The sequence below is a fragment of the Phoenix dactylifera genome, chromosome 6 (genome assembly GCF_009389715.1).
Source record: "Phoenix dactylifera cultivar Barhee BC4 chromosome 6, palm_55x_up_171113_PBpolish2nd_filt_p, whole genome shotgun sequence".
NCBI lineage: Eukaryota > Viridiplantae > Streptophyta > Magnoliopsida > Arecales > Arecaceae > Phoenix > Phoenix dactylifera.
Genome location: NC_052397.1, coordinates 15,949,591 through 16,021,179, shown reverse-complemented (window position 1 = coordinate 16,021,179; position 71,589 = coordinate 15,949,591). Strand labels below are relative to the sequence as shown.

The 71,589-nt window shown below is 42.3% G+C and overlaps 4 protein-coding genes and 1 pseudogene across 6 annotated transcripts; 3 read left to right on the top strand and 2 right to left on the bottom strand.

Moving 5' to 3' along the window:
- Positions 1-20,269: 20,269 nt before the first annotated feature.
- LOC120111109 (protein PYRICULARIA ORYZAE RESISTANCE 21-like) lies at positions 20,270-22,250 on the top strand. The gene is made up of 3 exons (XM_039127587.1): positions 20,270-20,403; positions 21,279-21,360; positions 21,483-22,250. Exons 1-3 carry the CDS (start codon positions 20,392-20,394, stop codon positions 22,091-22,093), a joined length of 705 nt encoding a protein of 234 aa, XP_038983515.1. The 5' UTR covers positions 20,270-20,391; the 3' UTR covers positions 22,094-22,250.
- Positions 22,251-25,374: 3,124 nt separating this feature from the next.
- LOC120111107 (pentatricopeptide repeat-containing protein ATP4 homolog, chloroplastic-like) lies at positions 25,375-33,661 on the top strand. 3 transcript variants are annotated; one of them, XM_039127583.1, is made up of 3 exons: positions 25,375-25,841; positions 26,031-26,161; positions 26,750-29,511. In XM_039127583.1, exon 3 carries the CDS (start codon positions 27,229-27,231, stop codon positions 29,395-29,397), a length of 2,169 nt encoding a protein of 722 aa, XP_038983511.1. In that variant the 5' UTR covers positions 25,375-25,841; positions 26,031-26,161; positions 26,750-27,228; the 3' UTR covers positions 29,398-29,511. The 3 variants fall into 3 exon arrangements, with proteins under 3 accessions (XP_038983511.1, XP_038983513.1, XP_038983512.1); XM_039127585.1 differs by lacking the exons at positions 25,375-25,841; positions 26,031-26,161 and adding an exon at positions 33,135-33,661 and having other exon boundaries at positions 26,438-29,427; XM_039127584.1 differs by lacking the exons at positions 25,375-25,841; positions 26,031-26,161 and adding an exon at positions 33,151-33,661 and having other exon boundaries at positions 26,440-29,427.
- A 1,196-nt stretch (positions 33,662-34,857) lies between these two features.
- Positions 34,858-40,926, bottom strand: LOC120111108 (microtubule-associated protein 70-4-like). Its single transcript, XM_039127586.1, has 11 exons — positions 40,613-40,926; positions 38,269-38,354; positions 38,113-38,178; positions 37,850-38,020; positions 37,592-37,762; positions 37,347-37,502; positions 37,109-37,255; positions 36,736-36,807; positions 35,956-36,642; positions 35,721-35,860; positions 34,858-35,120 (listed from the first exon to the last, which is right to left on the bottom strand). The coding sequence occupies exons 1-11, from the start codon at positions 40,707-40,709 to the stop codon at positions 35,078-35,080; spliced, it is 1,836 nt and encodes a 611-aa protein (XP_038983514.1). The 5' UTR covers positions 40,710-40,926; the 3' UTR covers positions 34,858-35,077.
- A 3,139-nt stretch (positions 40,927-44,065) lies between these two features.
- On the bottom strand, positions 44,066-57,147 carry LOC103707569 (annotated as a pseudogene).
- Positions 57,148-59,284: 2,137 nt separating this feature from the next.
- LOC103707641 (acrosin-like) lies at positions 59,285-59,767 on the top strand. The gene has a single exon (XM_008792212.2). The coding sequence runs from the start codon at positions 59,285-59,287 to the stop codon at positions 59,765-59,767; it is 483 nt and encodes a 160-aa protein (XP_008790434.1).
- The last annotated feature ends 11,822 nt before the right edge of the window (positions 59,768-71,589 follow it).

Below are 71,589 nucleotides of genomic sequence, written 5' to 3'. Positions count from 1 at the left end.
CAGCCCGACCCCGAGTCGGCTGCCCCTTGATCCAGCAATCCGACCCCGAGTCGGACATCTCTCGATAACGACAGGCTATTCCCCAGAGGCACGCCGCAGCCTCCTGCTCCACTACTCCCTGCAGCGATTGTATCTGGCGTTGCTCCACGATCCCCTGTAACAGCCGTACAAGGTGGAGCTCCACTACGCCCTGTCATGGCCGTACCCAGCGCTGCCCCACGACGCCCTGTAACGGCCGTGTCAGTGGCAGCTCCATCGTGCCCCACGATGACGAACCCCCCTGAAAGACCCCCCAGCCTGGTATATATGCGGCTGGGGGAGGAGGGGGGGGTAAGCAAGAACTTCCAGTGCATTCTCTTACTTGCTACTATTATCTCTCCTTCTCCTCCAATCTCCTCTGACTTGATCGTCGGAGGGCCCCCACTACCCCAGTGGTGGTGCGAGGCTTGCTTGCAGGTTTTCCGGTGGAAGGTGGAGCGCAATCAACACCAACCAAGGCAACTCAAACGGAACCCCGTTCACACCGCTGTGCCAATCGTTCTCGGTTTGGACCACCAGCAACAGTTGGCGCTAGAGGAAGGGCCCGAATCTCAGAGCGATCGTAATGGCACGGCGAGGTGGTCGTGGAGCTTCCAATGCCTCCGGTCGCGGGGCCTCTCGCGCCTCCGGCCGGAAGGCCGCTGCGTCTCCAACACATTCTCAGCAATACTCCACCGTTCCACCCCCCATTCAGATGGTCGAGGTCGCTCAGTTCGACCAGTTAGCCCAGCAGGTTCGCACCCTCGCGGAGGCAGTGCAGAACCTGCAGGGTGTGATGTCTCGGGCGCCGCAGCGGGCCCAGGAGCCGCTGCTCCCTGAGCGCTCACCTGTCCTCCTCAACCCGCGCTCCTTCCTCTCCCATGGGGAGGAGCGCCGGCGCGAGGAAGATTCTCGAGCACGGTCCATTCTGCCGGGACCTTCCCATCGGAGCTGCGCGGGGTACGAGAGGCGGGCCCGGGCGCGTTCCCAGACCCCTCAGTCCTCAAGGAACCCGCGCTCCAGTCGGTCCCCCTCTCGGTGCTCCTTGTCTCCCACCCATCGGTCGCGCTCCCTGGACCGGCGGGTGGACGATCTCCACCGACAACTCCAGGTCCTGAAGGGCCACTCCAAAGATCCCTTCGCCGACTTGGAGATCTCCTCCCAGCCGGCACTTGCCTCGAGGATCCTGCGGACCCCGAATCCGCCGGGGTTTAAAATGCCGACGATCGAGCCCTATGACGGGGCGGCGGACCCGCGGGATCACGTCGAGAGTTTCAGGACCCTTATGCTCCTCCACGGAGCATCAGATCCTCTCCTCTGCAAGGCCTTCCCGGCCACCCTCCGTGGCCCGGCAAGGGCGTGGTTCGCCGGCTTGGAGGCTAACTCAATCCAGTCCTTCGACCAGTTTACTCGCCTCTTCATCACCCATTTCGCCGTCAGTAGCCGGCGGCGACTGGTCTCCGACTCCCTCTTTGATGTCCGGCAAAACGAGGGAGAAAGCTTGCGGGATTATCTTACCCGCTTCAACAAGGCTACGCTGGAAGTCCGGAACCTGAGCCAGGAGGTGGCTCTTTCAGCCCTGAAGCGTGGCTTCCGAAAGGGCAGACTCACCTTCTCCCTGGACAAACGCCTGCCGCGGAGCTTCCCGGAGCTGTTGTCCCGGGCGAACCAGTATGCGGACGCCGAGGAGGCGGCCGCCCACTGGAGCAAGGAGGCCGCCGAGATCCCTCCAAAGCTCGGAAAGAAAAGGCGAAAAGAGGCACGCCAGAGGAGGAGCCCGACGCCTCAACGTCGGCGCAGAAGCCTGTCGCCGGCGAGGAACCACGGCGCCCTACGCCCTCGTTCTCCGCCCCGACGCTTCAACCGGTACACTCCTCTTCTAACTCCCCGGGCCCAGATCCTCATGGAAATCAAGGGGCGGGAGGGCCTCCCGGTCCCGAGACAGATGAAGAAGATTCCTGGGAGGAGGCCCTCTCGGGCGTACTGTGAGTACCACCGGGACCACGGCCACGACACCGAAGACTGCTTCCAGCTTCGGGACGAGATCGAGGCTCTCATCCGCCGAGGGCGTCTCGGTCGATATGTGAACGACCGACGTCCCCCCGCAGACCCGCGTCCGGCCGACCCGGCCCCTCAGGAGCCTCGGGAGCAGAATCGACCCATCGCGGGCGTGATCCACACTATCACTGGGGGCTGCCCCCGGACCGAGAGGAACACAGGGGGCTCGACTGAAGCATCAGGGGCAGCCGTCGCAAAGAGGCAGAGGGTCGGTAATGTAATCACTTTTTGTGATGAAGATGTAAAGGGAGTTCAGACCCCCCACGATGACGCCATGGTGATCTCCCTCACTATGGCAAACTATGATGTAAGGCGTGTTCTTGTGGATAGTGGAAGCTCAGCTGATATTTTGTTTTACGAGGCCTTCCAAAAGATGAGCTTGTCCAGACAATTGTTGCACAAAACATCCACCCCCCTCATAGGATTCACTGGTGACGCTATCTCGGCCGAAGGTGTCATTGAGCTGCCTGTGACTGCGGGCGTTGCACCCGCAGAAGCCACGGTGCGGCTCGGGTTCTTGGTCGTCCGTGTTCCCTCGGCCTACAACGCTATCCTCGGACGACCCGGACTGAACGCCCTTCGCGCGGTGGTCTCTACGTACCACTTGCTCATGCAGTTCCCCACGGCGGCCGGGATTGGAGAGGTCCGAGGTGACCAACCGACCGCAAGGCAATGTTTCCTAGCAACTCTCAAAGGGAAGAAGCCCGTAGAAGCCTTAAGCGTCGAGTCCCTCGACGCCAGAGACGAGGTGGCCTTGCGGCACGGGAAGCCGGCCGAGGGTGTGATCGAAGTTCCCCTCGAGGAAGGTCGCCCGGACAGGACGATCCGGGTCGGCGCCAATCTCGACCTGGGAGCTCGGGCCCGGTTGGTGGAATTCCTCCGAGCCAATGTCGATGTGTTTGCCTGGTCGGCGGCCGATGTACCTGGGATCGACCCGGAGGTCATTTCTCACGCCCTCAACGTCGACCCGACCCACCGACCGGTAAAACAGAAGAAGAGACACTGTGCCCCGGATCGGATCCGAGTGGTCGACCAGGAGGTAGACAAGCTCTTGGAGGCAGGATTCATAAGGGAGGTCAGCTACCCCGAATGGCTGGCAAATGTCGTACTTGTCCGGAAGGCGAGCGGAAAGTGGAGGATGTGCGTCGACTACACCGACCTGAACAAGGCATGCCCCAAGGATAGCTTTCCGCTTCCGCGGATAGACCAACTGGTCGACGCGACTTCCGGATATCAGCTGCTGTCTTTTATGGACGCCTTCTCCGGCTACAACCAGATAATGATGGCTCCACAGGACGAGGAGAAAACTGCCTTTATAACAGACCGGGGGCTGTACTGTTACAAGGTAATGCCCTTCGGTCTGAAGAATGCTGGCGCCACTTACCAGCGCCTCGTCAACAAAATCTTCAAAGAGCAAATCGGCCGGAACATGGAGGTGTACGTGGACGATATGCTGGTGAACAGCCGCCATGCAGACCAGCACATCGCGGATCTGGAGGAGACTTTCGCCACCTTGCGGAAGTTTCACATGAAGCTGAACCCAGCGAAGTGCGCCTTTGGCGCTTCGGCCGGGAGGTTCCTCGGTTTCATTGTCAACCAGCGGGGGATCGAAGCCAATCCGGACAAAATCAAGGCCATCCAAGATATGTCCCCTCCGACCAAAGTGAAGGAGGTTCAGGAGCTCGCTGGGAGGGTCGCCGCGCTCGGACGATTTGTGGCAAAATCGGCCGAACGCTGCCAACCTTTCTTCAAGGTGTTGAAACGCCCGAAAGACTTCCTCTGGACGGCCGAATGTCAAGCAGCATTCGACCAGCTCAAGGAATACTTGGCGTCTCCTCCCCTGCTGTCCAAGCCGCAAGAAGGGGAGATGCTCTACCTCTATCTGGCGGTCTCCCCAACCGCAGTCAGTGCGGTACTGGTTCGGGAAGAGGCAAAGCTCCAGAAGCCTGTGTACTACATCAGCCGGGTCCTACGGGATGCCGAGACGCGGTATACGAAGGCTGAAAAGATCGCCTTCGCGCTGCTGACCGCGACCAGGAGGCTTCGCCCCTACTTCCAGGCCCATTCTGTCACCCTCTTGACCGATCAACCGCTACGGCAGATCCTCAGCAATCCTGAGAATGCGGGACGGCTGGTGAAGTGGGCAGTAGAACTTGGTGAGTTCGACATCCGCTACCAGCCCCGACCCACCATCAAGGCCCAAGCGCTCGCGGATTTCCTCGCTGAGTGCACGGTGCAGGAGGCGGAACCTAGGTCGCCGGAAACACCCAGCCTCGACCTCCCGATTTGGACGCTTCACATCGATGGGTCGTCGAACCCCGAAGGTGGAGGGGCCGGGCTGGTCCTCACCAGCCCTGATGGAGTGATAGCCGAGTATGCCTTGAGGTTCGGATTTCCAGCGACCAACAACGAGGCGTAGTATGAGGCCCTAGTCACGGGACTCAAACTCACCAAGGAGCTCGGCATCCGGCGCCTGAAGGTCATCACCGACTCCCAGCTGGTGGTCGGGCAGGTCCGTGGGGAGTTCGAAGCTCGGAACCCGACCATGCAGAATTACGTCCGGAAGGTGCAAGCACTCATTCCCGACCTCGGCAGTGTCGACATCCAGCAGGTCCCAAGAAGTAAAAATGCCAGGGCCGACAGGTTGTCCCGCTTAGTGAGCGCAGACGCGCACAACTTGTCGAGGGCGATCTACCTGGAGACCCTGGATGCCCCGAGCATCGGCGAGGCTGGAGCGGTGATGGCGATTGATCCGGAGCCGTCTTGGATGGACCCGCTTGTCGCCTACCTCGCCGAAGGGATCCTCCCTGAAGACGAAGATCAAGCTCGGCGACTTGTTATGAAGTCCGCCCACTACGTACTCTATGAAGGGAGGCTGTATCGGACCTCGTTCACCGCCCCCCTCTTAAAGTGCCTCCGCCCCTCGGAAGCGGCCTACGTCCTCGGCGAAGTCCACGAAGGCGTTTGCGGATCACACTTGGGGGCTAGGTCCTGGGCGCACAAGATCATGAGGCAAGGCTATTATTGGCCTACCTTGTTGGAGGACTCAAAGGATCATGTACGGAAATGCGACGCCTGCCAGCGCCACGCCAACGTCCAGAGAGTCCCTTCTGTCCCCTTGGCACCAATCACTGCACCCTGGCCCTTCGCCCAGTGGGGAATGGATATCCTCGGACCATTCCCCGTCGCTTCAGCTCAGCGGAAATTTTTGATTGTTGCAATCGACTACTTCACCAAGTGGGTGGAGGCAGAGCCGCTGGCCACTATCACGGAGGCGCAAGTCCGGAAGTTCGTGAAGAAGAACATCATTGTCCGATTTGGGGTACCTCGGGTCCTCATCTCGGATAATGGCCGACAGTTCGACAACAAGCATTTCCGTGACTTCTGCGAGGAGTTCGGGATCGAGCATCGGTTCACATCTGTGTCGCATCCCCAAACCAACGGCGAGGCCGAGGTCACAAATCGGACAATCCTCCAAGAAATCAAAGCGCGAATCGGTCGGACGGGGCAAGCTTGGGTCGAAGAACTCGAGAATGTCCTTTGGGCGTATCGGACCACGCGTCGGATCCCTACCGGGGAGACGCCTTTCAGCCTAACCTATGGCACGGAAGCCGTTGTCCCCGTGGAGCTCGGACTCCCCTCACCTCGGGTGGCCGCGCACCGACCCGAGGCCAATTCGGAGCAACTCCGAGGGAACCTGGATCTCTTGGAAGAAGCGAGGGAAATGGCGCAGGTTCGGATGGCGATGTATCAGCGGAGGGTGGCCCGATATTACAACTCCAAGGTCCGACCGAAGCTTTTCAGAATCGGAGATCTGGTGCTAAGGCGAGCTAAAGCATCTCAACCTGTGGAAGGTGGGAAGCTAGCGCCAAATTGGGAAGGCCCGTATAGGGTTCGCTGGGTAAACCGACCTGGCTCCTACCAGTTGGAGGCCCTAGATGGTCGAGAAATTCCAAGGAGCTGGAATTCCGCTAACCTGCGGATGTATTACCAGTAGAACGACAATGCCAGAAAGACAGTTCGAAAATGTATAACACTTTTCATTTCAATAATTTCTGGTTACAACGGCGTGCTCATGTGATTACAAGGAATTTCCAGAGGGGAATTAGGGTGTAAAGAAAGTAAAGAAGAGGTGGAGACTCCGAGGAGCTGGAGATCTGGGATCCCGAAACCTCCATCCGAAGCGGCTGCAATCCCACCGGAAGTGGGTGCTTCCAACCGGAGGCGCCATCGACGTCCCGCGAAAAAGACGAAGAGCCAGCGCGGATGAAGAAGAAGTGGACGAAGGAGAAGTCCACACTGCTCCTACCCAGAGGCGCCATCCACGCCTCACGAAAAAGACGAGGAGCCGCCGCAGACGAAGCTCCCGCTGCCTCCAGGGGAACACCACCTCCAAGGGATATTCCGGTCCTCCCCAGTGTTAGGGGAGAGAAGGAATACAAGGGAGAAGAGCATATGGAGGCGCGGTCCCGGATCAAGCGCCTGGTGCGGAGCTCAATCGGGAGGCCGAACTTTAAGGAGGGGAGACGTGATCCCGGATGAAACGCCTAGAGCGGAGTTCCGCCGGGGAGAACCTCCTTGTTGATCCCAGATGAAACGGCTAGTTGGCGGAAGTCGCGAAGGGCGCGCCTCCCGTTCCTTCGGTAGGGGTCTTTCAACCATGCGTCGGAGAGGAGGCCCACGATCCATGGCAACCTGAACAGCTCCGGCTTGGCAGGCTCCATCGCACCTGCACCTATATTTATAGCCAAACTGCGGCCCCCCGGTCGTTCCGATGCGGGTGGCTCCAATAAATGCGGGCGCATTGAATCCGGAGCCGATCCGGCTCTCGAGGCGTATCTTCCCGCGATTTCCTAAGCGTTATTCTCCTTAATCGCATTCTTTGTGCAGGACACTCCGGGTGGCCTGTACCCCTAGGTCCACATATCTCCGCTCGCACCCAGGTCGCATCCGCCTCGAAGAACGCGCGTATCGCGGCCGCTTAACTGACACTCCTCGCAAGCAGCAACTGGCGATCCGATTTCCCAGGTAACCCCTCAATTAGCATTTAATGCCCATCTGGTGTTCTCCAGGGGACGCTTGGAGAGGAGGAGAAACACGATCGCAGCTGGCCACGGAGAAATTCCGTCGGGCGGCAAGCGACAGGCGCACGACCAGCGAGCGGAATTTTTCGAGGCTCGGCCCTCGGATGCCAGGCTAACCCGATGATCATCCCGGGAGCAGACTAGCCTGAAGCCCCGACCGGTCGCCTCGGCTTGCGCCAGCCTTGGCCGACCAACGAGCGGAATTTTCCGAGGCTCGGCCCTCGGATGCCAGGCTAACCCGATGATCATCCCGAGAGCAGACTAGCCTGAAGCCCCGACCGGTCGCCTCGGCTTGCGCCAGCCTTGGCCGACCAACGAGCGGAATTTCTCGAGGCTCGGCCCTCGGATGCCAGGCTAACCCGATGATCATCCCGGGAGCAGACTAGCCTGAAGCCCCGACCGGTCGCCTCGGCTTGCGCCAGCCTTGGCCGACCAACGAGCGGAATTTTCCGAGGCTCGGCCCTCGGATGCCAGGCTAACCCGATGATCATCCTGGGAGCAGACTAGCCTGAAGCCCCGACCGGTCGCCTCGGCTTGCGCCAGCCTTGGCCGACCAACGAGCGGAATTTTCCGAGGCTCGGCCCTCGGATGCCAGGCTAACCCGATGATCATTCCGGGAGCAGACTAGCCTGAAGCCCCGACCGGTCGCCTCGGCTTGCGCCAGCCTTGGCCGACCAACGAGCGGAATTTCCTGAGGCCCAACCCTCGGATGCCTGGCTTAGCGCCGGAAGAAGTTCCTGAGGCCTAACCCTCGGATGCCTGGCTTAGCGCCGGAAGAAGTTCCTGAGGCCTAACCCTCGGATGCCTGGCTTAGCGCCGGAAGAAGTTCCTGAGGCCTAACCCTCGGATGCCTGGCCTAGCGCCGGAAGAATTTCCTGAGGCCTAACCCTCGGATGCCCGGCCTAGTGCCGGAAGAATTTCCTGAGGCCTAACCCTCGGATGCCTGGCCTAGTGCCGGAAGAATTTCCTGAGGCCTAACCCTCGGATGCCTGGCCTAGTGCCGGAAGAATTTCCTGAGGCCTAACCCTCGGATGCCCGGCTTAGCGCCGGAAGAAGTTCCTGAGGCCTAACCCTCGGATGCCTGGCCTAGCGCCAGAAAAATTTCCTGAGGCCTAACCCTCGGATGCCTGGCTTAGCGCCGGAAGAAGTTCCTGATGCCTAACCCTCGGATGCCTGGCTTAGCGCCGGAAGAATTCCCTGAGGCCTAACCCTCAGATACCTGGCCTAGCGCCAGAAGAACTTCAAGAGTCGGGAGTCAGCGAGACGCTACCAAGAGTTAAAAAGAAGAAGGACGAAAGTGAAATGAAGAAACTCTATTTGCATTAACTTTCATTGTTTCAGGGCCGAGACCCATACAACTTGGCAAAACGCCAACACACAAAGAAAAGAACAAAAATACAGAAGGTCAGCTTGGAGGAACCCCCGGGTCGGGAACGCCGGGCACGTCCGCAGGGGGTAGGAGACGGTTGGAGAATCAGCAGGCGATGGCGCCGGAGGGGAGTCGAGAAGGGAGATCCCACTCAGGTCAATTTCGGGGTACTTAGCCGACACCCTTGCCAGGCCTTCCTCGAAGCCTAAGACAAAGGAGTCGGACCCCGCGTCCGACATGTCACGGACGAACTCGTCAGACTGACGATAGGCCTGTACCGCCTCCGACATATCACGGGTGAACTCGGCGGACTGACGATAAGCCTGTACCGCCTGACGCCCGATCTCCGCACTCTTCTCGGCCAGCGCCGCCTCTGCCCGCTCCATAATCTGAGCCTTCGCCTCCAAGACCTTCGCCACAATCCGGTCGTCCGCCTCGGAGGAGACCCTCAGCAGATCAGCCTGAGCCTCCTTGTGCTTCGCCTCGGCAGCAATGCGAGCAGCCTCAGCCTCCTCCAGGCGCGAATGAAGCTCCTGGTCGCTCGCGCGGGACTTCTCCAAGGCTGACTCCAATTCGCCCAGCTTGGCTTCAAGAGACCGGGTTCGGTTGCGGGCGTTGTCGGCTGACCGCTGGGCCTTCTCCCACCTCTCCCGGTAGTCGGCAGCCTTCCGGGACTGCTTCTCGGCCCGCTCCTCCGCCTTCTTGATCTCGCCCTCGAGACCCGAGGCAACCTTGAGTTGCTCCTGAGCCTCCAACAGTTGCTTCTCGAGGGTGACGAAGCCGAGTGCCCGCTCTTCGGCCACCTGGAGCCTCGTCTCGAGGTCCCTGGTCGTCCTCCCCGCCGCAGCCTGACCTCCCTCCTCTACTGCCTTCAGTTGGCTCTCGGCCCTCGCCAGAAGCCTCGCCTGTTCCTCGTAGCACTCCTTCAGGCGGATCATGTACTGGGCGAGCTAAGAGATAAGAAAAACGAGGGCGTCAGGCGGGGATCAACAGAGCCTATAAATGATGAAAGCGACCAAAAGAACACTCACCGACATGAGACAGACGCAGCTGGCAGCCCCAACGTCAGGGACCCTCATCTCCCGGACCTGCCTGCGGTCCTTCTCCAGCAGTACCGTCTCGATGAGGTTTCGGGCGCCGGCGAAAGTGAAGGCCGACCACGACTTCTCCCCGGAGTCGGACGGTGGTTCTGCAGCCTTACCCTTATCCATCGCTTGGGGAAGAGTCATGCTGACCATGCTCGGGGCGGGGACCGCCCCTGGAATTGACAGGGTCCCGCTCGGCCGGGGCCTCGGCGCGTCCCTCCTCGTATCATCCGGAGCCGACCGAGTCGAAGGCTGGGCTGGGGACCGATCACGTCCGACTCGTCCATCTCGGGCGCGCCCGGGTGATGCCTCCGGAGAAACGGTAGTCTCGGCATCGGAGGGCTGATACAGCGTCAGCTCCCGGTCCGCGCCCGCGGCGTCCCCCTGATCGGTGGGTCCGGACCCGTCTGTCGGCGTCGGAGTCGCCTACCGGCGGGACTTCTTCGCCGGTGGGGCCCCGCTCGGAGGAGCTCGTTTCTTCCTCCGGACTGCTTCCAGTAGGGACGTCCTACCAACAGCCGTTGCCTTGTCCGACCGCATGACGTCGTCGATCTCTGCAAAAAGGACGAGGTGGTCGGAGGTTGAGAAACTGAAAGAAAGAACGAGACGAAAGAGGAGAAAAGAGCTAAAAAAGAAATGGTGGCGGGCTCACGGTCAGTGGGGACCGAGCTCAGACCAACGTTCACCAAGGTATCCTCGGAAATAAGGCAAGCCACCGGGGGGAGCCGGCCCTCGGCAACCAACCCCTTCAAGACGGCGACGCCATCGGATTCCTCCCTCGACAACCTCGATAGGCCAATCGGGGACTTCATCGGCGTCTCCCAGGTTGCCCTGATTCCCCAAGAGGGATCTACGTCAATGAAAAAGAAACGCTCCTTCCAGCCGTGAATGGAGGAAGGAGCCTCCTTGACGAGGCCGCACCCTCGCCGCGCCGCAAAGCACCACCACCCTTTGTCCTGGGGGTGGCCGCTCAGGCCGTAGCATTCCCAAAAGACATTCAGGGTGGCGGGAACCTCGTGCATGCGGCAGAGAACCTGGAAGGCCGTCAGGGCGCGCCATGAGTTCGGCACCAGTTGCGTCGGCGCCACTCTTAAACCCCGAAGCACCTGCACAACTAAGTCCGAGGGGGGAAAGCGAAACCCGGCCTGAAGAATGCCCTCATTGATGGCGACCTTCCCTGGAGGAGGATGGGACATCCTCTCCTCAGGCCCCGGGAGCGTAACATTGCAGGCCTCGGGAAGGTGGTATCGAGCCACGAACCTATCTAGGTCTTCAGCGACCAGCTCCGACTTAATGCGGTCTGCTCTCACTTCGCCCATTCCTAATGGCCAGTGAATCTACGGTCAGGACGGGGTCAAGAAGGGGGAAAGGACCGGAACGACTGGAGTACACTAATACAAAAGGAGAAAGTATGGAGAGCCTTAAATTGAAGAATGGGGCAACTCACCGGAAGAAAAGGAAGAACGGCTCCGAGAGCGTCAAAGGAGGAGCAAGCGAACAGTCCGACGGCAATGACGGCAGCGCAAAGGAGAAACTCGGAGATGTCTGTAAAGAGAGAGGCGGACGGAGGAGGGCCCCCGGTTAAATAGGCGGAAAGGTGGGTGACGCCACGGTGAGGACGCCTGGCTGCCGAAGGGTCGCTCGCGCCCCAAAGGCGAATCGACGCCATTAAGGAGGGATGTCCGCCGAAATCCTCAGACTGCCAGGTCAGCAACAACCGCCATACGCCATAAAGAAGGCGGGGAGCTCGAAGCGCGCGCGCCTCTCCGAGGGATGGCGGCAATCACGAAGCATCACTCCCTTCACCCGTTCCCCTTCTGGTTCCAGGCTCGGAAGTGGGGGGCTACTGTTACGGGGGAACTTAGCCACCATGCCCCACGTGACCGGCACGCGCGCCCAGGAAGACTACGGCAGCCCCTTGATCCAGCAATCCGACCCCGAGTCGGACATCTTCGTCTCCGCAGCCCGACCCCGAGTCGGCTGCCCCTTGATCCAGCAATTCGACCCCGAGTCGGACATCTTTGTCTCCGCAGCCCGACCCCGAGTCGGCTGCCCCTTGATCCAGCAATCCGACCCCGAGTCAGACATCTCTCGATAACGACAGGCTATTCCCCAGAGGCACGCCGCAGCCTCCTGCTCCACTACTCCCTGCAACGGTTGTATCTGGCGCTGCTCCACGATCCCCTGTAACAGCCGTACAAGGCGGAGCTCCACTACGCCCTGTCATGGCCGTACCCAGCGCTGCCCCACGACGCCCTGTAACGGCCGTGTCAGTGGCAGCTCCATCGTGCCCCACGATGACGAACCTCCCTGAAAGACCCCCCAGCCTGGTATATATGCGGCTGGGGGAGGAGGGGGGAGGGTAAGCAAGAACTTCCAGTGCATTCTCTTACTTGCTACTATTATCTCTCCTTCTCCTCCAATCTCCTCTGACTTGATCGTCGGAGGGCCCCCACTACCCCAGTGGTGGTGCGAGGCTTGCTTGCAGGTTTCCCGGTGGAAGGTGGAGCGCAATCAACACCAACCAAGGCAACTCAAATGGAACCCCGTTCACACCGCTGTGCCAATCGTTCTCGGTTTGGACCACCAGCAACACTATATATGATGAAAAAATTCGTGGATCTAGAACACAAATACAAACCTCTATTTCTCCTTCTAGTAGTTCTTGTTCGTCATCTATTTTTTCATTCATTGCACAGAGAAGACACACACATGCTTCAAGTTCCTCTTCATCTTCTTCATCTTTAAGTAGTGAACTAGAATTTTATTTACGAAATGATCTTCAGTCTGCATATGATGAAAATCAAATAGAGAATCTAGATGTATTATCTTGGTGGAAGAGTGTTAGAAATCAATATCCTGTTATGTCTGCAATTGCACGCGATATTTTAGCTGTGCCGATGTCCACGGTAGCATCGGAATCCGCTTTTAGTGCAGGTCGGCGTGTTCTTGACGAAAAGAGAAGTAGGATGACGGGCGAAACGGTGGAGATGCTTCTCTGCTTCAAGGATTGGCTGGATGCTGAGGCAAGACTTCAAGATAAAGGTGGACATAATACAACATCCTCTGATGATGATGATACAAACACTACTGAAGACTGAAGACTGAAGACTGAAGAGTGAAGACTGATTCACTGAATCACTGATGATTAGTAAGATTTCTTAATTTTTTATAATTGTACATTTTTATTGTATTCTGGAGGTCAGACCAAGGTCCAAACCTCGGCCCTTTCTTATTGTATTCTGGAGGTCAGACCAAGGTCCAAACCTCCCTTCATGTACCATTTTGATTTAAATTAATAAACTGGTAGGGGTCTATGCCAAACCCCCCACCATTAAGGTGGCTTTATATTCATAAATCCTTAGTGTTCAATATTTATTAATTTATTAAAAAAATTTATGAAGCATTAATTTTTATTGGGCCGAGCCGGGCCCAGGCCCAGACCGTGCCAGGCCCGCGTGCCAGCCCGGCCCAGGCCCTTATGGGCCGTGCCGTGCTGGCCCGCGGGCCGTGCCGTGCTTGGCCCGCGGGCCTAGACCGGGCCGTGCCGGCCCAGGCCCGAAGCGGGCCGTGCCAGGCACGGCCCACGGGCCAGTACCCTGTGACCCAGCACGGCCCTATCAAATGGGCCGTGCCAGGCACGGCCCGCTTCGTGCCGTGCCGTGCCGGGCCGTGGGCGGCCCGGCCCAGTGCCCATCTCTATTGTTAGACTTCTCATAGGCAGGGCTCTCTCAACCCCATGCTTAGAGAGAGAATCTCTTGGAAGCATTCTTCCCTTAGGCTCCTTGGTCCGTTGTGGCTAGGGAACCCCTATAGCACTTCCCCTTCTTGCTCTCCCCCCCAAGGTTTCTCTCCTCTATTCCTCCTCTGACCCGCCCCCAACCTTGTACCTTTCTCTTCCTCCTTCTCTTGCCCGTTTTCCCACTCCTCTCTCTCACACACAAACCAGCTAGGTGGTTTGAGTCTCCAATTCCTTCCCTGAGGGTTCCCCATATGGTTTGAGGCCTAATTAGCCTGTTCAAATCCCGGGTGGCTCGCCTGGCCCGCTTGTGGTTGGAGAATTGTAGACGGGCCGGGCTGGGCCTGAAGTTTGAGCTCCCCATTAAATGGGCCGGGCTCAGGTTCACATCAACCTGGCCCAAGCCCGACCCAAGCCCGAGCTGCTGTCTCCTTCTTTCCTCGGCTCCTTGGCTCCTCACCTCCCCAACAGTCCACCCTCGACGCCTAATCCATGAGTGATGGGCCGTGGCCACCATGGTCCTCCTCCTTTGGCTACCTCCTCGGCACCCAGCCCCTCATGGGCTAGGTCAGGTCCAAGCATTGGGTCAACTTCTTCAACCTCGAGTCCTGCATTGTTGAGAACTTTGCCATTGCCTCCAGCAACCAAGGCTACCCCGGCAGCATGTTCTTCGACTCCTTGTGCTTCGCAAGCACCATCAAGGCAAAGAACCGAATCTCTCATTCCCCAGCGTTGACGAATCCGAGCTGGGTTTTATGATTTTGAGGTAGAAATCCCCTCTGGTGCCGGCGATGGGGGAGAAGGGCTTCCTTGCAGCTTGCGGGATGGAGCTCAATCCTCCTTGGCGACGAGGTCACCGTGGTCTTCGGCTCCCCTCTTGTGAAACCGAATTGTAGCCTTGCCTCCCCTCTCTCTTTCCCCCCATATGTTGGTAGAGAACCTCAATATCCCATCTCGTCCTCCCCATGCCGAATTCGTTGTGAGATATTGATACGCTGCCTCAGTTGGGGCAATGGAGCTCATGATGAACGTGGTTTTAATCTTATCATAAGCAGTGTTGCAATATAAAGTCTCATAGTAGGTTTTAGATTCATTCGCTTTCACTCCCAAAATCTTATCATTTGTCATTTCCTTTACCTTCACTTGCTTTGCTTTCTTTCTTCCCCGCCATCGTTTGGCGGATATGGCTGCCTATAGATTTGGATTAGAGAGCACGTACCGTTTGCTTTATACCTTAGCCTCCCACTCTTTCAAAGGAAAAGAAAAAATATTATTCAAATTAGATTGTAACATCGAGTCTTTTTTTTTTTTTAAAGTGACTACAATAATTTGTGGTTCCTTTGATCATGGAACTCGGATTGCAACCGGGATTGCGATCCAGCTGGTGGGAGGGATCTGTTCGTGGTGATTTGAACGGTGGCAGATTTGGGCGGAGGATGGAGCACGGGAGGGGGAGAAATTAGGCGTGGAGTTTTAGTTTTTAATTAGGACTTTTTTAATTTTAATCCAGATTTTTAATTAGTTACTTTATTAAAGCTGGCAAAAATACATTATTAACCGGCATTTTTAACTCGTATGGGCTAATCATACAATAAGAATATATTTCTATAGCCAGCATTTCACCAAAAATTTTGGGTAAAATACAGTTCCGTGGCATTTTCCAAAAATACCAGAAAATAATATCGCTAATTCAATGGATTTCACAAAAGACCCAGTAATTTGATTTAAATGCGGGCTAAACAAGCATTTTCCAACATTTTTTGAAAAATATCACTAAAATAATGTTAGGGATTCCTAATTTTGTTGTAATGTGCTTAAAAGCAGACTCCTTGCTTACTCAACTTATTTGTGTTTAGTCTTTGCATGAGAATTGGCCTAGTAGGCCTATTCTGGACTGAAGTTGGCAGGCCCAACCGACTTCAGTTAAGAACTTCAAAAAAAAAAAGGGAGAAAAAGGATCGGAATAAAGGAACCGCATTCCTCTACCCGATCTCCTATTCATTGGAGATATGGCCGCAGAGAACGGTCGACGTGATCTCCGCGGGGCTGGTGCCAATGGCTGCCAACCGTTAGGGTCACTCCAACCGGCGAACGGCTGGCGTTATCACTGTTATATCGGACTTATCCTTTTCAAAAACCTTCTTTCAAATTCCCCTCATCCCCCACGACGGACCATCTCCGAGCCCCCTCCTCCCTTTCTTCCTTTTCTCCGGTGGCCGTCGTGCCACCACAGCCAAGTGTTGTCACCCAAAGTCTCGTCCTCACTCTATTTTTTCTGTTGCTCTGTTTTTTGTTTTGAGACCTATATCACCAAAATCTGCTAAAATCTACTACTACAATTGAGTGCTGCCACCACTACAGCTCGTCGAAGAGCTTCTTTCCACCTTCTTGCTTCTTCCTTGCCATCGAGGCAGCTTGGGGTGCTGCCACTCTTCGCTTCCCTTCTCTAGTTTTGGCCATGCGACCCATTTCCACCAGCCACCATCGCCTCCGGCTGGCCATTGACCCCCTACCACCACAACTTGGCTGCCACCACCGTTCCTTGGTCTCATCTCTCCTCTTCCCTCTATTTCGTCTCATTTTCTTCTTCTTCTTATTTCTTCTTTTCTCCCCATTTTGTCCTTATTTATTTATTAATTTAAAAAAAAAACTGATTTCTCTTGGGCTTGTGGATTAGATGCAAGGATGGCCCGTGCTATTAACAACCAAGACCAAATTCCTGATTGAACCCAGACTAAAATTCTCTCTCTTCAGTTTACAATGAAGGTTGGTATTTTGATTGGAAGTTAACTAGTAAATCTCGAAAATGTTGGTGGTTTGAATAATTTTTGGGCTGGTTAGAAATAGCATCGCTTTGCTTTGGAAAAGTTTGTGATGGTTTTTCTTATCAGGGAGAATTTCGTTGTCAAAGAAAAAGATGGTATTTTTGATTCTTGATTGATTAGGTTATCATTATATTATTTCATTATTAGGTTCTCCTATCTACCATGCAAAGAAAATTTCTAGCAACTGAAGTCTATGATTACTGGAATGTTGGTTCTAGCATTAATTGATCTCGAATTTGAATATTTTATTATGAACCTTTTTTTTTCTCTTAGATTTTTAGCTTATGCTTTTGAAAGAATTTGAGTATAATTATCAATCTTGAAGAATATTTTATGCTCAAATGCTCTACGATGGATAATGTGCTATAATTTATGATCTTGTGATAGATCAATTAAATTAACATTAGTTGATGTTTTGACAAAAAAAATCTTGTTGATTGTGGTAATTAGTTTATTATATTTGATTGTGGTATTTATTTTATACTTAATTACATGGGTCAGGCATGTTATTATTAGTATTTATTTTAAAAAATATGTATTATGTTATGAAATTTAGATAATATAATTAGATAAATTAGGAAATTTGTTTAATATTTATGTACTCTCAACACGGTTATGATCTAGCCCCTCCAATGCCCTATCAACTTATAATATGAGAAACTGATTTCGACACCAAACTACCGGTGATTAGAATAGTGACATCTGGTACTTTGTGCATCCTGTAAATGACCCATGCCACTAAGTTATGTAGCCATAGCTTGATGTTGGACTTTAGTATCAGTTTATAAAAATAATAATAAATTTTAAAAGATATATATGTATTATTTAAAATTTGATTTATTTTCAGTCATTATCATGCTATTTAATTATTTAATTTGTATGCGTAGACCCCATTTTGTGGTGTTATGTTACTTACTGAGTTAGTATAGCTCATTACTTTTTCTTTTTTTTCTTTTTCAGATCCTGAATCATAATTGATCGGAACTTGGGGAATTATGCTAGATTTTCTGAAGATATTCGCAATTACCGAAGTTCTAGTTTAGACTAGTTAGACTACTTTGGTTTGAACAATTTTTTTTTGATTTGAATAATAATAAATAGTCAGCATATTTTTCTTATGTGACAATTGAATATAAGAATGATTTGTTTAGTTCTTGATTAAATAATTTTTTAAAAATCGAAGAATTATTATTATTACTTTGAGATAATATGATTTAATCAGTAATATTGCATGCTCGTATGGTCCGCTCTATAGGTATGCGGCGTCTGTTGTGCTCTAGGTTCGAGGTGTAACACTTTGCCTGGCTTGATAAATTCTTTTGATTAGAGATTTTTAGGTCAGACCTAATAAAATTTGAGCCACAGGAATGAGCCAAGGTGATTGGCACGGTGCATAGCTATATGGTGCATACGATGTAGTATATAATTTCTTCTGATTAATTATGATATGGACTTGTAGCAAGAGGACTAGAGTGCAAGAAACTTTGCCCCCAATCTCAGTCTGTCGATTCTCATCCAACCATTGGCACCATTGCAATGACATTTTTTCCTACATCATTTGTGTGGATTTTCATGCAGAATGTTTAAGGCCAAGAGGTGCAGTATTTCCTTGCAGAGAAAATCAAATTCGATTCCCTCGTACAACGAGTCTTCTATCACATCTATATGTACTTTATGGATCTTCTTTCACATCTTATCTTAAATTTCCTAGTTTGATACTTCTAGTGCAATGGTTATCGCTTTCTTCGCTCCCAAAGTGGAGAAAGATTTAAGCAAAAAAAAAAAAAAGTGGAGAAAGTTTGAGCTGATCTTGAGATGACATCTCTCTTGATAACTCATGCTCGTACATACATGGATGCAAATATTTGGACTACAACAACCAGATGATCGGCTGAAATTACCGCAGTCATGCTCATGTCAACCAGAAAGAAATCTGTCACGACCTCCCCCTCAAAAAATATTGCTATCTTCTCTTCTGTTCTTAATCATTATTTTCAAGATCACAAATATGGTGTAATGGATCAGAAGACTCTCCATGTTGGGATAATTAAAATTAATATTATAATTCTCGAAATATTGCTAATTACGCAGAATTTTTTTTTTTTGTGTGTGAAAGAGATTACTGATTGTTCTTTTAATCTATTTATCATATACAAGTGATGCGGGATTTGCACCCCGTCACCAGCAAAGCCCACACACCAGCCGAGCAGGGGAAGAGAGAGTGTCCCTCAGAAGGTATTGTCCGCTTTGGGTCCGATTTGGGGGTCGAGCGTACCCGGAGCCCTCCTCACGGCGCCTCACGGTTTTGCCCCACAAAAGGCGCCTCCTAAGGGAAGGGTGATTGAGCCCCCCATTATATGGCACAGACCGTCCCGCTGATTAGCCGATGTGGGACTAAATTCGGGGAACCCCCCGTAACACAGCCCCCCCAGCGGGGAGGTCCTGTGCCCGAGTCGGCTCCTTACTGGATAGGCGGAGGGCCGAGGCCCTCCTTCTAGCGCCATCTGATGCGGGATTTGCACCCCGTCACCAGCAGAGCCCACACACCAGCCGAGCAGGGGAAGAGAGAGTGTCCCTCAGAAGGTATTGTCCGCTTTGGGTCCGATTTGGGGGTCGAGCGTACCCGGAGCCCTCCTCACGGCGCCTCACGGTTTTGCCCCACAAAAGGCGCCTCCTAAGGGAAGGGTGATTGAGCCCCCCATTATATGGCACAGACCTTCCCGCTGATTAGCCGATGTGGGACTAAATTCGGGGAACCCCCCGTAACACAGCCCCCCCAGCGGGGAGGTCCTGTGCCCGGGTCGGCTCCTTACTGGATAGGCGGAGGGCCGAGGCCCTCCTTCTAGCGCCATCTGATGCGGGATTTGCACCCCGTCACCAGCAGAGCCCACACACCAGCCGAGCAGGGGAAGAGAGAGTGTCCCTCAGAAGGTATTGTCCGCTTTGGGTCCGATTTGGGGGTCGAGCGTACCCGGAGCCCTCCTCACGGCGCCTCACGGTTTTGCCCCATAAAAGGCGCCTCCTAAGGGAAGGGTGATTGAGCCCCCCATTATATGGCACAGACCTTCCCGCTGATTAGCCGATGTGGGACTAAATTCGGGGAACCCCCGTAACAACAAGGTAGGACGTATATATAGATTATTGAGGAGTACAATATTACTTCTCTATAGATGCCTATCATGTGTACGTAGTATTGTCATACAAATTACTAGGGTTTTTATGGCTTTCTTTTGGTAGTTGGTTTATGGCTTTCAATGACCATAGTTTGCAACCTGGCCTAAAGGTTCAACCATAAATGTATTTCAAAAGTTCTTGCCGAAGAAAGAGGGAGTGGGGAACCTAGAATCTTTTGTACAATGAATGATATGATACAAGGAAAAAGGAAACCAATGCGCTCAAATTCAAATCCTACACTTAAAAGCAAATTCTTTTTACTAGCACCCATTGTTTCTATTGTTTTGAGGTTCACACAAACCCCCAAACAATTTAGTGGGAATGGTTTGACACCCAATTTTAGGCTAGTTGGGTACTAAATCTCTGACATCATGACCGGCCACCTAAATCTCTGACATCTATCGATATCTCCATCAATATCTATGGACACCGACAAATTTCCTGTCATGGATTTTGACGACGAGCAGCATACACTCCTATCTCGATATGGTGGAAGTATCCTAAGATTAGGAGATATATACAAGCTTGGAACTTCATGTTAATTGTCTTCCTGACCTCCGTAGTAGACCATTCATCATTATTAATACACTAAGATTTCCCTTTACTAGCTAGATTCATGGCAATTCCTTCTGTTCCTTCTCCTTTAATTTCCTCCAGAGATCATATATTTTAAATAGATGCTGTGAATGAGGTGAGCTAACTCCAACCCCTTCTTTGTCCGACTCTCTTTCCAAGGTCAATAATGTTGGGCTCTCGTGCGTAAGCGTGAAGGCTGCACAAGTGAACGCGAAGGTAGCCAACTCATGGACGTGTCCATTTCAAGTGCGGTGGCGCATGCAAACAAGCTAGAAGTCTAATGCTTTAGACGATATCTCTCAACGTTCTTGGACACGTGACCCCATGTGATTGGGTGGTAGGTGCCTGGACACGTTTTAATACAAGTTCCCCTCTCCCACCGCTCCCCCTCCCTTCTCTCTCTCTCTCTCGCTCGCTCGCTCGCTTCCCCTATCCAGAGTTGGGATCTGGCTTCACTCTAGCAATGGCAGGAAAGGTTAGGCATTCTCCTCTCTCCAAAAGCCATTTGATTGTATTTTCTGCAAGTAATTTTCAAAGGCTTGTGATGGTTTGTCCTCACTAAATTAACCTTATAATTCTCATACTATCATTGTATCAAAGTTTACTTATGTCAATGATACTTTGAAACTTTGCTACTCATTATTATTTGTCATATGGTAGAAACTTAGAACTTGATTGTTTCACCACTATCATTGGAATCACATGTCACAACTTGGATCTTGTCTTTCCTTCTCACTTAGATCTTAAATTGCTGTACAAAGTTATCATTCTTTTGTCTTCTCTTCTCCGTTGAAATTAGACCAATCTGCTGTTTTTTTCTTCACTGTCCAATTTCTCTAGTACCCATATATATATATATATATATATATATATATATATATTGATTTTATCTGCAAGTCGGCCTTCTTTCTTCCACCCCAAGAAGAACTTCTGAATTCTATTTCTTGTTTACAAGTTTCCACCATTCTGTTTCTTCTCTCTAATAAGCGGCTTCTTATTTCCTTTATGAACCACGTACTCTCTCTATCTCTGAGAGTCAATCTCTCTCTAATAGGATTGGAGATGATTTTGTTTCATTATCTCTGTGATATGAAAGTTGATGGGGTTCTTGCGCATGCACTTTCTCCCAAAAATATAGTATAAAAAATGCTATGTGCTAGAAATTTAAACCGGTACATGCGTCTACTTCGGTTTTTTTTTTCTTTTTCTTTTCCCTTCTTTTTAATCCCCATATCAAGACCATGTTATCATTTCTAATTTTTAACTATTTTCATATATTTTACGGCTGGGTCTTCTAAAAATTGTTTTCACTTTCACTAAACTGCTAGTACTTTATAAATCTTATCGCAGATCTCCACGTTGGTGTTGAAAGTTGACCTAGAATGCCACCGTTGTTATAAAAAGATCAGGAAAACGATTTGCCAGCTCCAAGGTAACCAACCACTCCTCTCCTTCCTCCCCCCAAAAAAGCTTCTCAACTCCATTCTATTTCCATATTACAACTAACAATTCTACTAATCACCTTCTTTCTCTCCATAATTTCGAACCATTAAGATCGAGAGAACATAAAAACTATCTCCTACGATGAGAAGAACAACACTGTCACGATCTCTGGCCCATTTGATCCCCAAAAGCTTTCGAAGAAGCTCCGCTGCAAGGCCTGCAAGGTGATCAAAGACATCCAAATCATAGAGATCAAGGAGAAGCCAAAAGACCCTCCCAAGGACTCTAAGCCAGCTGAACCGGCCCCAGCTGAGAAGGAGAAACCCAAGCCACCTAAATCCGAACCAGAACCAAAACCAAAGCCAAAAGCTGACGCACCACCATCTGAACCGGCACCGAAGCCCAAAGCCGACCCACCAGCCGCAAAACCGGACCCTCCAAAGACCGAGCCTGCACAGCCAAAGGGTGAACCAAAGCCGCCGAAGCCTGAACCGGTGACGGTCGGTCCGGTCCCGGGTCAGCCACCGGTCTGGCCGGCTTGTTGCGGTGCGCCATACTACGAGGGGTATTATGGGGGGTGCCGGTGCTGGTCATGTGGAAGGGTGTATGGATGGGTTGCCAATGGTCCACCCATGGCCCATGGTGGGCCATCCTATGAAGGGAATAAGCCATGCTATTTCTTTTGCGAGGAGGATCCATCAACGTCATGTACCATCATGTGATCATGTTCCCATTTCTCTTTTTTGCTTAAAATATTTATTACATAATCTTATTATTTCATGTCTTGTTGGGTGAATATTAAATAAGGTGGGGGATGTCAGATCTATGAGGGAGTAAAGAGGTGATATATATATATATATATATAAAGGCTATTGTGAAGTTGTCTGTTTTGGATAATCATCTTGCATGGACAAATAAACTAATGCTTTAATCGTTTTAGATTATTTGGACGTCTCGTTGATTTTGTGTTGATGAATGATGAATTTGGAAGCTTATCAGAAAGTTGGTAGGGTTTGCCGGGTGGTGCAGGAAACTGCATATAGCAGTGAAGATGGTCTTCTCAACATAGGTTGGTAGGAGATGGGACATGAACCCTTTCTTGGTTGTTTTCAGTATGGTTGGGATTGGTACTGGTTGCTGTCAGGAGTCCAATTTCTCCACCCATGTTTTATGTTGCATTCGGCATTGCTATTTATGTTTTCTTTATTGGTAATAAGGAATGTTGAACCGATCCGTATCAGTTGGTTCAGCCCGTACCGAACCAATATTGGTTCTGGCCGGTCCTATTCGATGTTAAAAACTAGTATCGACCCATACCGATCGGTACCGGTTCGGTACCCGCCTGTACCAGTTCCAATTTTTTTGGAGGCTTTTGAATGCATGAATCAAGCCGAACCAGTGGTACCGATTCAGTACTAGTCCGAACTGGTACCGACGCCCACCGATACATCGGTATGGTCGGTACGGCAGATCTTAATTAGTAGTAGCCTATGATCAGTTCGTAAAATTCATGACCATCCATGGTGGACCCATCACTTGATTCCAAATGTTGTTTTTGATGCCATCTAAGTTTGTTTACTCATGGTCATCATGCAAAGCATGCATGGATGGCCATTCATTATTCGAGAATTGGTCTTCTTCAATCTGTTTCAAACTCGGACTTGGACAGCATTGTGACTCAAAACTAATTAAAGGAATAGTAAATAAGCGTCTCTCTCAAAGTGAGAGAGGCTTGCCTTCATTTGGTTAATCCCTATTTTTCTATTGCTACTTTATTTCTTCTTCCGAGCAAGCGTGACGTTGATTGACATAGTCATGGCCGGCAACTCATGATTCAGATGGCACATCTTAAAGCAATTTCTTTAATTAATGTGCACTTCAATCCACCCTTCTCTGCTATCATATTTCTTATGATCTCAATGAACAATGCATTAGTTTTTTTTTTGGATTTAAAACAATGCCTAAGAGTTGTTTCTTCAATAGACGGGAAAATGTCAACTTGTTAGGTATGTTGTCAAGTTACTAATTGCATGAAAAATTCAAACCCTGGAATTTCATCCACGGCTGCCGTTCTCTTTCATACTATTATCATGGCTTGCAATCGAAAAGACCTTCAGGATTGTGTCTTTTCTTCTTGGCCATATTGCTCCCAACTACATTTAAGTTCAATTTGATTGGAGGTGGGACAGCTGGAGTTGACAGCGTTTTTATTCACCAGCACATATTGACAATGCCCGTGCCGTTGCCGCTTGCCAGTAGGTACTTGACAAAGCAAGTTGAAACAAGATTTCCAGCCTTGCTCACTTAAAAATCTAGTCAGCATCTAGTATTATGACCATAAGCCCTCTTAACATTTTTGATAACTAAGGATGTTGTCGTTTAGTCGGTTTGCGTGGATGGACGGGTATTCTTTTTTGATGAAATAGACAAATGGGAGTCACATTAAATGGGAGAGCAAGGGCAGCAGGTTCGGTGGGCATCTCTCGGTGTGAAGCCACAGCTACAGTATTTTTCACCTAGAAGCTTTTATTTTCGAATTTTCTTAAGATCAACTTTGATAACTGCGTGCTGGATGGCGGTAGGAGAGGAGGTGCTGGCTTTATCATCAGGGATCCGGATTCTAGGATGATTGCAGCTGGAGGCTATTAGATCTTCGATAACTCGGTTCCGAAGACTGAGTTGAGGGCGGCCTGGGCTGGCTTTGGTTATGCCTGATAAGCACTGCAAGCTATAGATGTCCTGCTCGAGGGCGATTCGGCGATGGTTATTGAGTGGATCCAATGGAGCTCGGATGGTGTGGGTGACTACCACCTGCTGCTTAGAAGCATCCGAGCCATAATTTGTGATGGGATGGTCTTTCAGGCGAAGCATGTATACAAAGATGCCAACGAGGCTGCGGATTGGGTAGTATCGTATGTAGCCAATCACTCTGAAAATACCCTATAGGTGGGGGAGAGAAAGTTGCCCAGTGTGCTCTGGAAGTTATTATTTTTCGATTTTTTTATTGTATCCATACCCATATTGTATGATACATCCGTTTTAGTAAAACCAAAAAAATAAAAAAAGAGCCATAGCCTCCAAATGTTTCTGTATCCTGCGCTAGTTGAGCGGATTATCTACACCAATTACTAGCTCTAAATCTTATTATTGGAAGCGTTCAAATCTGTGTGTGAATATTTGGCTGTACTTTAGTAGTATGTATGATGTGATTTTAAACTTGGTTGTTCTATTTCAATCCAGAGTTGAGCTCCTTGTTTTTACCAAAAAAATAAAAAAAAAAAAACAGGAGAGCAAGGGAATAAATGAAGCACCTTTTGATTCATAGAGTTTACTTGTTTAATACTTATAACGAGTCTGACTGTGAGAGTCCAAAGATGAGTGTGAGGCCATGAACAGCAAGATTTGTATGGGGCTATTCAAAGGTGTAAGGCCCGGTCCATTGATCAGCCCATAAGCTAGCATGAATTTTAGCATGAGACAAACAAAAAAAAAACCTGTATGTCATGTGGCTCGCAAGTGAGAAGAAAGAAGCGGATTCCTAGAAGGAGTCGGTCTTCTTCCCTGACTCCGTCAGATGTTGGGAAGCTTAGAGCTCGTCGGAGCCCTAGACTTAGCCTATAAAAGGACCCCTCTTCGCTCTAATCACCTCGCCCAAACTCTGATCAACTGTCGGCGAAGTACCTCGAGTTTTCCTTTGGTTTATGTTGATCATTCTCAATGAGTCACCATCGATTCATTATCAGAAACAAGATAATCCACCCTAATCCCTCTTCCATACCTATCTTTGAGTCACTTGGTTGTCATCGATGGCTTCATCGACCCGATTGTTACCGAAGAGTCACCACTAGATTTGGATGCCCTATTTCCTCTCCCCTATTTTTTTTCTTTTCTTCTTCCGTCGGGCTAGTCGCCATTGCCGAACATGGCCATATTTTGGTTGCTGAGGGCCATTGCTACTGCCGCTGCCGCCAAGGGTATGATCGGCCTTAGAGCCCTCTTCATTCCTCTCTTTTGAGAAGAGAACCGTAAGTTTCTCTCTCTCTCTTGCCTTCTCTCTCCTCTCTTGCTCTCTCTTTGGGGATCTTTCTCTCTCCCTACTTTCTCTATTCTCTCTCTAGATGCCTGGATGGACCCGAGGAAAAGACCCAACACCTTGTAGATCAATTGACCCTTGGAGGGATCCTAGGCCAACATTGTGCAACTAGAAGCTTTGAGTTGGTATTGCATATCCAAGGATCCCATGTCAGCATTATGTGGCCCTAGAAGGAGAGTTCCAAACCAACCTTGCTATGATCATCTGTCATAATTCATGGATGGTTAAAATTATTCTGATAACGAGATTTGGCTCCATAGGTGAACAATGGTCAGGGCAAGAAGGTGTTAAGCAGAACACTTTGCCCAACTTCTTGCCTCCGAGTTCGTAGATCGAAAAGTGGATCGATGTTGTATTTGAGTCTGAGATTGATAGAGGTAAGAATTTCTCAACACAATCATCTACATAATTATTGAAGTTCTGTATTATGTGCCGATGAATTTGATGTTGCATGGATTATGATGTTACTAAGTCTAGCCTTGTATAAAGCTTATTAATTTGTGCTTAAGTATAGTAATCACGTAGAGTGTAAATGATTCAAAGAAAATTATGATTGTATGACGCAGGAGATAGTTGCCCATCATACGGCTCACCAACTTCACTTGCCTCTAAGGAGGGCTCGCTCCGGGCAGGTTCGGATCACTTACAATGAAGCATCGGCGGCATTTGGACTGATCGGTCATGCAAAAAATGTGGTGTATGTATTGTCTTAACCTTGGGCTAAAATGCAGCATTGTGTTTGGCCTACCACAGGCTGAAACATAGCTGCAACTAATCCAATGTCGGAAAGTCAATTCTAGATAACAAACTATACTTACTCATAGTTGTGACATAATAAAAATGAATTTTTCATAATTATAACAGTGGAAAAAAAGAGGGGGGCATATGGACTAGCTGGCCATATGGGAAACATGGCATGTTAGCCGTGGGTTAAGATATAATATTATTGTTGTCGGCCATGAGCAAAAGCATGGCATATATTTGGCCTGCCACGAGCTGGAGCATGCTATGACTAGTCCAATGCCAAAATCAAATCAAGATGATAAATTATATTTAGTTATATGTTTTGGCCTGCCATGGGTTGAAGTGTGAGCGAAACTAGTCCAATACTAGCATGATAACATTATCGAGTCGGACGTATGCTAACTTGTTAATGAAATGTAATTTCACTGAATTACTGTTGAATAAAATTGCTGATTTGGTGATATATGATGTGTTTAACAGAACTGTGGTGATATATAACATGCATTTCGATATATCTGCTAGCTTGCTTACATGTGTGCAGGTCTAGTCCAGAAAGATGAGATGCCAATCAGTATATATTTTCCGACTAACACGCTTGTGCATCACATCCAGAGATTTCTTTCTTCTTTGCAAGACTCATATTCAGAGCTATCTTGTTATTTTTGGTGAGAACTTCCATCTCTTCAAGTATTTAAACTTATTTTTGACAACTTGGTCAAAATATTGGATGAAGCAAGATTTGTTATTTTAGTGAACTTATTACATGTTTTGCTGCAAACCATCTTCATGGTATAGTAATTGGAAATGTTACTTATTTGTCTTCCATATTTCTGCCTCACCAAGCCCATCCAGCCCAACTCACTCACTGGCCCAACCCAGCTCTCTTATTAAAATAAAAGCCCTTGAAGCACCACCACCCTTGGATGCTAACTGATAAGAGATCTTTTATGGCTCCCCAAGGGTTGTTCTAAATCCTCTCCCCAACATTCTAACCAAAGAGAAGGAGAGAAAGAAGGGAAGATGGCATTCCACCTCTCTTCCACCCCTCCCTCCTCTCAATCCCACCACCTCCACTCCTTCCCCCACAACCCCTCACATCCCCTCTTCTCCTTCTCTGCCCAAATCCTCCATTTGTCCTCCCCTTTCCTCTCTTCTTGGAAGCACAAAAACCCTATCAAAACCCCTCTCCCCTCCCTCTCCTCCCCTCCACCCAAACCCCTCCTTTCGCTTCATACCCCTACTAAAGTCTCCCTCCAAGACCCCTCTTCCCAGACTTCTCTGGAGTCCGATCCCCAATCCCTGCCCCTGGACGGCCAGAAGCGCAAAACCCCCTCCAAAAACTCCATCTGGGTCAACCCCAACAGCCCCCGCGCAGCCCGCCTCCGCCACCACTCCTCCGACTCCCGCTACGCCCGCCTCGCCGTCCTCGCCGCCTCCCTCGATTCCTCCGACCCCACCGACGCCGCCGTCACCGCCGCCATCTCCGCCCTCGCCGACCGCCCCACCGAGCAGGACGCCGTCACCGTCCTCAACTGCATGGAGAACTCCGCCAACGCCGTCCTCGCGCTCAGGTGGTTCCAGAACAGCATCAAGATCGACAAAGAGGTGATTTTGTACAATGTGACGCTCAAGGTACTGAGGAAGTCTAAAAACTGGGATGGGGTGGAGGCCCTCTGGAAGGAGATGCTGGAGAGGGGAGTTAAGCCGGATAACGTGACGTTTTCGACCATTATTAGCTGCGCCAGGTTCTGTAATTTGCCGGAGATAGCTGTGGAGTGGTTCGAGAAGATGCCCGAGTTCGAATGCAGCCCGGATTATGTTACGTACTCCGCGATGATCGATGCTTATGGCCGGTCGGGCAATATCGAGAAGGCTCTTGGCCTGTATGATCGTGCCCGCCAGGAAAGGTGGCGTCTTGATCCTGTTACGTTCGCGACGGTGATCAGAGTTTACAGTCATTCGGGGAATTTTGATGGTGCACTTAATGTGTATGAGGAAATGAAGGCGCTTGGTGTGAAGCCAAATGTGGTCATATATAACACCTTGTTCGATGCCATGGGCAGGGCCGGGAGGCCGTGGCAAGTGAAGACTATCTTTAAAGAGATGGATAAGAAGGGGTTGGTGCCCAACAGGGCGACATATGCTGCTCTCCTAAGATCATATTGCAAGGCTCGTTATGCTGAGGATGCGCTTAGTGTTTATAGGCAGATGAAGGAGAAAGGGATGGAGATGAATGTGATCTTGTATAACATGCTCTTGTCGATGTGTGCTGATATTGGTTGTGTTGATGAAGCTGCTGAGATTTTTGCGGAGATGAAGGGGTTGCCTGATGACTGTAAGCCTGATAGCTGGAGCTATTCGGCTCTGATTACTGCATACTCTTGCAGTGGACGAGTTTTGGAGGCAGAAGGCTTGTTAAATGAGATGTTAGAAGCTGGATATCAGCCAAATATCTTTGTGCTTACATCAATCATCCAGTGTTATGGGAAAGCTAGGCAGACTGATGATGTTGTGAGAAGTTTTGACAAGCTATTAGAGTTGGGGATAACACCAGATGACCGGTTTTGTGGCTGTCTTTTGAATGTGCTGACTCAGACACCGACAGAAGAATTAGGGAAGGTGATTAGCTGTATTGAGAGAGCTAATGTCCAGTTGGGTTCTTTAGTGAAGCTACTAGTGGATGAAGGATCTGCCAATGAGGCAGTCAAACAAGAAGCTGAAGAGCTCTTCGAGAACATCAGTAATGAAGTGAAGAAGGCTTACTGTAATTGCTTGATAGATCTCTGTGTAAACCTCAGTCAATCAGAAAAAGCTTGTGTGCTCCTGGATATGGCACTTCGGCTTGAGATATATACAGATCTACAGTCAAAATCTCCTACACAGTGGTCTTTACATGTGAAGAGTCTTTCTCTTGGAGCAGCGTTGACTGCTTTGCATGTCTGGATGAATGATTTGTCCAAGGCCTTAGAGAATGGAGAGGAGTTGCCTCCACTCCTGGGTATTCATACAGGACATGGGAAGCATAAATATTCAGAAAAAGGGTTGGCATCTGTGTTTGAGTCACACTTGAGAGAATTGAATGCACCATTTCATGAGGCACCAGATAAGGTTGGATGGTTTCTGACCACAAAAGTTGCTGCTAAATCATGGTTGGAGTCGAGGAATTTGTCAGAGTCGGTTGCTGCTTAGTTTGCATCATTAGATACAAGAATCTTGTCTGTAAGCAACATTTTTCTCTATTGCAATTGAAATATCATTTTGATTTTCTGGCATATATTCAGAATATCATTTTAGTGCTTTAAATGTTTGCTTTAGCACATGTTGCTTGCTTACAATCAGAGGTGCATATCACTTGATTCTTGTTCTTTTCTTCTGTTCATCCCTTATCTGTTCCTTTGTTTGCTGTGTCTCAGCATTTCCATAACATTTCATTTTTGTAATCATGAACTCTGGTTATTAATATTTTTAATATATATGGTGTGATGTGACAATGAAAAAGTTGACCCCCTCCACCCACTGTGCCCCTCTGGAAGAATATGTTTCAGATGTCTGACTATATGCAGAGTTTTCTTTGTAATAAATTTGCCATTCTATTGCAGTAAGCTCAATCTTTGCAGCTCCATCTAGAAACTAGTAATTTTTGTTTTCAATTTTCATGGATTTGTCATTGATTATTCATTAACTGTTTCTATTCCTCCTTGTTGTAGAAGTTGAAAGTCAGGAAGCACACATTGTAACATGCATGAAGTTGGGGACGGATGTGTTTTTCTTCATTTGATTAAGAAAATTCATAATACTTACATTACATCCTTGGAAATAAAAAATAATAAATTGAGTTACCCCACGCGTCATAAATTTTCTTGCAATTACCTGGTTGACAGATAAATACCACTGTTACTAGTAAGAAACATTGCCAGTGATCACATTATTGCAAATGCTTCAATAAAAAATGTGTGCGTGTATATGCTTGTTTTGTCCTGTCAAACAAAGTAATAAACAAAAAAAAAATAAAGGACATTTTCATTATAAATCAATTAATATTGAAGTAACCATATCAATATGTTTTTGACCTGTCGTCTGACAGCTGGAGCCTGGAGTCATTGAATGTGCTTATCAAATCAAATAAATGCACTTATCTGTAGGATTTTTTCTTTCTTTGCCAAAATTTCATTTTGGCCGGTATGACTTGTCTTATAGGTAACAACTGATAAGTTGGCTGGTATTAATTGACACTCTCCAAGCAACAAGTAAAAAACATTCTTGTCTCTTATTCATGCATCACATATGCATTTAAATAGCTTGATATTATACACTTGATTATACTATTTTTAGATAATGTGTTGAGTAAAGTTTTTATGGGGGTGAATGCTAACCTAGAATCATGATGGAACACCTTGGAAAATGGAAGCAGGAAAAAATGTATTTCGTATATGGATTTTAATTTAGTAGTTTTATGGAGACTCTGGTCAAATTTAGTAGCAAGAAGATGAATAGAATAACATTGGTGGTCCAACTTTATAAGGCTAATGGATGAGGTTGATCATAGCAATGTTATTGCATGATGCCTTTTGCAGAAACATTTTGCCTGAATCTCCTTCACGTACTAATTATGCCCGATCAAAAAAATTCAAAATATAAGAGGGATGATTTTGTACAGCTAAACTGAGTTGTACAAATAATGAGCTCGTTATAGATGCAAAATTCAGATGGAGATTGAAATAAGACATTCTAGGGTGACATCAGAAACCAGAGTGGTGTGTGCTATTTGTGATCGTAGATGTCTTGTGCTGCAAAGGCATAATTAGCCTTATTCTAGAGGAACTTGATGCTGTTTAGAGGCTGAAAAAGTGATGAGAAATTTTAATGAAACTTATGAGAAACAATTTGGAGATGCATTTAGTATGACATCATATTATTTTAGATAGGAGCAGATCATAGTATGTGTATCATGAAGCCAGCAAAATACTGTTTCTAGGCTTTAAGCTACGGTTAGGACTTTACCATGTGTATCAAGTTTCCTCAGTCCTGTTAACCCTTTCTTCGTAGGGCCAGTTTTTGCCATGGCTGAAAGCAATGTTGCATGGATATAAACATGAGAACCAGATCCGAACAAGTGTCCAAGCGTCTGACTTGGCAAGAGGAGAAAAGAAAAGGGACATATTGGAATACATAGAAAAAGATTATTTTAAATTAAAATATATATATCTTTTAATCATACAAAAGTATTAAAAGTTGATATATCTCAAGTTTTTCTAATATACATGTTTCTCATCTAAACTTTGTAATTAGTATAAGGATTTTTGAGAAATAGTATTTTACAAAGTTATTTTGAAATATATATTTTTGACCAATTTCTAGAAAAAATGAAAGTGTAATTAATTTTTTTTTATAAGTATCCAAATGTCTAATGTGTATGTGATTTAAATATGTATTCGACATAGATTCTAGGACCTGGACATGAGTGACTAGGTAACACAAGTTGAAAGCTATCATAATCATCTTACTACAGCTTTGCTATGCAAACTTTTCGTTAAGACTTTATTAACAACTGATATTTAGGCATATTATTATCAGAAAAAAGTTCTTTAGATTTATTGTCACCATTTTCCATGTAGATTTAGTTTTAGTCTCTTTGTATGAACTATGGTTTTGTTCACCTTCATCTGAAACTCTTATACTGTGCTTGACTGAATCATCAACAAGTCACAATTCAAATTCATCAAAATAAATAGTTTATTTAGCAAAAAGCTGTCTAGAAGAAAGAAGTAGAGTACATTATATTGCAGAACATCTTGGAAAAAAATTTGAATGATTTTTGAAATTTTCATGATAGTTGTGAATTCCTTGCACTAGTTTTTAATGTCTCATTAAGATACATTTGTAAAAAAATCTTCTAGTGAGATAAACTGACAAGAACTTTATAATGGAATAGGGAATTCTCTCTGAATCATTTTACAGTTGTTCCAGGTACATGTATATATGTTTAATGTAGTTTCAGAGCTTCTTACAATGTTTGGCTTGGCATATCATCGATGTAGTTGTTGTCTGCTCCCTCCCTCCTCCCCCTGCCTCTCTCTCTCTCTCTCTCTCTCTCTCTCTTTGTGTGTCTGTGTGCGTGTGTGCTGTGCGCGAATGTGCATGTGTGCATGTCTTTTTTTCTTTCCTTTCCTTTTCTTTCCCCTTTTTGGTTCCAGGGGACAGGGAATGGGGGTGAGTGAGGTGGATGGGTAGCGGGGTTACCATAATTTGGACCGTCACAAATACTGGAAAGGTCGAGTTTAATCACCTGCTGTGTATTGTGCTGTGGTATCTGATTGGACAGGGTCAGGACTGCCTTGTGTAACACATGGGCATGGGTAAGGTGGAATTGGGGCTCTCCAGTTCAACCGTGAACTAGAAAGGGGCTCTCCAATTCATGCAGCACCAATTCCATTATGCCATATAGCAAGGCAGCTGTGTAGGGAAAATTTTCTATAGATTGGGATACCTTGGCATTTCTCTAAACAAAGTGAGGATATGAAACTTGATTTTGATGAGTAAGTAGAATTATGCTATGTTATTAATGTAATCTTATTTGTAAATAATGTATCTATCGGCTCCAAGCTTTGTGCTGGATCAACAAGGTTGAAATATTATGTACTGTAAGAGGAATGCAGGGAATTACAATAATGAATCCCAAAAATAAACTAGAAAATGTAGCTTCTACATGGAATTTGTCCTCCTATTCCTTGTGTTCTGAGTGCTTTAGAACCATAGGATTCAACATTCTTGGTCAAAATGTATCTGATTGTAAAGACAAAGTATCCCCATAGGTTGCATTGTTTGGTACAGTCTCTTAGAACTAAAGCATTCTGTATCTTTTGAATTTTCATCATATTGGAATTCTTTTTTCTCAGCGCATTTACGCGATGTTCATTTCAATCTAGTGAAAGCCATTTGCAGGATTGTCTCATTCGACTCAGAAGTCTACAATGACTTGGTTTTAGAAGATGTTCCAGCACGGTCGAGGTTTTTGGAGGACACATTATCATTAGGCAGAGATCGTCTTTTGGTGCTCTCTTTGAGCTTCCCTTGGTCCACGAGCTTGCTGCTTCAGTTCTCCTTGGTCATGAGTAGTTGTGCACAAGAGGCTTTCCATAGCTTATCTAGGCTAATTTATCCATCATAAAATGCTACAGACATCCGGGCATGGTCAAAAGCCAGTGATGCATCTGAACGTGAAATTAAATCCAGACATCTTTAGCCAGGTGGATTGCAAGTATAGAAATGTTTGGCACTTGGAGGTCAGGGAGTAGCAGTATGATCCGAAGTTGGCTTTTTAGTGTATCTTAATACCAAACGTGTGCGTTGTTTTATCTCTAATAAACAATAGAAGGGCGTATGATTGTACACTTTCATTCTCAAATTCCATGATTAGTGAACTTGCTGAATGTAGCAACACCTTTTTCCATTATGATCTTATTGCAGTGGTAGTACGTACCTAAGAGTCGGCCAAACATGTGCCATTTCTAATTATCTGATATCCAGCAGCTCTATTAGCTCGATTTATCCAGAGAATGCAATAGAGAAGAGCAGTATGACTGTTAGTTTTTTTTTCCTTTTTTCTTTTTTCTTTTGACAGAATAGTATGACTGCTAGATGAGTTCCAAGACAACTGCTTTTTAAAGTACTAGGGGGGGGGGGGGGGGGGGGGGGGGGGGGGGGGGGGGGGTAGAACACTCACAAACACATGATATGGACAAGAATCAGGAATCTTTAATGATTTAATCATGACAATAACACTTTCACAATATCTCTCATGCTCACATTTTACAAATTGAGGGCTCTATATATATGCCCAAGTTACATAGTAGTATAATAATCAGAAGCCTACCTGTGGAACCATTCATACCATACATGCATGATAAAGAAGCTGTATCCTCCTTCCATCTTTCGCAGCACCTGTTGTTGGATTCTCTATATGCCAAAAACTGCGAGACGACCTCTATCCCAGTGCACATGCATTTTTTCTGGGAAAACCATATACCTTTACATCTTCATATATCATATACTTTATGCTTGTCTGAAACATCAAACCATGCACCTTCAAGTTGGATAAATTCAGACTATGAAATGCAAATAGCTCCGGATGCCGATAAGAGAAATCTATTAAATGTAAGCATTCATTGGTAGAGGTTATAGAGGCTGACAAGAATTAGTACTAAAAACCCCAGGAAGCTGTGCTGAAGCACCAATACGCAGTACGGAGAAGTGAGAGCAAGGAGCATCTGACCTCCAATGGTGCATCTAATTGATTTCAGCACCCTTTAACTTTTTGCTATGAAGAGACACAGTTTTGATCGGCCTTCTGTGAAGTACACTCTTCAAAATGCATTGATCAAACAAATTTGATACTAAACTTTATTCTCTCTTTTTTTTGTTCTTGGTTTGCTTCTAGCATTCCCCCAAGCAAGATATGTCTCAGTTTTGAACAAGATCAAGAAAGGCATATTCAAACTGTTCGCTTCTAACCAGAATACAGAAGATCTACTCGGTCAGTGGAGACAAAGGATATTCTATCTCAAACAAGAAAAATAGTGCTTTGCAGGCGAGACATAAAAGTCCTAACCATTTCACCAAGCAATCAGCAGCATTTGCAGCTTGCAATGCTTTTGACACCAACTCAAAAGGTTATTTATAGAAAACTGAATTTGCTTTCATTGCATAATGTGAATATAATTTACGATATGCATGTTTAAGGTTTTACATAATTGCACCCTACCTCCCTCTATAAACACAAATTTCTTTAACTAGGAACAATCATGTTCTCCCAAGCTGTACATAAGCACCTCACTGGATGCGAATGATGAGACGAGGATTGAAGCAAATTTTAAGCTCTTGAGCTTTTCAAGGCTTCCAGATGATTCACAGCTCTGTAAAACCAAATGGCCATATCATAATTACAGAAAGAAAAGAGACATCTAAATGTAAAGTTCGGTTGCTTAGTAGTATTACGAAGTCATAAGAATTCAATAAAAGTAAACAGTTCAGGAAACTGGAATAGTGAAGGGCAGAGTTTCTGCAACTTTGTGTGGTTTACAAAAGACTAATTTAAAACTGTGAATATAAAGGAGCACCAACTTATCCCTATGCAGAAATGAAGAGGAGTTGCCTTAATTTCTGATCTTAGAAGCAAACATAGTAGACTCAATTACACTAAATTTAAAAAAAGGATTAAGAACTGCAAAAAAAAACAAAAAAACAGAGCTTGAAGATAGGAGAAGTTGACTACTCCTAATTCCAGATTGATATTTCTGCCATTTTATAAAAACAGAATGTGAACTTACTGTTTAGAGGGACCCTACATATATTTCCTCTATGAAACACTTTAGACAGTCTCTCTCTCTCTTTGAGGGGAACTTAAGACACTCTTTCTCCAGTACAGGTAACATTTTAGTCAAAAGGAGAAGCAAATCATGATAAAATTTAGTTTAACACACTCCAAGAGGCAAATTGGCGAAACAAGTATATACCTTCTTGAGATGATTGGGGTTTTGCTTCTTGGTTTAGTTTCCTCTGACTTCACAAACACTTCCTTTTCTCTAGACACCGCTACTCTCCTCATCTTCTTTTCTCTAGACGCCGCTGCTGCATCAACTTTTTTCTGGAGCAACTGCATAGGAATACAGGCATATGTCACAAAAAACATAGAGGAAGAATTAAAGAAACTGAGGAATGCTTTTAATTATCTAAAAGTTTGTTGTTCACATTGATTTCATCATCCTTAGCACTCAACATATGATCCTTCTCCTCATGTGATTTTCTTAAGTTGATGACTTCCTTTTGCAGTCTGTCATACAGAAAACCTGATACCATATCTTCATAGGCATCTTCTGAACCACGCTTATTTTTTGACTTGATGTCACCAACTCCTTGGACTGTAACTTCTTGTGGAACCACTTTTTTTCTTTGCACAGTAACATCACAGTCATCTTCTGAACCACCCTTGTTTTGCAACTCAATGTCACCACAACCTTTGGCTTTAACTTCTTGTGAAGGCTCCGTATTTCCTTCAATAGAATCACTTATATTACCATTAGCGTTAGCAATTCTTTCTGCATTATCCTTCCCATCATCATCAAAAACTTTGCTTTTTGGAGCCCAGAAATTCTTTCTAACCAGATTTTCTCCAATAGCAAACTTCTTTTTCAAGCTATTTGTTGGCTTGATATTTCTGTTGGTGATAACATCTTCTGATGCGGAATTAGGCTGTTGTAAAACTGAGAGTCTAGAGGCAGAAACAGAAGCCCTTGAATGAAATGTTGGTCTCTTTTCTGGTTCCTCATTTGAAGAGCACCCAATTTTTTTCTTGGAGTTCTCAACTTGCTTTGCTGATAAGCTTGGTGCTTGCTTTAGACCTTCTTCCAATGTCTTCAGCCTCAAATTTAGTTTATCCTGTACGTTAAATTCACATGAAAAGCCAAGGAATAAATGTAAAATATAGTACAAAAAGACTTACCCAAAAAAGTGAGCTGTAAGATTTCATACCTTAAGCTGGGCTTCTGCCTTGGCAGTCCTTTCTGCTACAGCTACCTTATCCCGCAACCGTTGCATCTCTCCCTACAAATGCATCACCATTTAAGTCAAGACATTAAATGTAACTAATGTTATCCATCAGTTTATCAAGACAGACAGAATTTAAAATGATAATGCATGTATGATCTATGGCTATGCTATTTGCTATCTTTTCAGACCATGTTTAAATAGCATCAGTAATTTCTTATGCTTTTGGAAAATAGAAAGGCTTCCTCTTTCCCTTCAAATAACATCAAGAGCATTGGAATTTCATGAAAATGAGGTAAAATACAAACAGTCAGGAAAACCATTGAAAATTCTTGCATTTTGTTCAAATCAAAAGTACCTGCAAAAATCTTCGCTCTTCCAGCCATTGCTTGACAGGCATGACTTTGCCATTGCCATCCTTCCACTCATTTGCGACCACAGTTGCCACCCGATTTGCTGAAACTTTAGCTCTTGCTAGCTCTCTCTCAAGAGTTTTTTTCTCTTCCTAGAAAATAGATGATGATAAATTAATGCCCCAAATTAACCTCTGGAGAAAGAATCATAGAGGAACAGATGATGACAAACTAAAACCTTACATTTAATTCAGCAACCTGCCGCTGATAGTCACGCACAGCATTAGCAGCTGCACCGCCTGCAAGAATATATTCTTCAAGTTCATGAATAGTTTGAGTAAGCTTTTCCACTTCTACAATCTTCTGACGATTTGTTTTCTCCAAAAGCTTATTTTCTTCCTGCACCATGATAAAGGAATCCAGAAAGGTTAGTGATCTAACTTCCCACAGCTTGTGCACAAACAAAAAGGATACATCTATGGTTATGCCTGGCATATCTCTATTTGCCTCCTCAATTCAATGTTCTTGTTTTGCACAGTCTCTACTATCAGTGCCCGTTCAAGAGCAATACACAATATATTTTTTGCTTCAATCAAAGCCGCCTCTTTAGACTTTATGAGCCGTTCCAGAGCCTTTTTATCCTCTTGAAGTTTCGTAATCTGCAGTATAAGTCCACAAAATCAAAAAACACCAACACTACAGATGTTTTTTGTTATAATGGTATCAGAAGAACCTATGCCTCATACCTTATTCTTGTACTTTTTTATATCAGACTCAAGTGGGGCAATCACAGCCTCAACTGGAAGGTATTCCTCATCCTTTTGACATGCATGAACTCTTCTCAAAGCTGCCTCTGCAGCAAACAGTGCAGCCAAGGCTTCTTTTTTCTCATCGATTAGCCTCTTGATCTCAAGATTCTGTTAAGCAATATATCTAAGTTGTAAAAAGGCTATCCATCTAAAGTGAACTATATTCACAGATTCCAAATCTAAAGAAACAAACAGAACACCTTCTGTTCTAGTTGCTTCTCGGCAGCTCTGAGTTTGTCATCAACTTTCTTCAATTCATTATTAAGCTGGAAAGAATAAGACATAGAATCACTTTAAAATAAACACCCACGATATCCAAATAATTAAATTTCAGAGGAATTCAGTACATTCATTACCTCCACTACAGCTTTATCTTTCATAAGTTCCGTCGCTTTCAAAGCCTTGATTTCATAGTTGGCAAGTCCCAACTCCCTCTCCTTGTCTGCAGATCAAAATAAGGACTTAAGCAAGCAAATGAATTGGAGGTGTGTATTGCTACATTTAACTAAGAACTCACTCCAATTAAATAGGCAAATTAGTAGTCTAACTTATAATTCATAATTCAAATAACTATTGGCTCTCTTGACATGTAACCAACAACTCTTACTAATATTCATAGTAAGAAGGAGGTGTTCTTAAACTGCAAGACATAAACACAACCAATAAGCTTTATTGGGAAATCCGGATCTCTAATTGCCTCTTGCACTAACCTGAACATGAAGTCACGTCGGTCATGTTATCCCCTCAGTGATTAAACCCAGTACCACATTATAAAAGGATGATTAGTGCCTCTGTCTCAATATTAACCTTGCTTTTAAATACCACTCATCCTACATCCCCACATTTCATATTAAGATCATTTGACATATAAAGCAGCTCTTAAATTAGAAATTTTACTAAATGATATTTCGCTTTCAAAGTGGTTCTAAAAAATTGTATCAGAATCAGGCCACATGGATATATGGGAGAAAAAAAGCAGGCAAGTCATGAGATTTGTGAAGATTAGGTATCATTACTAATAAATTTATATTTAGGTCTTGGTATAAACACAGTATAGGCACCTCTGACATTCAAAAGTTTCATATGCACAAATGGCATACCTAAGTCACAACAAAAACTCGGACCCAAAAAAAATAAAAACCATTTTTCTTTTTAGCAAAAAGGTGTAGACAAAGCGTATCCATTTCTTGATCTCAGATATTAAATGAAAATTCTGTAGAGTCAATAGGATATATTAGATGACGAATCTCAAACTCATATGTGCTAATCTAGAACTAATCCAATATATCGTCTCTCTACTGATTAGGTTGCCCATCTCCCATGCTATCCCATAAAATGGCAAAGGAGCAAAACCCTATGGTAAAATTATAGAAACAAAGAAGTCTGGCTAAAGAATTTTGCAGCTAAAAACAATAATAAGAGGGCCAAGAACGAATGCAGCACCAAACTGCAGAGAAAAATAAGAATAGGCAGTAGGAGTTAAAAAAAATTTTCCTCTCAAATTTCTTATGCTATAAATTTTTGTCCATGTTGTTTAAAATGGAAGTACAGTAACTTTGGCTTTCTGCTATGCCTAATGCCCAAGTAATTGCACCAGTATTTCTGCCATACCTTCATGTTAATAACAAGGGTCAAGCTTTAGGTTATGACGTATTACAATTTTCAGATTCTTTTCAGGCTTACTCGGAAGAAATGAACCAGAACTAAGGGAGAAATAGTTATCTAATGTCAAGAAGAACATGATTAATATTAAAAGTGATAAAAAATAAGTATATTCAGCAGGGTTTTTTTTTTCTATTTTTTTAAGTCTAGTTTGTTTTGCGATAAATTATGGCTTTCTAGTATACTACATATTCGTATACATCATTTTCATGGGAAAGTTATCTAGCAGGGTCACCTTGCGTCCTTGAACCGATAACCAAAAAGAAAACTCAGTGACTTGGTTCTTAACTAACAATACAAATCAAGTCATGTTACACCATCAATGACCTGAGACCAATGTTCCAAAAAGGGGGTCGGTTTTTTGTAGGCACATATAAGTTTTATTTTACATGTTAGTAGCATCAAGTAGCCACAAGGTCTCCAACAGTAAAATTTGTTTCCTTATGACCTCAAACTGTTCTCAGAAGACCACAAGCAGCCATCAAGTATCAACTAATTCTGAATGAATTTTCCTTCAGTCATTATCTATACTGTAAAATAAACCACCTACATGACTCCACAGTAATCTCGATCCAGTCATCAAAAAAAAAAAAAAGAAGAAGAAAGAAAGAAAAGCCACAAATTCCAGCAGAGTCAGAAGTACAAGTCAATCAGAAAAAAAGGTGCTAAGCTCCCCTATCTTTTGTACGAATTATTTCTACTCCTCCATGGAAATAGAACGTTAAACTAGAACAATGTTTAACCATAGAATCTCCGGGACATAAGAACTAAATAAAGAGTAAGCCAATCAGAAATTACAAACAAAATACTGTCGATTAGAAGAACAGACGAAATGAAATGGAAACCGAAGTTCACCTCCTCAAGGAAACCTTAAAAAGGAAAAAAAATCCTTCAAGGACAATTTTTTGATAAGAATTAACGATGTCCATGAAACTTCGTTATAAAAGGAACGACCTTTCCTTCATGCAAGACAATAAACACTTGAAGCAGAACACCCAGTATAAAACAAGAGCAAAGGAGTCTTGTACATAAACATACCTCTAAGCTGGTCCTCCAATCGATTGAGTTCGATCATAACAGGATCTGGAGGGCTCGGAAACATCTCCTTTTCACCAGCTTCGCCCAGGCTACCCATCTCCCTCGCAGTCCTCTATTCCAGACTCCCCTGTTTCCCCTGCTTCCCCTGCTTCCCCTGTTCGAACTTCGTAAGAGAGAAGCCCAGCAAACAAAGGAGACTGTTTGGGGTATTTATAGTATGGATCATGTGTAGAAGAAGCCATTTTATCAATGGAATTAGATTCCACAGACAGAGAGAGAAGGCGCGTTTCGTCGCTGAGAAGAAGGGAGAAGATTTTTAGAAAAAAAGAGAGAAAGAAAAACTCGACGTAGACTGAAGAGAAAGCCGGCTGTTTTATTGGTAAATAGGTACCAATTTGTTGGTGCAAGTGGTTAATAAGATTTCTGTCTGAAGTTTTAGATATGGGAATCAGGGCAATAAACCCCACAGGACCAGAGAAAAGATGGGCTAGGTCTATTTTCCACCGGTTTCATATATGATTTGGAGGATTGGTGATGATGGCTAGCTTTAACTCTCGTTCGAGGGAAGATTCTCCCAGGGGACCAAGGAACAAGAAGTCCCAAGCCAAATTTCTATTTACATCATATATATATATATATATATATATATATATATATATATATATATATATATATATATATATATATATATATATATATATATACAAGAGAAGGGAAAAAAAAAAGAGAGAGAGAAAACGCGTGTATAAGAAATGGTGTGCAGTTTATTTTCAATTAGTACTTTGTGTTTGCACATTTTCTTATGTCGGCCGTCGTTAATAATAATAAAAAAAAGATGAAGATGGGTTTTTAAATTATTCAATTTAACTAGATAAAAGCTCTAGAATTTATTCTGAAAGATGGAGCTCAGGAGCTCCAACTCTTGTAAAAAAAGTTCAATCATATGATATATGCAAGGCCTCCATGTCTTACAGATTTGTCATGATAACTTCTAGTCAATCTACAATGATACATAAATCCTAGAGCATCTCAATGGAAAACAAAATGGAAGCCTCCTCCAAATGGAGAAGGCTGATCTTAATTTGAGCTATTACCCTGTTTGTGTCAAAAATATCAATGTGAAATGGTTTATCTTCTTTAATTAGCTGGACTTGTAAGATATACCCTCAGTCTGCTGACATAATGGATTCAATTACTGATATCACTTTTGATTTGCAAATTTGTAATTTAATTCAAGCCCAGGATTATAGTTTTATATATATATATACTTTTAGAAAACAAAATGATATCAGATTCTATGAATATTATCAGACAGCAGTAACCAACACAGCAAGAGCAGGACAATATAATTCCGACAAAAAACCAAGCTTTGAGTTCTTGTCTCCTGGCAGCTGCTGTTTTAGAATACCTTGTTTCTAGACCCGTTCATTGTTTATTTTGAGAAACCAACATTTGACACAAAAAAAAAACACTTCCTAGCTCACATCTGTTTGCAGTCATGCAAAGATCATCCGGACGTTTGTTTTTTGAAGGCTGAAGTAGCTTGAAAGATATCACTAAAAACTAGACCAATCTCCCTTCCTTTGCTTGAAGGACTGTCCCGTAACACCAGGGTTGCTCTCCCTGGGACACCTTGCCATATGGCCTTTGTTGTTTTGTTCCATTTTATTTGTCTTGTTGAGAAGACAAAGGAAAGGGTCTATCATTCACCAACACCATGATAAAGTCAGAAGCCATCACAAACATTTCCACAAACATCACTGAATATCGCAATCTTCCTTTACAGCATGGAGAGTTTTGGAACAAACAATTGGTGCGAATCGATGAGAACACAGTATTAATTATACTTTGTTTGACATCTCAAGAAGTGGGGTTTCCACTGACACGTTTTCTTACTTTAGCTAAGACAATGATATGAAGATTATCTAAGTTCTTGGCAGTGGTAGGTGGTCTCAGGCTACGCCACAGATACTAAAACCTTCAATATACTTCTTGGAAAAGATTCATATCCATCATAACATCATGGAACAATATCAAGAACAAATGAACTGTTTTTTTTCCTCATTTTTTTTCTTCCATGAAAAGATAATTTTCTTAATGGTGATTCTTTGATGACAAGAACATGCATCCTACAACCTGCAAGTTTTCAATGATGGCATGAGATAAGGATCTAGTGTACCGATGTCGGTGAGAAATCATGTGGCCCAAAGAAGATTGGGTCTAAACTTGTACACACTGAGGTAGGTGAGGAGAGTGACATTTTGTGTGGCAAGGGAAGGGTAGCTTAGGTGGTTCTGGATTTAGAAGCTGTGGAGATAAGCACAGAGAAATGGCATGATCATCGCGGTGCTGTCGACAATGAACATCATGAACTGGTAAAATTGGCGTCGACAGGCTTAAAACGCAGGCATGCATCATGACCAGTTACTACAGATTTATCATAGTCCATGGAAATTTCAGCATGGAACAATTCAGTGTTTATTTCTTCATCAAAAAGTATTAAAAAAGATATTTAGATTTTGAAGAAATAAACAATATATAAAGGATACTTAATGGAACAAAATGTATTTTAAGGGGAAGCTTTACATGAGATTTTCTACAACATAGAATCTGGAGGAATGTGTTTTAGGGACCTTTAACACTTCTGTGAGAAAAAATTGGGGGGCCTTGATGAGCTTTTATCTGTGGTTTGTGATGGACTGCCTTCATCAGCAATTTCTGAAGGACAACTTTTAAGCTGTTGAATTTTATCTGACACTTATTACCAATCTTCACTACCCACCACAATAGATCGGCCAGAAAAATTGCAATGAAATATAAAGGATGGGCGCTTTAAAAATATATCCTTGACATCCATCAAGATTCGTCAACATTTGATATCCTCCCGGGACTTCAACATCTTTGATTCTTTCTTGGCTATTTCCTCTTTTCCTTTCAAGTGTAGTCCTTGTCAAGGCAAGCCTTTCCTCTTTAATTGTTTTTCAAGCAAGTTTAAGAGAAAGCGATTGTAGCATGTTCCATTATGTAAATCTTTGACCACTTTTTCATTAATGAGAATGATGATGTCGATAGGATCTTTTTATAATTGGAGACTTCAAACTGGTTAATCACAAGAAGAAAAACATTACCAACCACAAATATGGTGTGTACTCTGATCCTCTTAAATCATGAACAGAATGGCCACATAATATCCTTCTTCTCTTCATAAATAATCTACTTTCTGCTGATCTTATTAAGGATTCTGTCAGACTCCAATGCAGAACAAAAATTGTCAAATAATATCTTTTGCACATATTTTGCATTAGAGATTTCATGAAGCATCCCGAGGTTCAGTATAAATTGCATGACTGTAAATATCAAAATCTGTTTTGAGTTCTAGTCAAGCAGTAAAAGAGTGGAGTTTCTGAAGCATGGAGAAGCACAGATTAACAAGCTAAAAAAAATATTGTCTACTTTGGCTGGACACAAAGATAATTAGAGATCAACATTTATCTGTTAGCTTCTTAAAAGATCAAACGAAATTAAACTGAATTGAAATACTAAAAATATATTGTCTACTTTGGCTGGACACAACACATCTTTCTTTCAACTTGGTCTATCCAGCGTCAGAATAGTCTGTGTGAACAAAAAAAACTACACTGGCGAAAGCTAAACTTCTTGTACTCCTACACCTGATGTTAAAAAGGCCTTGTATAGTTGTATCTGTCCCACATTCATGTTTCCCCAAAACTGCAAGAAATGGCTCTCTTTTTAGCCTTCATCTAGATTGTCCTCCGTGCGACTTTCCAAGAATCAAAATCCGAAGAACCCAAGCTCAGTTGCTCTCTCCTTTTCAAACATCTCAAAATATGGATATATGATAGTCACAGAAAGTAGTATCCCCGTTCCAGAACCAATTGCTCCCATGAAATCTGCAAGAACCGTCAAGGCACCAATGCACATGCCCCCAAATGCTGCAGCAGTTGGAATGTAGCGGTTCAACTCCTTCTGTAGATTGGACTCCCTATGACCAGGCATCACCATTTGTTGTTCCTAAAACAAAACAATAAAAGTTAAAATAAAATGTCATTGTCAAATGATCAGCATAGATAAGGTGAAAATTTCCAAATAAAAGAGTAGAAGTTAAGAAAACACCTATGCAGTAATAGATTTTCAGGTGAACAAGAATTACTTTGTGACTCATAAACTGGTTCTTGTATGATGCAACTAGGGGGAATAAAGAGCATAATTGTTCTATTTATCCTCACGACATGATCTGGACTATGGGGCTATGTACTGGTCATGGACCTTATCTAGCTTCAAGAATGAATTCACAGTGAGACCATAAGAGTTTTGTATGAATGCACCGAACAGGTCAGAATTGCATATGCAAGGTATAAAATTATAATTATAGGATTGAACCTGCTGTCTCATTACATGCTTATGAAGAGAAAAAAAGAAAGACCACTTGTGAGCCAAAGGTCTATTGCAAGACCCACACAGACCACCACCAAACTATGAACAGATAAGCAAGTTTAAGGGCTCAAGGAGGAAGCACGAGATTCCAGCCTTGTTATGAGCATGTCTATGGTGAACTTGAGGTGCAAGGCATGCCCGTCTACAACCCAAGTTCCTTGCCTACCACAAGAGAATGTAACTCATCCAGGTACTCCAGATGCGTATCTTATGAGCACCTCAGAAAGGTGCCTAGGCCAAAAAAGCACGCCTTCAAGACTGTTCATGTGGTTTGCATGCGTATGTGTCTCTATATGAGTGTGTTTTAAGTGAGTGTATTTAGTGTGTATGTGTGTGTGGAAGGAGGGGGGGGGGGGGGGGGGGGGGGGGAGGAACAATAAATTATTACTTTTTTGCATTGTATTTCTATTATTTTTGACATCAAATATATTTACTTGATGAATTTATTACTTATATGAGTGAGAATAGACAATAAATGTTAAATATTTGATAAAATATCTAACAATTCTAAAAATAACAATACTCAAATTGAAGATCCCCACCATTGAGTTTGATCTACACCTTCAAAAATTGGTGGACATTAAAAAATCATATATTTTTAGGGATCTTTAACATACATATCAAGTAAAAATAAAAATAGCATTAATTGCATTAATGGGCTAAAATCGATCCAGTAGGATCACCCTACTAGATGTGGACCACTATAGCAACTATAGGTAGGTCTAGGCAAAATCTAGGAGCGAGATCTGCTATATTGTAAAGCTAAGTTGCATGTCAAACTTCTAAAGACCCTAACTTGCTCATATGATATCTGAACGATATGCTCTTTTTTCTAAATCATAAAACTCTTCAAGATCTACAATATGACGTTAAAGATATTGGAATAGCTAGTATTCAAGTGCCAAATTCCATCATTTGGGCCTTGAAACAGGTCAGTCAAAGTGAAAAATTTTCATTATGGGAGAAACTTTATCCAAACATATCTCTCAATCCAGAAAGAATTAATTAAGGTAGCTAAAGACAAAATTGATGTGGAAGTTGATATAGGATTTTAGATTTTCTATGGTCATTTCCATTAATCATGTCTATTTTGGAAAAGTTGTAATCTCTTTTAACTGAAAAAGGAATTCAACCTGGACTATTAAAGGGCAGATCTCACTAGTATAAATAAAGATTTTGTAGTTTAATTTTATCATCACTGGTGAAAAAAAGGAACCTAGACCCTACTTTGCCTATTTTCCTATTATATAATATGCTTTTAAGAGATTTGAGAGCGAATTCCTTCTTTTTCCCGAATCAGATCAAAAATATATTATAGACCATATTAATTGATGGCCCACTTCATTAATCATGATTTCATTAATGCATTTTGATGACCAAATCATAGCAAAATGTGGTACCATGCTATTAAAATCGTTCATTGTTCTTAGGTTAAAGGCTACAAAGCACATGAATTTTGATTTCTAGGCATTTTTTCATAATATAGATCATTTTAAGGGTGCACTTTGTTGGAAATCAAGAGGATTCACACTCACAAATTATTCTATGGAAGAAAAGTGGAGAGGATTTTAGGCACACATGAATAACTTGTATTCCACTTATTTTTAAAACAACTAGAGTACATGGATATTTATAGGCATCATTAGATTGTCTTTTAACCTTCCTAATTGAATTGGTCATTACACCATTCATAACCCCAAATAAATCTCAAATAACTTTCTCTAAATAAATCCCTTATAACTCCATGTAACTCCCACATGACTAAAAACTCAAAAGACATGTAACTCCCACATGACTAAAACCCAAAAGACATGTAACTCCTCACCATACTAATATGCAATTACAAAATAAAACCATAAGTTACTAATATTAAAAAACAACTTTAATAACCAACACCCTCCCTTAAACTTGGTTTTGCAACTCCAAACAAACTCCTTAACTTGCAAAATGTTTCACTCTTGAGGGGCTTAGTGAAAATATCGGCAATTTGATCTTGAGACTTCATGTACTTGAGCTTCACTTCCTTCTTAGCCATACATTCTCTAACGAAATGATACTTTGTATCGATATGCTTGCTTCGCTCATGAAACACCGGATTCTTGGCTAATGCTATTGCTGATTTGTTGTCCACAAAAATCTCCGTTGGTTCTTCTTGTAACATATGAAGCTCCTTCAACAAATACCTTAGCCAAATAGCTTGACAAACACAACTTGAGATGGCAACATACTCCGCTTCACAAGTAGAAAGTGTCACAATAGGTTGCTTTTTTGAAGACCATGTAAAAGCCGCACTTCCCATAAAGAAAACATATCCCGTCGTACTTTTTCTTTCATCCACATCTCCGGCCCAATCACTATCACTATATCCAACAAGTGTGAAGTTATCAACAAATGAATAGAATAGGCCATAATTAAGGGTACCTTTGATGTAGCGGAGAATTCTCTTGGCCACCTTCAAATGGGATGAAGTAGGAGCTTCCATATACCGACTAACAAGTCCAACCCCAAATAGAATATCCAGCCTTGTGCAAGTTAAATATCTTAAACTTCCAACAAGACTTTTGAAGAATGTAGGATCTACCTTTTCTCCATCTTCATATCTTGATAATTTGACTCCACATTCCACAGGGGTGCTCACCGGATTGCTATCATCCATCTTGAACTTTTTGAGAACTTCTTTAGCATAACCTTCTTGAGAGATGAACATTCCATCTTCCATTTGCTTCACTTCAATGCCAAGGTAGTAAGCCATAAGGCCAATGTCCGTCATCTCAAACTCTTGAGACATAGCTTGCTTGAATTCTTCAAACATAATAGAATTGTTGCCGGTAAAAATCAAGTCATCTACATACAAGCAAACCACAAATATATCTCCATTATCATTGACCTTTGTGTAAAGGGCATGCTCATAAGGACATTTGGTGCACTTGTTGTCTTGGAAATACTTGTCAATTTTGGTATTCCAAGCTCTTGGTGCTTGCTTCAAGCCATACAAGGCTTTTTTTAATTTCAAAACTTTGTCTTCTTGCCCTTTCACAATATATCCCAAAGGTTGTTTCACATAAACCTCTTCTTCAAGAAGACCATTCAAAAAAGCGGACTTCACATCCATTTGATGGATTCTCCAATTATTTTGTGCCGCCAAAGAAATAATTAATCTAATAGTTTCCAAACGAGCAACGGGTGCAAATACCTCATCATAGTCGATCCCAGGCCTTTGGTTGTATCTCTTGACAACAAGTCTTGCCTTGTGCCTCTCGACTTCTCCTCTTGAATTCTTCTTTGCCTTGTACACCCATTTAACTCCGATTGCCTTTTGCCCTTCCGGAAGAGTAGTAAGCTCCCAAGTTCCATTCTTCTCTATGGCTTTGATTTCTTCATTCATAGCATCTCTCCACTTCTTGTCTTGAGTTGCTTCTTCAAAGCTTAGAGGTTCACTACCGGCAAAAAGACAAAAAAGTGTTAAATCACTTAATCTTTCCGTTACCTCATCCGTGGCATCATATATGTCTTAAAGACTCCTTGTGCCTCTTGGTCCTTCACTTGAGCTTGCCTCACTTGATGATGGAGATGATTGCACTTGAGCAGATGATGGAGGTGTTGAAGGTGGAGAAGGGGGCTCCGCCTCTTCAAAGAAAGGAAAAAAGTCATACTCTTCTTTTGGAGAATTCCAATTCCATGAACTTGCTTCATCAAATTCAACATCTCTACTAGTGATGATCTTGTGACTTCTTGGATTGTACAACTTGTAGCCCTTGGATCTTGCATCATAACCGATGAAGACCAATTTTTCACTCTTGACATCTAGCTTGGAGCGCTTTTCATCCGGCACATGTGCATAGGCTATGCTTCCAAAAACACGCAAATGATAGACACTTGGTCTTCTTCCACTCCATGCTTCTTGTGGTGTTTGATTTGGCACACTTTTAGTAGGACACCGGTTGGATAAGTACACTGCACAATTAACGGCTTCGGCCCAAAAATCTTTAGGCATATTCTTGCTTTTTAACATACTCCGAACCATATTAAGGATGGTTCTATTTTTTCTCTCCGCAACCCCATTTTGTTGCGGGGATCTTGGAACCGTTAAAGGTTGGTGAATTCCATTTTCTTCACAAAAATTTTTGAAAGCATTTGATGTGAACTCACCTCCTCTATCGGATCGTATAGCCTTTATATCAAAACCACTTTGTTTCTCAACAAGTGCCTTGAATTTTTTAAATGCTTCAAACACCTCCGATTTTTCTTTAAGAAAATACACCCAAGTCTTCCGGCTAAAGTCATCAATAAATAAAAGAAAGTACTTGTTCTTACCAAAAGATGGTGGATTGAATGGACCACAAACATCTGAATGAACAAGTTGTAGTGGTTCCCTTGCTCTTGTGCTGGCTTCTTTTGGAAAGCTTTTTCTTGATTGCTTGCCAAAGAGACATCCTTCACAAAGTTGATTTGGGTGGTCAATAAAGGGCAACCCATTCACCATATCCTTCTTGGCCAATAATTCTAGCCCATCAAAATTCAAGTGCCCAAGCCTCAAGTGCCAAAGCCAATTTGGATCTTCAACACAAGCTTTCAAGCATTTAGCAACATCGGTTTGAAGGTTGAGCAAAAACATGCGGTTTCTTGTCATTTTAACTTTGGCCACCAAACTTCCCTTTTGATCTCTTATCGAAAGACTAAGATCTTTCATTTGAATATCATAGCCTTTCTCTAAGAGTTGTCCTAAGCTCAAAATATTATTTTTTATGCTTGGGACATAGAAAACATTAGCAATAAATTGATGATCACCATTTTTCAAGCGAATCAAAATTGTACCTTTCCCCTTGATCGATACTTTGGAAGAATCTCCAAAAATCACATTACCACTTGCAGTTTCATCCAACTCCACAAATTTGCTTTTGTCACCGCACATGTGGTTGCTAGCCGCATTGTCAAGATACCATAAATCATGATCTCCATTTTCTTCTCCTTTGCATGCCAACAACAAAGTTTGCTCCGTCTCTTCATTTTCAGCATAGTTAGCTTCTTCTTCGATATTTTGAGAAGAACTTCTACACTCCGAAGCAAAATGACCATATTTTTGACAATTATAGCAACGAATTCGAGATTTATCATACCTCCCTCCATTTGATCTCGAATTGTTTCCTCTTCCACGTCCTCTTGATTGATACCATTCTTGCTTCTTTTCTTCTTTGTTGGATGATCCACAACCACCTCTTCCTCTACCACGTCCATTTCCACGTCCACGACCTCTTTCGCCTTTCCAACTACGATCTTCTTTTTCTTTCAAAGAGACTTTTGTTTGTAACATTTGCTCTAAAGTCTCTTGCTTCTTGACAACCTTCTCTTCATGAGCTTGTAGTGACCCCATGAGTTGATCGATTGTCATGGAGTCTAGATCTTTGGACTCTTCAATGGCTACAACAATAAAATTGAACTTGGGATCCAGTGAACGAAGGATTTTTTCAATAACCCTTGTATCACTCACATTTTCGCCGTACCTCCTTAGTTGATTTACGACGGTCAACACCCTTGAAGAGTAATCCGAGATTGATTCGGATTCTTTCATATGTAAGGCTTCAAATTCACCACGCAAAGATTGAAGACGAATCTTCTTGACTTTGTCAACTCCTTGATAGGAGTTTTGGAGAATCTCCCAAGTTTGCTTCGAAGAAGTTGCATTAGCAACTCGTTGTAGCATGCCATCATCCAAACATTGATGGATGATCATGATGGCCTTCCGATCCTTCTTTCTTGTGGCTTGTAAGGACTCCTTTTGAGCTGGAGTCAAGGAATCTTCACTCTCCGATTCCGTGTAGCCTTTGTCAACGATCTCCCACAAATCTTGAGATCCCAAGATTGCCTTCATACGGATACACCAATTTTCATAGTTATCCTTGGTGAACCGCGGCATAAGAAACGGAAGCATTCCATTTGCCATCACTCTTTCTCACAAGAAAAGTCTTGGCTCTGATACCAATTTGTTGGAAATCAAGAGGATTCACACTCACAAATTATTCTATGGAAGAAAAGTGGAGAGGATTTTAGGCACACATGAATAACTTGTATTCCACTTATTTTTAAAACAACTAGAGTACATGGATATTTATAGGCATCATTAGATTGTCTTTTAACCTTCCTAATTGAATTGGTCATTACACCATTCATAACCCCAAATAAATCTCAAATAACTTTCTCTAAATAAATCCCTTATAACTCCATGTAACTCCCACATGACTAAAAACTCAAAAGACATGTAACTCCCACATGACTAAAACCCAAAAGACATGTAACTCCTCACCATACTAATATGCAATTACAAAATAAAACCATAAGTTACTAATATTAAAAAACAAGTTTAATAACCATAAGTTTAATAACCTGGCTCTGATACCAAATGTCACGCCCCCGCCTCTGCGAGGCACGTGAGGCACCCAGTGCCCACGTGGGGGCCACATGAGGGGGGAACACGGGGCTCCCCTGCTAGATATTGTCCGGTTCTGGGGCTTCACACAAGCGTCCTTCACCCCTCCCCGGTTTTGTTTTCCACCCAAAACGCGTCTGCAGGATTAGGAGACACCCGCCTCATATGCCCAAGCTCTGGAACGAGTCTTTCCGATGTGGGACTATTGGGCCTCACACCGTCTAAAATGTTTTTATATATGTATATGAACACACACAGATACATATGTATATATACATATATATACATATATACATATATATATACATATATATATATATATGTATATATATATTGCACCATACTTTGCTAAGGTTCTCCTCACTTAGAGCCTTGTACCTAGATCTGAGATATCTTAATGTTTTGCACCTTGTGCATCTAAGTTGTCAAGCTGCCTCTTGAATATTGATATGATGGTTCCCAACCACCCGTGTTGAGTAGTCTACTCTGAGGTCTTGCACAGGTAGTGCATACCAGGACTAGAGCAAGAAATCCAGTCGATAATAAAGGCATTCAGGCATCTCAACTAGGAGCTTCAAGACAAGTTTTATGATCATTTCAAGCTTAATGCCAACATGGCAGATTATCAGGACCCCAAGGTGGAGTTTGGTGTTTATAGCGTGTTTTGAAACTAGTGCAAGCTCTTACTGCTCTTTAACAAACAAGGTAGGTGCCGTACTACTCTTCAAAATTAAGCTTAGAGTACACACCTTAAAGCAAGATAGTTATCATAGAAAAGAACAAAGACTCCCAAACACTTGCATTGCTTGGGTCTTGGATTCCCTAACTTAGAACTTGAATGGCTACAAATGAGAAAATCTTTACCTAGTATAGACTTGCTAACTACACAAAGACATTAGGACATAGTAGAAAGCTTTCATCAGTTAGACCACAGATCTCTAGAAACTTCTAAACTGTTCTATATTTCTGTTATATTAACCTTATAAATGAGGAGTCTGAAGTATCTAAAATCCCCAACAAAACCTCTGCCCATCTAATAACATACAGTCACAAGTTGTAGTGAATGAAAGATGAAGCAAGTCAACCCAGATATAAAACAACACCCTTTTTTTGAGTTGGCAGATGTAGCTAACGCTATGAAAATCTTATGATATGCCCTGAAGAATTAGTAAAAAGAAAGACCAATACAGTTTAACAATTTCAGAAGACATAAGTGTTCTGAAAACAGTATTTTTTGCAAAAATAATAATAAAAAAAAAGAAGACAAAAACTGAACATTTGTCATTACATTAGGCATGACCGTATCCATACACTTTTTATAAAGAAAAATTAACACAAATATAAATGACAAAAGAGATAAGATGAACCTTGAGCTGTTTAGCCACATCTCATGCTGATGATCCAGAAACCTCTATCCACGTCTTTGAGAAAAGCGCACAAGATAACAGCATATAAACTATATAGAAGAGAGCATGGAATGGATTGGCAGCCATATCTGCCAGGCTATAGAGCACAATTTTCAGTCAAGAAGGTAATAATTAGTGAAGGATTAAAAAAAAATGACCAACAAATGATGATGAATACAGAATAGTTTAGTGAAAGTAAGCTAACAAGACCTAATCAAACAAGAGCTTAGGTCGGTAAAGCTAACAAGACCTAATCAAACAAGAGCTTAGGTCGGTACACCAACATGAACAGAAATAACACTGGAATAATAGACAAACTGCATAATCACCTTGATGGTGCTGTCACGTAGTAAGCAAGACCACCTACAGGGATGGATTGACCTCCTGAATATTCTGATTGCTGCCACTTTCCCAGCAGATTTACAAAAAAAATTCCACTGTACCTCCTGTACAGCAACTGCAGTGAAAAGAGTTAAAACCTTTTGGAGGTAAAGAAAATTTGAAAGTGCCATATCTCATACCTGGGAAATGAAGTAAAGATTGGAAACAAGTGCCGATTGTAAGATGATGGGCATGTTAGAGGTGTAAAATAGCTTGATAGGGTAGGAGCCCTGTTGGACCCGGGCATTCTTCGATCTCACAGGTAGAACAACACGAAAACCTTGGAAAAAGCTTACAATAAGAAAGACCAAAACTGTAGCAAGCAGGTTTGTCACATTTGGAAGATTCTGACGGTAGAAAGCCTCATGAAGAGATCGGACCTTGTCTGTTCAAGTTATCAATAAATGGAACAAAGCAATAACAGCACCTTCAAATTCAGCACCTCTTCCACTGTTAATAGTAGTGGGGCTGAATGCCTTCCAGATAATGTTTTCACTACAAAGACAATGTGAATTGGTTTATCAACATCTAAGCTTGTGTATTAATTTAAGGCAAAAAATAGAGATAGAAAAAGCAATTAACTCACCAGATGTTGGTTGCTATAAATAAAGAAATACCAGATCCAAGACCATATCCTTTCTGAAGAAGTCATCTAAGCAAATGACAATGATGCCAGCAAAGCAAAGTTGTAGGATTATGAGTATAGCATTTCCTGCACCAAGTTGACTGACACTGCCATACATCCCAGAGAGAACATATGCAACTGCCTCACCAACGGCGATTAAGATGCCCAGTAATTTCCGTGCGCCATTTCTGTGAAAACGACAATATATAAATACCATCCTTTGGGGAGGAGGAAGACATTTATTGCTCTAGAGTAAATTTAACAACCCTTTACACAATAATGAATGCAGAAGGCATGCATTCGTGGCTAATCTCGGTCTCCTGTATTTTAGGTCCCTTTTCAAGCAAAGGTAGGACAATTAATGGTGAAAAGACATGGAACAGCATATCTCCACCAAACAACATGCCAGATTGCTGGTCTAATCCTAATGGGAATCAAAGCGATGACCACATCATCTATGTTCCCTCTTGTTATCTAATGAACATCACATTTATACAAGGTTTTAAGTAACAGTGGCATGGCGGGGCATCCCACCATCCCGAGTTTGAGACAAGACGAGTTGGGAAATGGATTTGAGATGGTATGGGATATCTCCCATCTTTATTATTATTATACAAGACTTCCCAATCCATGGAAAAATCAAGACAGCCCTGTCCCATGGTACTTAAAACCTTGCCTTTGTATAAGCCTTGTGCCCGTCCTTCCTCAAAGATCTGAATATAAGATGCAATAATCCACACTAACTTGTCAATACATAATCTTAATAACATATTCTTCTACAATAGAGTTGTTTTACCACCTCTTCAGCAACACATGTAAAGGACTGGAAGTAAAACATCGAATACAAATACTTGATTTCCATAAGGTCAAATCATGATTCCTCAACTATACACCAAATATTCTTTGAACCTGAAGCTTGCATAAACATAATTTTATTCATATATGTTGATAAACTTCCATAAAAACAATAACATGATAAGAAAGTATTTATCAAGCCATCTCATATGACCATCAACTATTCAAAAATGAATCCGGATACTAATATGAGATTCAATGACATTTTCATAATTGAAGAGCAGCACATCTCATGTTTATATAGGTATACTAGGAAAAGTTGGTATTTGTGTAGCTTTCAGCTTGCCATATTACTTAAGTTGTCCATGTGTTAACACTCCATATTATACGTCCTTGTACATAAATGCAGGATGTCTCTATATAGCTCACATTACAGTCTACATAGCATGAGCAGAAAAATTAAAAATTAGTTATCAGTTTTTTTGTCATAAGGGAAAAGGATCATGATAGCAGAATACCGCAATATTGAAAACATACTATGCAAGCAACATTCATCCCTCATTGCAAAAGCATGTAAAATAAATGGAAAGACATCAACCTTCACACAAGAAAAAAGTTACACAGGATAGTAAATAATTTTCTTCAAAGGCATCATCTTTTATACAAGTAAAAAGTTTTCGAGGATAGTGAATAATCTTCCTCAAATGATGTTAACCCAGCATCATTAAGTGTGTGTTCCAGTTTGAGCAAGCAGTACTTACAGTAGAACACGATCCTCTCTTACGCTGTTGTCAACTTCAATAATCTTTGATCCTGTCAACAGTTGCATCACCAATCCTGAAGTAACAATAGGAGTAATTCCCAGCTCCATAACTGTCCCCCTATTCGATGCAAGGATAACACGCATCCAGTAGAAGGGGTCGGCACCTGTTGTTGAGTGAATGCCATAAAGTGGCAGCTGACTGCAGACCAGAAAGATGAAAAGAGATATTACAGTGTAGATCACTTTCTCCCGAAATGGAATTCTCCGATCAGCATTCTGTACCTCGGGCAAAATCACCAAAAATGGTCTGACAAGATGCAGCACTCTGAACCCTCCCGTCATTTTCCTGCTTCCAGATCAGAGTAGCCAACTATTTAATTCACCACTCTTTGAATTTAGATAAATTTTGCATTCATCATTTAACAAGGGGTAGAGGAATTAGCCTTAAAACAGATTAGAATCCACATTCTCATTTTTCATTTGATATGAATTCGGATACCTATATTAAATGAATGCTGTAATTTGTGTCTATATTTATTTTAAACAGATGGAGACATGAACCAGAAATAAACAATACGGATATAAATTGGGTAGTTGAACTTTACAGGTAAAATATTGTTTCACTTTATGTTTTCTTATTTCCGAAAAAAGTATACAAGCTTTCCAATAAAAAGCAGCATCTATTTAATTACATGACTCTTGTAGTGATCCCGATAATTTTGCTTAAATACACATTTTGAGTTAAAAAGTTGACTGTCAAGGATGCAATCCACCAAATTAAAGATGTCCCGTATGGAAAGAAAATTAACTTGAAAATATGTTGATGCTATAACCTCTTTCATTTGGGAGTTTAGAAGAGTTGCATGAGAACACATACGGTTGAAAATGGATTTGGAAGTTTACATAGATATTGGGTATCTGTCTAATGTCCCTATCCTATTTTCTTTGATGGATCCAACTATGAATACAGATTTAGTTGGATGCTAAAATTTGCATGTGTATCCAGATAATTTCAGATATGAAAACTGATCCAGAAGGGTACCATTCAATCCTTCACCCCTCGATGAACTGCAATAAAGTTCCATTCAGCAGAATTTCATGGTTTGAAATTGTTTTGTACCTACGAGAACGAAAATTGCAATGTTGCATTGGTATAACTTGAACTTTCTACGAACCCCATTCCATAAACTCATCTATTTCATATTAAGATGGCATATAATTCCGATCTAGAAGCACCTCAACACTACATGATGAAGAGATATAATCAAAAGGAAGAAATTTGATTGAAAGAAGAAGAGAAACAGCAAGATTTCTCAAGCAGAAGACAAGCACGGGAAACACATTTTTCCACAAAACCACGAGGAATCAAGAACCGGACCAATTCAGATCTAGGGCTACCCCGCGAAGCTATCAGACCGCGGATTTAAGATAAAATATAAGAAGAATCAATCAAAATATTCCATGCACAAAAAAAAAAAAAAAAACTTTTTTTAACGTCAAAATTCGACTTTTTGTTTGGAAAAGGCTGTCATACCTCCAGATACGATTAGATCCGAAGATCGAATAGCAGGAGAGGATCCCGCGAAGAACCTTAGCGGAACCGAGAGCGAATTCTTCCCTCTCTCCACTTCCTTGGCCTCAAAGGGTTCGAAATGAGAGAATGCGAAGAGGGGGAGGGAGTCGAGATGGACCCGGCCGGCTCGCGCTTTCCGGTGTCTTCCACGACGCTTCAGCCAGTAAATAAGAAACACGTGGCTCAAAGTAGCCAGCCAATCTCGTCGGACTATGATAACCCGGTGAATCCGGTGGCCCATCCAGTCTCATACTTTATGCGTGCCCGTTGGGTTGGACTGCCCGGCCAGTTTAGGAGAAGATGAGATAAACAAACGTTGTTGTTGTTGTTTCCTTTTCTTTTTTTCTTTTTTTTTTTCATCAGCACTGCCATACAAATCGAAGGACAAAATACTAGAGGTAAAAAAAACAGATACAGAGCAGATCCATAGAATATCTCTAGAATAAACAAACGTTTTTAGAATGTAAGAATAACCATGCAATGCGTTAGTAACTCTACTCACTCTAGATATGCTGAGACTAGGCTTGAGCTTATGGGGCTGTTCACTGCTAATCTAGGATAGCCAGACCTTAACTCATAGGATTTTCTGATATTTTCTGATCTTGTTTTCTCAAATTAAAAATGATTTATTGATTATTTTCATTCAACTTAAATAATAATAGATAAGGTAGCATTGAAATGTTCCAAATCGCCATCTACTGTGACAACAATAGTCGAGTTAACATTAGGTTGGGAGTTGGGGATATGTTTTGATGCCCTAGGTAATGTTGCTGTTTTCTAGGGTAACATCCCCAACCAAAGAAAAAAAAAAGCTTATGGATATGTTTGGTTATCATAAGTGGGTAGCAAAAATTATCTCAGAAATTCTATAAATGTCTTAATTGTTGCATGTTCTTCACAAAAGAAGTGCATATAGTTAAAAGGTACAATAAATTGAGAAGATTTCAATACAAATTGAGAATGCTTCCCTCTCTTTCTCTCATAGATAGGCAGAAGAAATTACCTCCATCAAGAAAACAGAAAACTATCGTCCAGACCTTTTTAATGCCAGCAATAGAACATGGAGAATCAAGCCTTGTGACTTTGTAATCATGGATTATGAATTTTTAGGGCATAATATTTTTTTCTCTTTAAAGAAAAAAAAAAGAAGAGTAATTTCTTTCCAAGTAGAATTACGAAGATGGTCGTTTCTAGAACTTTGTGGAGCTTGCATATGGGGAAGGAGAGGGTAGAAGGAAAGCTACCAGAGTAAGATGAAGATGCATGAAACAAATTGTTTTGGTTGCCCAATTGAAAAGAAAAATATTTTATTTATATCAATAGTACATAGCTATCTTTGCATTAGATGATCACATGGTGTGCCATCAAGCATAGAAAACAATGTGCGCCTTCCTAGCTTCCAAACATTATGTTGGACAACGTTTGCCGCCCTCCAAAAAATTACATACAATTTTATGCATAACCATTTCCAATCTTTTTACAATAATAAAATTTTAAAAATAAAATATTTTTATTTTGGCTGCTTGAAGATGGAGAACAATAGGTTTTCTATTAAAAAAATTCTTTTCAAATAGGAATAAGAAAATGTAATCTCCTAGAAGTATTATGAAAATTAAGCAAGTGGAAGGAGTCGATAGAAGAGTCATGGAGGCATGGGGTGAAGATGGCGATAAAATTATTTTTCTGTAAATGGTACATTACCTAGTTTATATTGGACGATCCCATGACACGACATCAAGCATGGAAAAGCTAAGCAAAATTTACCAAAAATTCTTTGTGATGCTTACAAAAATTAAACAAAATTTCTATACACAGCTGCAACTAGTTCAGTGACGAAAAACATTATCCTCCAAATAGGTTTTCTTATTTTTCCAGCAAAGAAGTACCATTCTTGGATCACATTTGTGAGGATTAAAGCATTGCTCAAAACGATCACAAATGGTATATTGGAAAGCATTCTCTTTTGGGAAAAAAAAATAAACAGCAAACTCAAACACTTAAGAAATATATATATTATATATTGAAAATAATAACATTGCACAAGGAAGAGGAAGCACTGCCCCTCCCTCCCCAGCCCCAAAAAGGCTAAGACCAGGACAAATTCTTGTCATCAAGCACTCGGAATCTCTTTGAATGCGACTGTAAATAAATTAAATTAAATCTCTGTATATATATATCTCCTATCGCTTTCATTTCATCAAACCTAAACCTAGGTTTGTGAGCTAGCTGAAAAAAGAGGCTTTTTCTCCAATGGCCATCCCGGAAACCCTTTATGAGTGGCGGTACCACCTCCTCACCGCCGCCCTGGGCGTCGCCGCCGCCGTCGGCATACTGCATATCCTCCCCAGTTTCCTAACCATCCTTGGCTTTTTCGCTCCCCTACTGATGTCCACTGCCCTAGTCCTCTGGACCGTTCCGATCATAGCCCGCTACTCGCAGAAGCCGCCAGAAGCCGCCGCCGGCGTGGTAGGCCGCGACATGCTGGACTTCGTGGCCGCCGGCCACGAGGAGCTGCCGCTGCTGATGCCGGAGGAGCTTGCGCCGCCGCCGCTTCTGCTCGACCAAAGGCCGCCGCCACTGATGCCGGTGGAGGAGATTGCGCCGCCGCAGCCCCCGATGAAGGAGACGCCTCCGCCTCCTCCGGTGAAGGAGACGCCGCCACTGCCGCCTCCGGTGAAGGAGATGCCGCCTCCGCCGTCCGATGAGGCGGCGAAGCACCCGGAATCCCTGTAGAAACTTGTTCCGGCTGCACCGCCTGAGCGTTTTAATGTGACCCGGCCCGTCTCCGTGGCGGGATTGGATTAGATATCATCGGCGGAGCACCGGATCCGACAGGCGTCCCTGGGTGTGTCTTCCGGGGTAGTTAAAATAATCTGTGGCCTTTTGGATGTATTTTCTGTACGGAATAGACAGGGTCACAGGGGTTATTCAGAAAAGATTTAAGAAAAAAAATGTTGTAGATCTCAGACATCGGAATACAAGGATATTTTGGCAAATTGGTCTTTTGAGAACTTATCTCTCTCTTTCTTCTTTTTTTTTTTTTTTGGTAAAAGAGATCCAGTCTTCAGGGCATAAACTTTTCATAGGTGCAGCTACAGTAGTAGAGCAGTACTGGTGTGATGTGATTATAGGATGTTCCAAATGTGATGATTCAATTGTGACCTATCTAATAGGGACAACAGGTTGGCATCATAGAATAATAATACTCAAATAAGATGATTTTCCTACAAAATCTTAAATAAGATTGCTTAGAATTTAGTTTTGGTTTTTGAGGTATGCATGGTGAGATATTTGGAGTTGTTTTTAAGCATGTGATGATTTGATTGTCACCTCTCTAACACTTGCAGCAGAGCCAGCACAATTATTTTTGTACAGGAGAGAAGCAATGTTCCAGTAACTAGTCAGGTACAACTTTCTCCCAAGAGAAAATTCTCAATATGATTGCTGAAGCTCTAACTTTGGTTTTTCAGGCATGTATGGTAAGATAGTAGGAGTTGGTTTTTTAAGGCATATGATGATTCCAGTGTCACTTCTCTAGAGATTGTTAGGTTGGTATTAGAAAAGAGCAATGCTTAAATAAGGGATGAATCCCTCTCTATCTCCAAAAAAAGAAGAAAAATCTTAATCTGATTACTCAGGCTATAAAGTTAATATTTTTGTATCTAGTGAGATACAGAGAGTTGTTATCTGGACATCGGATGGTGGTTGTCACATCTCTAGTATCCACAACAGGTTGGTATGACAGAGTAGCAATGCTCAATTAAATAAAGCATGGTTCTTGTAGAAAAATCTTAAACATGATTGCTTAGAATGTAATTTTAGTTTTTGAGGCATGTATAGTGCAATATTAGAAGTTGTTCCGCAAGCATGTGATGATTCGATTGTCACTTCTCTAACACTTGCAACAATCAGGTAGTATGAAGAGGGTCAATGCTCCGAAAAGGTACAAGTCTCCTAAGAAAATCTTAAAAATGATTAGTTAAGCTCTAACTTTGGTTTTTCAGGCATTTATGGTAAGATAGTAGGGATTGCTTTTAGGTATATGATGATTCCATTATCACTTTTGTAACACTTGCAAAGAGCAATCTAAGATATATATCTCTTAGAAAAGTTTTAATGTGATTATGTAGGTTCTATATAGAATTCATATTTTATGTGTGGTGAGATACCAAGATTTCTTTTTGAGACATGTAATGATGCTTTCACATCTCTAATTTTCACAACATGTTGGCATAGTAGAATAACAATACTCAAGTAGGTTGGTATGGCAGAATAACCATGCTCGAATAAGCTGTGGCTCTTCCAGAAAAATCTTGAATATGATTACTTAGAAACTAATTTGGGTTTTTGAGGCATATAAAGTGAGATATTAGGAGTTATTTTTGAGCATGCGATGATTCGATCATCACTGTTCCAACACTCATAGCAAAATCAAGCTAGCATGAAAGAGGAGCAATACTTAAGTTTTTTTTGGAAAAAAAATCTCGAATGCGATGTTACTTAACCGCTAACTTTGGTTTTTCAAGCATATATAGGGAGATAGTAGGTGTTGTTTTCAGGCACATGATGATTTCATTCACTTCTCTGATGCTTGCAACATCATCGGGCCGGTACGATAGAAGAGGAATGCTCAAATAAGGTATGACTCTTAGAAAACTCTTAATATGATTGCTTAGGTTCTAAAGCTAATATTTTATGTATTCTGAGATACTAAGATTTGTTTTTCAGACATGTGATGATATAACTATCACTTCTCAAGCATTCACAACATAGTCAGACTGGTGCTGCGCAAATAATTAGGTACAACTCTTACAAACATAATCTTAAATGTGATTACTCAGAATCTAATTTTAATTTTCTAGGCATTTAGAGCAAGGTTATAGGAGTTGTTTTCTAGACGTGCTGATTCTTGGTAGCCATATCTCTAATACTCTCAAAATTATCAGGCTAGCATGACAAAAGAGAAATGTTCAGATAAGGTACAACTCATCCAGAGTATTCTTGAATGTGATTATGTTGAATCTAATTTTTGTTTTTGAGGCAAGGAATGTGAGAAGGTAAGAGTAGCTTTTTTTTAGGCATCTGATGACTTATTTTTTGCTTCTAGAGCATGCAACATGGCAAGGCTAGTACAACAGAAAAGCAATGCTTAGTTGACCACTCGAGGGGAGCTCTCTGAGTTGGTGAGAGGGAGCCGCCTAGAGCACTCCGAGACTTGTTACTTTTTGACTTTTTTTGGATGTATTCATACTAGAAGTATATGAGTCATCCGTTATAGCAGCAAAAAAAAAAAAAAGCAATGCTTAAATGAGGTAAGACTCTTTATAAAAAAAAATAGTAAACTTGACTACTTAGAATCTAACTATGTTTTTTAAGACATGTATGGCAAAATAGCAACAGTTGTTTTTCCTTAAGCATGTGATGATTCAGTTGTCACTACTCTAATACTTGCAGCATAGTCATGATGTTGGTTTGATAAAAGAGAAATGCTCAAATGAGAGACAACTGATCTAGAAAATTCTTAAACATGATTGCTTAGAATCTCATGTTGGTCTCTTTGCAATGTCTTTCGAGAAAGTATAAGAATTTTCTTTTAGACGTGATGATTCAACTATAAATTATCTAACTCTTGCAACTCGATGAGGCTGGTACAATAAAAGAGCTATGCTCAAATAAGGTATGACTCCAACAAAAATATCTTAAATCATGATTACTTGAATCTAACTTTGTTTATTTAAGGCATGTATGGCGAAATAGTAGGAAATGTACTTGGTTATGTCATTACTCGTTATAGAATGACTACTACTTAGTCAAAAGAATTTGCTCATATGATCTGTGGGAGTTGTTTTTCATTACATCATTATTCATGACAGTGTATATTTTTTTGGAAGAAGAAACAGAAAGGAAAAGAAAGGCCATAGTATATAAGATGGTGTTCTTTTCTGGAAGCCAAAACCTCTGATAAGGTCCGAACCCTAGTTCGGATGGTAACATCTCTTACCCTCTCAGTAAAAGATTGGGGTTTGATTCTGGGTGGCCTCGGCCCTTCCCTTTCAACCCCCAATTAACTAATTTCCTCGATTCCATTGAACATAACACTGATGTAGTAGATTTTGATTCCAAGCATGCTGCCAAGCCTTTCTTGAGTTCGAGTTCCAATTATAAAACTAGATAGTGTCAAGTATTAGAGTCCAAGATAACATCTATAAATAGTTACCTATTTTATAATATTTTATTATTTTAGTTCTAGAAAGGTTCCACTGTTAGTATGTTTTATGTAGCAATATGAGAGCCAGAGTTCAACTTTTGTTCATTTCTTCCTAAGCTAGTCTTTCCATAGTTCTAAATTGAATCTATCAAATTTAAAGAAAAAAGTTATGTAGATAAGCAGTCCAAACAAAACTCCGAAGGCCGAAGATATGGTCGTGGCTGTGAACGGAGAGGTGGAGACAATTCTGATGGCTCCAGTAAGAGGGATGAAGGGGTCAGATGGTCAAAATCAAAGAAATTAGAAAGGTAATGATCGAGCTCAATCCAAAAAAAATATTCAGTACCATTATTGCTAGAGATTTGGCTATATTAAAAAGTTTTGTTAATAACAGTATGCTAAATTGATTGAAAGAAAACAAGAGTTAGAAAAATCTGAAAATTTACCTTTTGCTTATAGTGCTATGAAAGAAAATTCTAACAGTGTTTGGTACGAAAAAAGTGGTTATGGCAACCATATGATAGGGAATCAGACCTATTTGTTGATCTACACAAGTCTGTGAAGAGCTCTGTGAAGATAGGTGATGGCTTTGAGAGAGAGATATATAGAAAATGACATAGTTGTTGTAAAAATCTCTAATATTAACGAAATTCATAATGTGCTTTATGTTCCTAGATTGGATTCAAAATTGTCTAGTGCAGGCCAATTTTTGAGTGAAGGATGCTATCTTATTTTTGAACATTCAAAGTGTCTTATTTATGAGAAATAAGTAGAAAGCATCTTTTGCTTAAAGTTTCTGTGGTTAAAAATAATGCTTTCCCATCATTTATTGTGATGAAAGTATTTTTGGAAGATGATTAGTTATGACACTTTATATGTGGATATGTTAGTTTTAAAGGGCTCAATTATCTCTTGCATCAAAAAGATATGGTAGAAGGATTTCCTTTAATCTAACATGATGATATGATTTGTGATGGATGTATGCTAAGGAAGCATCATTAATTGAATGCTTTTCTAAAGAAAATTAATTGGAGGGCTCAAGGTTCACTTGCTTTATTTGTGGATGATTGCAGTTGGATGACTTGGGCTTATTTTTTCAGAAGAAAATCTAAAGTATTTTATGTGTTTTGAAAATTTAAAAATCTTAGTAGAGAATGAAAGTTTCTATGTGATTAAAACTCTTTTAATCAATAAAAGAGGAGAATTTGTATCTAATGAGTTTGAAGAATTTTGTGAAGCTAATAGTACATGCTGACAATTGACAACCAGCTATTCATCTCAATAGAATGATGTAGTAGAGAGCAAAACAAGGAGTTCAGTGAAGATGACAAAAAAAATATACTGAAAGCTAAAGGACTTCATAACAAATTTTGGGCCGAGGCAGCATCTACAGCAGATTATATTTTTTGAACATGTGCCTCACATCATCTTTAGAAGATATTCCCATGTATGAAGCATGGACAAGATGGAAAAAAAGGTAAGCACTTCAAAATCTTTGGTTTTCTTATTTATATTCACTTTTCCTCTTAAAAAAAGATAGAAAGCACTTTATAAGCTAAAGCAAGCATCAAGCACATGGTATGATAGGATTGATGCAGACTTTATTCATAACGGATTTCAACGTGGTAAAAGTGAGTCCCCACTCTACATCAGTTTGAAGGCACAAAAATTTTGATTATTTGTTTACATGTGGATGATTTGAATGATATTCGGAATAACAAAAAAATTGATGAATTTAAGTCTTTTATGATTAATGAGCTTGAGATGACAAATCTTGGGTTGATGAATTATTGGTTTGAATTTGAAGTGAAATAGTGTGATAGTGGATTTTTTTTATTTGTTAGAACAAGTACATACTTATTTGTTTGACAGATTTAAAATGAAAGATTTGTATATCCAGTGCTGTTAGTGCTAAGTTTCTCTCACACCATATAAAAGGACAAACATGGTAGAAAATTTGTTGGCACAAGTTAGATGGTTGGATAGATAAATATCTGGATGTGCCACTGGCATTAAAGTAGCTGGAAAGATGGTGATAGAAGAGATATGAGAGTAGTGTGGATCTAGATGCCTTGACCTTTAAGAACTTACTCCACTGTCATATTACCATTTGAAAGAGATAAATTTTGATAGGAATAGAGATGTAGCCTGGGCTATGACAATAGAGAACTAAGTTAAATTAATACTACTTCGAAGTTAAAGCTACTGATAAGCTAAGATATAATATATTGATTGGATTATTGAAGGTTCCCTTCAGAGTATAAATTCTATTTATTTATGCTAAACATGATAACCACCCATTTTGATAATTACTACCCACATTTGACTTTTACTCTTGGCTATTTCGATAACTGATGCCATTTATTCTCAACTACACTTATTTATTAACACAATTGTTTTGTACCGATCTGATCTACTCTGAAATGTGGTGAATCTTTCAGAACAAAAAGAAATTTAATGAACTTCATCTTCTGGCAAACTAAAAGATGCAACATTGTTAACCTTAATGTTTCCACACAAACAAAGCAAAAGAAGTTGTTAAACTCCATAGTAGTTGCAAGACTTCCTCTGGAGAAGACAGGCTACAAATTCAAATCATTCACCAATTTACTCCATGACTTCCTTAGGTATTTGTTAATCTCAACAGTCACTTGGATTTCCATCTTATAGATGAATTAAACATAAAGGTTAATACTTCCTTTTGCTGAGCATTTTCTACACAACACTAATAAGGGATGAGCCTAAGTTTCTTCACTATCCAACAACTGAAGAAGCCCAATTGGAGTTGGTGACAATCTCTTCTTCCGTATTCTGGAGGAATGTTAGAAATTATTTCAAGGAAAACTGTGAACATCTGCGGTGATGTTAGCCAAGCTTGTAAATGGTTGTAATTAAGTTCTACAACCAACTGTTGTGACCTAAGGTTGGCCCAAATCTTTGTTTGAAGCTTAACCATGTTCATGTTCGTGAAATCTGTCAAGCTTGGCAAAGCATGAAAAACTTAAATCAACCTTTAATTCAAGCCATGAAGGTGGAGATTATACAGTGATAAGGTACCATGACATTATATCATCCATATGTTGTTATTCTAATAGGACAAGTGAAAAAGCTTTGGGGACTATTGTAGCAATTGCATGCACTACTTGAACACAATCAACAAAAATGTAACCGGAGATGCATGCGCAAAGTATCACGATCCAAGTTAGTCATTGACAGTTAAAAATTAAGCTGAATTACGCTGCATGAAAACTGGAAAAACCCTATACGTAGCCGTATACTTAAACTGTAGAATGCTAATACAATTTTTATGCTTCAATCTGGGAGGTGGCATGTGGATTGGAGTTGTTCAATTGCCAAAGCTTCTCCCTAAGTATAAACTATTGCAAAGCATCTAATTTCATAGGCGTCTAACATGTTCATTAATGACAAAACAATGAGTACCATATAGAGTTTTCCTATTCAACCAAACAAAAAGAAGACTTACCATTATTGGATGGTAATGCTTAACCATTTAACTTGTTCAACTTGTTTCAATCTTTTTTATCTATCATTCATTTGATTCGGCGTGTATCTTGTCCGACCCGATCCGATTGCCACTCCTAAATTTATTCGTACATCAAAAGCGAGTAGATTAGAAATAGGGGTGGGTCGATCATGGACAGAAAAAAGTTGTGATGGACTCTCACATGAATGAAGAAAAACTAAAGACTATAGTAAAGGCGAATGGGGCTCCCAGGCTGGGATGTCTGGCAGAATGCTTGGCCTCCTGCACGAGAAGCAACACCCGAAGGGTGAGCTTCTAGTGGTTAGCTTAACGTCAGTAAGTATTCTAGGCTGAAAGGAGGCAAGAATGGAGGCATGGGGACTCCAAAGCAAAATGGATGGTGATCATAAGAATATAATACAATATGTCTATGTGTTTTTTTTTAACTTTCTTTTTTTTTAGAAAGCACTACCGACAACAGCTCTGGCTGAAGAGATGTGGGACATCAGTGGGTGGCCGGGATGGGGAAGAAGCAGTGAAAGCTCGGGCAAATATGGTGCACAAAAGGGTGGTGAAGTGGACTAGAGAAGAAACAAATAAGTAGCAACAATGAATTGAAGAAAGGAATGAATATATCCTCGGCTAGACTAGCTGATGACAGAACTCTTGTAACCCATAATAAAAAGCCAAGTGCATCACCTGTGGGCTGGTCCTTGCAGCAGCCTTATGTGAGCGAAACATGCGCGTGCGGGAGTACATTAATAAAACAATAAATCTAAATTTATTCTACAAGCTCTTAGTCAGCCTTAGATCTATCTAAATATGGTCCAGAGTTTCTATGTCTTGATAAGGCAAGCCAAAAAATTTCTGACGGTGCTTGGAGCTGGTGCTCCAGGCTCTCCTATGTGCCAAGTTGGATAGAATTGGCAGTTTGTAGTACTTTCAAATAAATGAGGGTTAGCTTAGCTAGTTGGTGCCTATCTCTCTAAGTAAAGGGATTTCATGTTCAAATCTAAGGCCCCATCTAATATTACTGTTAATAACAGAGTTTTTGTATACAGAGTTTTGGACAATAGGTTTTTGCTAGTAGGACTTTTAATAAAATATTGTTTACTATTTCATAACAGTATTTCAAATGTACTGTGAAACTTTAACATTGTTTGATGGCCAAAATAAGAAAATATGCTTAATATTAAAAAATAAAAAAATATTATATAGTACTTTCAATTATCTAATTATTTTGTACTATCAAAATTTTTATGATAAAATATTTGTAATTTATAAATTATTTATTTTGATATTAACCTAAATAATATAATAAATAATAAATTTTAAATTTATTATAAAAATATAATAATAGTTTTATAATATAACATAGCAAAATCAAAAAGAAAAAAAAGATGAATTCGCTCATGAACTATATTGTTTTGACTTCTTCCGCCACTCTGAAATCTATCAAAAATTGTTATTAGAAACTATTGTATTGTTGGTCTGTAAGCTATTTTTAAATTATTTTTTTTTAAAAATCAATCATGGAGGCTTGAATTCGGATCTTATAAAAAGAACAGCTTTTAAAACTTTTGCCAGAAACCTTGGAGCTTTTCCCTAGCAAACCTTTTCAGCTATTGGAAGAGCCAAAAGGCTATTTCAAAACTGTCATCAAACACCTGAATATCACCAAGAAAAAGTTTCTCAGCCTCCAAGAAACTTTTGGGTCCTCTAAAAGCAATTCCAGATGGGGCCTGTGGAATAACCACTGCATTCTTTTTGAAAAAGAAAAAGAAAAAGGTGATACATACAAAACATTGGGAAATAATGGTGTACCTATGGAATGTTAGGATTATGATTATCAACCGAATATAACGACAAATCAGTTAAATTTACTTTGTATCCCTATTACAGCCCAAAATTGTAAACTATTAAATCTACAAACTTAAGCATGACAATGGGTAAGTGAATGAGAATTGAGAGGCTAGGGATTTCAAAGATACGGGTTTCTAGGTTAGATCAAATCTTGGGAGATCGAGCCAAGTTGGTCCAGGCTATATCATGTTTGACACGTTCGAGGCCCGATTAGTAATATATGGGTCTATAGAGGTCTAGTTTGGTAGGACAAAATATGATATGTATCTAGCCTAATTTTCCAAACATTTTTATCCAAATACAAAATAAGGTTACAAAAAATCAGTTTGGGTCAAGTCTAACAAGGTCGAGACTAAAATAAGTCACAAGCGAACCAACCAAAAATAAGAAACCTAATCAATGCCAACTACCTTGGAAGATATACATTTGGATAGTCCAAATTATTGGTTGGTGCAAGCAACACAACCATATTCCAGGGGACAACCATATATTAAACCAAGGGAATTTGATGCAACGCAACTTACCAAGTTTATCTAGATTCAACTACCATGTGCCAAGAGAAGTTTATAGACACAAGAAATTTGAAAACCAGAATGGAGGCCTCATAGCATCATCTTTATACAGGGGAAATAATAGCGAGGAAGCATGACTTTGACTCAGCTCATGGTACGCTACACCCTTGGAGCACTGCAAATTTCCATGTTTAGTGTTTTCACAAGATCAGAAGGGCTTTGGATTACAATAAGGTCTTTTATACTTGGCACAGTGTGTTGCCTCCGGGATAGAACAGAGCAGAGAAAGGAAGTGTTGGAAGTTGACGGGAACTTGCGACGCGCCTAGTTGCCGAGCTACGGTCACCTTGCAAGGAATAATCTTTACGGAGAATTACATTATATAATACAATATATTATCAGTTTTATTTTTAAAATCTATGAAAACTTAAATGATTTAAAGTTGGCAATATCTAATTGGCTTTCAAATTATGGAATAGGGCCTGTGGCACAACTTGTTGGTACCAAGTGATTCTGGTTCAAAACGTATAAGGAAGCTATTTGGTTTGGATTTTTTTTTTGTTTGTTTTTGATGAACATTTGGTTGGGATGTTTGATGCCAACATATGAAGAACTTGTTGGTTAACTACTCTGTTTAACAAATGCTGCAGATTACTCTCTGAGAAAAGGTTCAAATTTGGTTTTCTGAAACCAATTCTCTTTGCTGCCAAATGCTTTAAACAAAAGGAGGTTTCAGAAACAATATAGAAAACAGAAGGTCTCGTTTTTTCTGTCCTTGTCAAAGCTAATTCAATCTTCTCCCGGGATTTTTGGAAACAAAGAATATAAATGCAATATCAAACGGGTGCAGTGGATCGGATCGGTGCAAGCACACTTCAACTACTCATATTTCTGCTGGCAATCACAATAATCTAAAAAGTACCAACTCATGATTCTTGATGTTGGTAAATTCCCAGCGCATCAAGTCATAAACATTAGTAGCCTTACAAGGAATCATTCACCCATCTATATTACACCCTAACTAGCTGCAGAGCCTCCATCCTCCTTTCTCTCTTCACACTCTCAATAAATTCCTCTATCTTTCTATTCAGTTCATCAATTCCTACGTTCTTCATTTCATCCACACCCACAAGTTCCTTTCCTTCATCATCTCCTCCTCCAATCACAGCCAACTCCAAAGACCTGCCACTATCCTCTATAGCCTTCTCCACAGCACGCGCTTCTATCTCCATAGCAGCGATTCCCTCTTCATCTTCTCTTCCTTCTATCATGACTAAATCTAAAGACTTACGACTCTCCACTGTTGCCATGGAAACATCTGCTTCAGTCTCCACGTGAGCTTCAACCTTCGGCTGCTGATGGTCTTTCCTCACAAGGAATTCATCGCCAAGTTTGTTAACCGGCTCGCTGCAAGGACTGAGCAAGCCGGAGTCTTTGACCAGGAATAATAGAATGGCATTGAAAAAGAGGAAAATGGCCTTCCTATTGATGAAGTGGTCGAGGTTGTTGAGAAGAGTTGCGGTGGAGGAGAGGTTGATGGAGTGGAGGCAAGAAGAGTAATAAGAGAGCAGGACGATGGAGAGCAGGAGGAGGACTCGGAGGGCTCTCTTCCATGGGTTTGGCTCCCTTGCTTTGGTCCCCATCTCCTTCTCAATCTCTTTGTATTGCGAAGAGAAGTGAATAAGATGATTGCAGGGGAGGAGGGACATCCTATATATCTAAACTCGTGGTTGGTGGGAAATGTCCGACCATGACCTTCAGTATGGGGATAGATCAGTTGTTGGACTCTGAACAGCTTTCGGAATTATAAGCTAACCTCTTGTTGACGAGTATTTCCTCAATGAAGGGGCCCAAACCTGATTTTTGGTATCAATACATGAGAGATGGAAGCTGCTGAGGGCCTACAAAAGTCCTGTATAATTGAAGGGAGTAGAAGTTGTTTCTAATCTATGTGAGTCATAGATCGGATTCCCCCCACTTGTCATAATCAAAAATCTTATCCAAAAAAAATCTAGCCAAAAATATAAAAATTAAAATTTAATTAATATATAGTTGATGTGGGACTAAACATATCTCGCAAGGTCCTACAAAATATGATAAGTCTCTCTAAACTTTTGGTCAAAGTAGTTGTCGGGCATGTTCCAAAACATGGGGCGGCGTCCGTCAAGATCATCCGGATTCTTCCCCATGTGTTCATGGACGCTGCTTTTCCATGAAAGACCGCGACCCAGACTTCAAACTTGGGCTTGTCTGCGTTAATGGACCCAGTCTCTCGCCTTGTTGGGGTCCACCTCCTCATCCTTCCAAAGACTTCATGTTGACTCGTTCCTCGCACGTCATGCCTCTCCCCATCTTGCACTATAGAAGATGACTCAGTTCCATGTCCTCATCTTATTTTCTTAGATATCCTCTTGCACTCCCTATCTTTCCTCATCTATTCAAATTATAAGAAGACACCAAGAACTAGAAACAACTTCTTACGTCTGTC

Coding starts and splice junctions, on each gene's coding strand:
- LOC103707641 (XM_008792212.2), top strand. CDS start 59,285: ATGGCCATCCCGGAAACCCTTTATGAGTGGCGGTACCACCTCCTCACC.
- LOC120111107 (XM_039127585.1), top strand. CDS start 27,229: ATGGCATTCCACCTCTCTTCCACCCCTCCCTCCTCTCAATCCCACCAC.
- LOC120111109 (XM_039127587.1), top strand. Junction 21,361..21,482: donor AACGATTTGCCAGCTCCAAG/GTAACCAACCAC, acceptor CGAACCATTAAG/ATCGAGAGAACATAAAAACT.
- LOC120111108 (XM_039127586.1), bottom strand. CDS start 40,709: ATGGGTAGCCTGGGCGAAGCTGGTGAAAAGGAGATGTTTCCGAGCCCT. Junction 38,021..38,112: donor AGAAGCAACTAGAACAGAAG/GTGTTCTGTTTG, acceptor ATTGCTTAACAG/AATCTTGAGATCAAGAGGCT. Junction 35,121..35,720: donor ACCCCAATCATCTCAAGAAG/GTATATACTTGT, acceptor TTGGTTTTACAG/AGCTGTGAATCATCTGGAAG.